We start from the raw sequence: 68,538 nt of genomic DNA, 5'->3' as shown, positions 1-68,538 counted from the left end.
GTGATAGCTGTGTGCCTTGACATTGATGGCTGCAGGAAACTAGGGCTTCATCCAGGTCTCAGCTGTGTTGATGGAACTCTTGCCGACATGTTGGGCCAGCTTCTTGTTGGGGAAAAAAAGGACATTTGTGGTTCAATGAAGTGGTGTGACGTGCTTGCTGAAGTTCCTGTCTCAGTTTTGAAGAACAAACTTTTTCTCCCTTCTCTTTCTCCTTCCCTTTTAGCCCTTCTTTTGCTCTTTTGGTGGCCAAATAGGACCACCCTATCCAATTTGCCATGTTCCAGCTCAGAGAAAGAGAATTCATTTTTTTTTAAGCATCAAAAGACCTTCTTCAGGCCTCTGCAGCTAGCCCCAAGATGTACCATCCACCCCATTGGCTGGAGATTATTTACCAGCATGAGCAGGTAGCCATAGCATAGCTGGGGCCAGACTGTTCTCCTCAGTGCTGGAGAAGCTGGTGCAAGAGCCAGTGGGAGCTGCAGGGTGCAGGCAGGGCACAGGCGGGGTGCAGGCAGGATGCAAAGCCTGCCTGAAGCCCAGGGGCTGCTGTGGGGCCAGAGCCGGGCTCCTTGGCAATGCCAGCACCTGGGGCACACGCTGGGCTGGGGCACAGCACAGCTGCTCACCTTGCTTTCCCCTGCAGAGGCTTCCTAGCAGCGAGATTGATCTTTTCTTTATTCTTGTAATCCTTTTAAAGTTTAGGGTTTTTTGCAAAAGGGGAATAAACCCCACCTGTTCCCTTTCTAGCAGTGGAGCAAGCTTTCTATCAGTGTGCTGCTGGAGAGCTCCTGGCTTGCCCTCCCCTGTGGTTTCTGCTGCATACTCTGTGGCTCTGCGAGCAGCCTGGCACACAGCCTCATCCTGCACCCCAAGTAGCCTGGAAAGGCGCTGGTGTTGGTGCCAGTCCCCAGCCTGCTGGGGGGTAGTGGGGGACCACTGGGGCATGGGTTTCTGAAGGAACCTGAGCATCCAAAAACATTGGTGTACAGTCTGTATCTAGCCTCTGTTGGCTTCTCGTGGACGTGGCAGCCTCCCTGCCCCAGGTACCAACTTATGCCCCATTTCAACTGTGCGTTGGAAAGTTTGAGCAATTTGTGCAATGATTGTAATCAGAGCCTTCTGCTGCTGCGCGGGGTGGGGAGGATGAGCCAGTTTTTCCTGCCGATCCCTGGCTCAGCAAGTCGCGATCTTGGTGGTGATACCCATCACATCTTCCGCCTCTAGAAACCAAAACATGTTGCAAGTGCTAAACAAGCCTCCCCACACCTGCCCTGGATGCCTAGTGTCACCATCTGGGGGCACAAAGCCTTGAGGTGGAAAAGCCTCCTTCCTGTAAGCTTCCATATTTTCTGGGGTTCAGCTTTAGTTTATTTAGTTTGTTTTTTGTTTTTTGTTTTTTTTTTTTAAATGGGAATGCAGCAAATTGTGAACAAAGAGGTGATGTCCACTTTGAAGCCCACGTGCACCATTGTCCATGTGTGTATGTGCTCCCCTTGCCACCTGGCCAGGCAGCGCAGTGGCCTCTGGCCAGGCAGCGTGGGAAGGTGACAAGCTGGGGACAACCCTCAGGCTTGCTCTGCTGCCCAAGCAGGGCCAGAAGCTCATGAGAAAGGAGTGATACTACAGGACCAGCAGAAGACTGGAAAAAGAAGACACAGGGCAGGCTGGACTGAGTCACCAACCCAGGGTGAGTGTAGAGGAATTGCAGAGGAATGAAGGCAGGTTAACGAACATCGATAATATACAGCTGTGGGCTGGCTTCAGGGGTGGTGGGTTGGCTGATGTGGATAAGGTGCAGCTGTGGCTGGTTCCTGTTAAGTAGTTAAATAGCTCTAAGGGGAAGGGAAGAGAGGTACTGGATGAGGGAGGGCATAGGCTGAGGCAAGACCCAGAAGAAGCAGAGGGAGGAGAGAGAGAGAGTGCCCTGCATGTAAGAGAGGCCCTGGGGGAAGCAGGGGTCCTGGATGAAGAGGGGCTGGCTGGAAAAGGAGCTGGAGAAGGGAGAATCCAGACACAGTAGATGCAAGAAGCAGGGTGGACTGCTCTGAAGAGGATGAGGAAACAGCATGGACAGTAGATGAACTTTTGAAACCTTGGGTGGGGGATTAATGGCTGTTTTGGGGCAAGGCATGGGCTCTACTTATTGAAGTTAACCTGGTATGGGGTGGTAAAAAGCCTTGTTGCAGCTGGCTGGTTTTGATGGTGGTTTTTTTTAAGGCTCAGAAACCCCTCCTTGGCCATCCTGAATTAGGAGTGATTCCCCTAGCCCGCTTGCCTGCTGAGGCCACATTTGAAAGCAAGAGATAAGCAAGCCCCAACCCTGCAGCTCATTCCTGAAAGCACAGAAAATAATGAAATCATCGTAAGAACTGCATCCTTCACCGTGATTATTAATTTTTCCTGGGCATCTTCCAAAATTGCAGGTCACTGAGGCTGTGTTTGAGAGAAGAGGAGGAGCCAGCCACCGGCATGCTTTCACCACTGGTTATTTCCTATGTGAGTATTAGTCAGTGTGGTGAGTGGGGAAAATTGCCAGCAGAGAAATCAAAACAGTCTGCTGCAAAGGTCACCCCAATAACAGCACCCCAGCCCTGGGCTCCTGCCCCTGCTCTCAGCAGATCTGCCTGTGGAGAAACACACCAGAGGAGGCAAAACTCCATCTCCTCCTTTTCCTTCTTTCTTCTCCTTGTTCTCTTCCATCTTCTCCTTTCTCCTTCTCTCCTCCCTTCCCAGTGGGAGCAGCCTGACAGTAGGTGCCCCATGGCTACTCAGACCCTGCCTGGCTGCCCAGTGCCACCTGTCCCCCAACACTCCACTGCCCTGGGCACCTGGTGGTGATACAATGCTGTAGTTGCTTCATGAACCTTTGTTCAAGTGTGTAAAACACCCAGCTTTTAGTTGCAGGTGGGCTATGTCCTTGGGGCCAGCTATTGCTTAGGCTTTGTAGTTCTTGTATGTAGAATTGTTTATTTTAGTCAAGGAATGCGTGAAGTGATAAGGGAGGGCTGGCAACAGAAAAAGCAGGCTGGTTCTGCGGTTTGTGGAGTGTTAAGTTGGGGATATATGCAAGAACTTTGGGGGTTCTGGGAGTCATGGGGCAAACAATGGGAGGAAGAGGAGATAAGGACCATCAAACTGTGGGGGTGACCACCTGGAGGCATAGCTACCCAGATGTAAAAGGACATAATAATATTAATGGAGGTCTGGGAAAGACTTGTACATAGGCAAATAATTGCATTGGGAAATGTAAAGAATGTATAGCTATGTAACATAAAATAGGACCCGTGAAATAGTTGGGCATGCACGTTGGGTGGAGTGATCCCCCGCATATCCAGTGCCACAATAAATAATGCTTGCTTCTTAATGCTACAGTGGTGGTAAAGAGCTTTATTCCTGTATTTTGGTGGCAGTGGGAGCAACCACGGGTGCCTGGGAACCCAGGACAGCCCTTTTACTTACGTGCCAGGCTTGGAGCTGAAGATGTTCCCTGTAGTCCCTGCCTGCTCCATCCGTGGGAGCTTTCCTCAGGATGAGGAGCGGGCTCTGAGGTGCCCATCCCTGGGTGCCTGCGTGGGAGCGCACGGGGAGGGGAAGGGGCCAGGCCGAGCTCAGCTGATCCCTGGCGAGGAAGCCGGGGGCGGGAGGCAGCCCGGGTTTCCCTCTGGGGCAGAGACGGGCACGTTTCATTTCCACCCCAGCCCCTGCTGCGTGCAGTGGAGACAGAGCCGCCGCTGCTGGGGAGGAAGCACGGAGCGAGCTGGGGGCGGCACGGCACGGCACTGGGCACCTTCCCCGGGCAGGGCACAGACTGGCTCGCCATGGCTCCAAGTGCCTTGAAGACAACGTGGGGCAGCATGGAGGTGGCCCTGACCGGCATCTGCGCTGTCGTGCTCTGCTGCGGCCCTGTGCTGGCTGGGTGCCGCCAGGGTAGGTACCAGGGCGGTGTGCTCACTGGCATGGCCCATGTCATTTGCAGCTGGTGGAAAATGTCTAAGGGCTGGGGGCTTTGTAGTTAAAAATAGCTCTGGCATCAAGAAGGCAGAAAACAAAAGCTTTTGTGTACACGTGGCTGAAGCAAGGGAAATGAGGAAGCTCAGGGCAGAAATGGTGTTAAAGGATGGAGAAGGGGACAGGTCCATAGCCCGCAGTGCTGGCACCGGAGCAGTGTTGTGGGCACAGTGGCCTCAGATGGAGTTTGGTGTTGAGCCTCTGGATTTGCCAGTGCCATTCAGGGTCTGGGGTTTTCTGTTCTGGCTCTTACAGCCTCGGGCTGCACCTCCTGGTTTGGACTTGACCCTGATGGAGCCAGGGTCCTGCCTGTGGTTTTGCTTGGGGTGACCCTTGGGGCAGAAGGGGAGGTGGAGGGGAAGGAGTGAGTCTGGGCAGAGCGAGCGAGAGCCCTGAGGCAGCTGTGTCTGCCTTTCCTCCCAGACCGGCTCTTTCTTTGGTGCCTTTGTGTATTTTCGGCACTGAGGATGATCGCAGGGCTGGGTGTCCTTTGGAGCAGGTGTTACTTCTGCTGCTGGGAAGGTATGGGGAAACATACAGACCTAACCTTTTCTTCCAGGAGTTCTCAAAGTGCTCCATTTATTGCTGGCACTGGGTAGGAAGCAAAGCCCAGAACCTGCCAAATGTTTCCTGTTAAACAGAAGAAACCCAGAGCACTGCAAAAATTACATCTCTCCATGTGGGCACTGTTGCAGCCAGCGCTGCCCATGGGAACTGGGGCACTTCCCTCTCTCCCTCCTTGTGTTCAGTCTCATCCCTCATTTCTCAGCCCAGTCTTCCATCTAATCTTTTATCTTTTCATCTGGGTTCCTTTTCTGGTTGGTGATGATGAGGTCCTGGTCTTACAGCTTCAGGCTAGTGCTGGAGGGACAGGAGGGACTTTCTAACCCTTGCCTGCAAGCCCTAGGGCTGCTATTGGTGGTGATATCTGAAAAGGGAAGATGAATTTCTTAACAGCAGGGACTTTTCAAAGTACTGGCAGTTTGAATTGCTTGGTCAGATAACGCATGTGAAAAATGCTTCTTCCTGTTTTTTATTTCTCTGGAAAAAAGTTAAAGCAGCAGCTGCCTCATCCTGCTGGATGGGGCTGGCTGAGCTAGGACTTTGAGCCTGGCCCTGTCTGCAGCATCTCTGCTGCTGGGTGTGTGTGAACCCACAGGGATCACAGGCAGGGAAATGTGGTGAAGCAGCAGGGCTGCTGCTAAGAGCCGAGAGGGCTTCAGCCATGGCCAACTTCCCTCTGGGCTGGGAGCAGCCTGGCAAACACTGCCAGGACCCCCAGGGTAGGTGCCAGGTGGGGACAGGCAGCTGGTGAGTAACCTGCAGGTCGCTCTGCCCTGTCAGATGGTCTTAGGCTGGAAATGATAAATACTGTGTCCTGGACAGCCCCTGCCCACTCTATGCTCCCAGCATGGAGCAGCCCAGCAGGTGGCCAGGCACACGATGGGCTGCACTGTGGAGTGCTGCCCTGGCCCAGGACTCAGATGCTTTAGGGGAAGCATCATCTGGAGGAAGGATGACTCGGACACTTTGAAATCTATGCTGTATTTTAATAATACAACCCCTAAAGTCAGTTTTCTCCAGTACAGGTGTTCTTGGTTGCTCAGTCCAGAGCACAACTTGCTGTACTGCAACTACTTCACGTTACAGTTACCACCCCTGCAGATTCCCCTCTGGCTGGCAGCAGGGGAGAGACATGGGCTGATGCACCTCCCTGTGATCCAGAGTGATGCTGAGGACTAGTCTTGCATCCCTGGTTCCTGCGTGAGGGGGTACGGCTGTTTCCGAGACCTGTGCCCACTGTAACCTTGTCTGTTTCTTGTTTCTTCTTTCCCAAACAGTGACCTTCTTCCCAGCAGTGTTAACTTGCCCTGCAGGCAGCTCAGCCACCTTCTTCTGCAATATCTCCATGGAGAATGACTCTGGCTCAGAGTACAGCCTCAACTGGTACAAGGAGATGAACCACAGTCAAGGCCAAAAAATTGCTGAGATCAGCCGGAACAACCACCAGACAAAGACAGAGAAGTATGTGCTCACCAACCACAATCCTGCCTTCAAGATTGAGATCCTGAACCTCCACCAGAATGACTCAGGCTCCTACTACTGTGGACTGATCACTTTCTTTGAACCTGATAAAGTGATGGAGAGCAACCGGTCCCACCTGGTGGTCACAGGTCAGCCTGGGGGCTGAGCTGATGGAGACAGGTCTTTGTTGTCCTCCCATGGTGCTATGGCTTCCAAACACACTGCAGTGCCAGGGCAAAAGGCAGGCAGCACCCTGCTGGGGGAGGACCTGGTGTGGGCCAGAAGAGCACAGCTCTGCCCTTTCCCTGCTCCTTTGCATGCAGGGTTGAGGCCCAGGGACACAAGCTGTCCCCCATCCACACTGCAGCTGGATCTGATCCTGAGGCAGGAGGTCTCCATTCTGCTGGGGCTGTGGGGAGGAGTGAGCCCTTACCCATGGATGGAGGCAGGAGACTAATGCAGGGAGCTGCTTTCACTCACAGATGGGGGCAGGAGACCAGCACAGGGAACTACTCCACTGGGGACAGGGATTGTGTTTGGGGTGACAACTAGTGCTCAGGCCCCTTGAACAGCCGGTGTTGGTGTAGATACTGTGGCTGTAAAACCATATCCTGGGAGGGTCTCATAGCCCTATGGTGTGGGGGACTGAGATATCACAGCAAGATCTACCATGGCCTTGCTTGACAGCACTGGGGGCTTTGCAGAGCTGAAGGAAAAGGAAAAACACTGCAGAAGTCACTGTCTTTCACAACATCTCTTCCCGATGTGAGCTGATGCTGTGCTGGCCCCAGGATGTGGAAGCTGTGAGGAGGCTTGGGGAAGCCATGTCCTCCACGGGGTCATGCTGCAGCACTGCCTGTGGGTGCAGAGTGGTGCCCCGGCCCCCTGCACCACAGCTCTGTGGTGTGGGATCATCCTCACCACCTGCAATGGGAAGGAATGGGACATAACCAAAATGTTCCCTGTGTCAGCCCAAATTCAGGGCTCCTAGAGGGATGATGGGGCTGGGGCAGCTTGTCTGAGACTGAGCCCTTTCTGGGGACAGCCCCCATGTTCTCCTGTTGCCTTTCACAAGGACTATAGAGGCCATTTTACATTCCTGACCTGCTGTTTTGTTCCCCCTCTTTTCCATGGCTATTGCAGCAGCCCCTGAGAATACAAATGCTACTGATGAGCCTGAGATGGAGGAAGGCAACCCCCCAGACCACATCAAGGCTGTGCTCCTGGGCATCCTGCTGCTGGCTGGGGTGGTTGTGCTGCTGATGTTTGGCTACCTCACAGTCACATACAGGAGAGGAGGTATGATTACCTGCAGGGGCTGTGCTGGGCTGAGAGGCTGGGGTCTGCCAGGGGACCTGGTGGGTGATGCACATCCAGGAAACCCAGCTGGGGCCTGGGGGCAGCTAGATACCTGCAGCTCCCTGGGGTACATGGGCTGGTTCAACATGCTGAACTCAGCTGTGGCATATCCCCATGGGACAGATATCTCCATGCTTAGGGGAGAAGGGTGCTTTGGGACCTGCTTACCCTTTGTGGAGCCCCCAAACCACATGCTGTGGCTCTGCACTGCTTGTTAGTGTAGTGAGTCCCTCCCATGCACCTTGCCTGGGCACCTTCAGAGCACCTCATCGCCTTCCTGCCACAGTACTGGTCATGGCCTCAGCCATGCCATGGGGACCCCCTGAGAAATTGCATCCCACTAATCCCAATTAAACCCTAGACTGTGGGCTGGTTGACTTGTCCTTGTAATGCTCAGGGTGTTAGAACTTGACTGGAGAAGGAGGAAGCATGGTGCAATGCTTGTGGTGTCCAGTCCTCTCCTAGGATATGGAGGCTGGGTCAGCCCCAGCCACTCACATTGTTGTGGCATGCAAGTATCTTCTAACCAAATGTGTTACTTTGCAGATGTGCAGAAACCACCAAGTGAAAACACACCAGCGGTGAGTTTTCAGTCTCTGACACCCTGCTGTGCTGCAGGGGAGCACTGTGGCATCGTTGGGGTGTGGAAGGTGCAGGGCCTTCCTTTATCAGCCCTTCACAAGCTGCTCGCTTCTCCTGTCTTGTCTGATGTGCTTGATCTTTTCTGCTCAGCTGCAACAGTTTTTCTGCACCTGCCACAGCCCCATCACATAATCAAAAAAGCTGCCTGAGATAGGATAGGGTCTCTCTAGTCCAGCCCTTGCTCAAAGCGGGGTTATCTTTGACAGTGGGTTGTGTTGCTGCAGAAAATGGGAGGAAATGTTCTCCCAACATATTAAACTAAAATTTATTTTGCTGCAGCTAGTGCCTGTTTCCTCTCTTGCTTTTGCTAGGCACCACTTGGAGGAGTCTGGCTCCATCTTTTCTCCAGCTCTATTAGGTACCTGAAGGCACTGAGTAGGTCCCCCTTTGCTGTTCACTCTCTGGGCTGAGCAAACTTGGCTCCAGGCTCTCCTTGCACACACTGTGCAATCAGAGCCCAATGGAGAGGTGGGAGAAGCACTCCTAGCACAACTGCCTTCCACGGCTGGGCAGGGAGGGAGCCCAGCCTGCCTGCAGAGGCAGAGGGCTGAGACCCACATGGCTTTGGCAGTGACAAGGCTCGTGGTCTGGTTTCTCTGGGCAAATGCTATCCCAGGCCTGTGAGTCCTTCTGCTTTGTATCACTCTTGCCCTCCTGGGATCTTTCAGCACTTGCTGTAAAAAGGGAGCTTGTGCTGGGGATGGTGGGTACCTCCAGATGATGAATCAACCTGATGGGGTTTCCTTGCAGAAGGAAGAGAAGCCCCCTGTGGTGTCTGTGTCCACTGTGGACTATGGTGTGCTGGAGTTTCAGTGGGACCAGTGCAGCCAGCTGCCCCCCGAGACCCAGCTGGCTGACCAGACTGAATATGCCACCATTGTCTTCCCAGAGGAGAAACCTGTCACACCAGAGCGGGGAAAGAAACACCAGAATGAGAGGACTTGGCAGCTGCAGTCACAGCCCTGCTGAGGGCTGGGGTCTCTCCCTACTGGGGACTGCAGGCATGGACAGACTGCCATGGCCCCTTGCTCCCACCACAGTTTGGAGTTAAGAAAAATCCATTGTGCCAGGACTAGAGTGATAGAGGCACTGCTGCTGGAGTTGCTATCGGACAGTGCTGCCCATGGTAGGATCGCAGCTGTGGGGTGGGTACCACGGGATGAGGAAGATCCCCACTGGACTGTGTGCCGCATCTTCCTCAGGGCAGGGAAGATTGGGTAGGACAGAGCAGCAATGCCAGTAAGTCTGTCCCAAAGGTGATTTACATCATACCTCAGTTTTCTACCTCCACTCGGGGATCTCAGCAGTGTCTACGCTGCCTCCCTCACCCAGGTCTGACCCAGCTGGTAAAGCATGACTGTGGGAGAAAACACCAGAGGCTGGCACTGGAGTGTGTCCTGGGAGATGCTGCTGATGGCTTCTCCTCACCCGGAGCAGAGACTGCCTTATGTACAGCTATTTAAAGAAGCCCTTGGGAAGTGGGTGGCTGGTTTTCCTTCTGTCTCCAGGTACTTTCCTCCCCTGCAAGAGGAGAAGCCTACCCCTGTGGCCCTCTCTTCACAGGTGGGAGATGGATCTGGTCATAGGGGTGAATAAAGAGTTTCATATCTGGGGAGTTTGACTTGTGATGGCAAATGCGTGGGCAGGCAAATAACGGCTCTTGGCAGTGTGCAGGCAAGAGCTGGGAGGCGGCAGCATCTGTTGTGGTTCCTGGGCCTCTGTGTGATACACAAGCCATTCTGCTGCGAAGCTGCTGTTAATAGAGAAGCCACTGCTCTTCTTCCTCTCGCCCCTGTCTGAGCTGGTCACCCCGGTGCAGCAGCAAACCAAGTCTTCCTTTATCAGGTGTATCTCAGGGTGGTTGCCCAGCCCACTGGGGATGAACATCCCTGCTGTGCCAGGAGCCTGGCTGACATGAGCTGTGGCAAACAACTTTACGGTGCTCTGTGAAGCTTTCTGGCTCCAAACTTCCATTCTCTCTCTTGAAAGTGGTGCTGGGGCTGTGCTACCTGCCAGAAACCAGAATGGAAAGGAGCGACAATGGCATCAGAGGGGAGAAGCCCTGGGAAGGAGTGGCTTTGGAGGCATCTGAGACCTGCTGGGAGACCATGAAACCCAGTGGAATTGGAGGAGAGTCACTAGCATCTCATGCTTCAGTGCTGCTGTCAGGAGGTTTCTTTTTCCCTTACCCCCAGTAAAACTAGTGCAGCCTTGTGGGAGCCAGCCCAGGTGCTGGGGGAAGGGGTGAGGCATGCCACACCCCAGTTTGTCCCCTGTGGGGGGGTGAAAGGTCCCTAAGAAACCTGCAGAGGAGACCAGGTGGGATGAACATCCATCTGGTATGGCTTTCACCCTTCCTCAGGGCAGGACAGTGGCTGTGGTGACCCTGCTGTTACCAGTGCTGCTGAAGGCTCCTGGTAGTCACCATGGGCAGTGCCCTGTCTCCCACAACATTCACTGATGCCAATGCACAGCTCAGCCCATTGGGGCTTTTTGCAAGCAGCAGCCCTGCTCCTTGCCCTGGTGGCTCCAGCAGAGACCACCTGTGGCTGGCTGGGCTTGGCTCGCCCGGAAAGCCAAGGCAGGAGTCTGCCACAGTGGGCAAGAAGCAGGAGCTCAGTCAGCAGTTTTGCTTTTGGCTTTCCTGTCAGATGCGATGCCGGCGAGAGGGTGGGCCCTGCTTTGAGTTTTCCACCCTGCCTCTCGGGCAGTGGAGGTGCCAGGTCTTCAGCCCTTCCTGCACACCCTGGCTGCAGCCATGGCTCCTCCAGAAGCAGTCGGAGCTGGATGCTTTCCCCTTTTGAAGGATGGTGGTCTGCAGCCATCTGGAGGCTCCCAAGCCATCTGGTGGGTCAGGGGTGTAGCAAAAGCATCTCCTGTTGCCATTTGAGGTGGGAGAACATCCAGCCCATGGCAGTGACTGTGCCCTGCTGGCCCCCCAGCAGCCTGGCTGCAGTCCTGCCCTGTGCAGGGAGCAAGGTTAGGGCCCGGGGATGCATGGGGTGAGTGGTGGGGATGCTCCAGGCTGCCAGGCACCATCTCCCATCCCTGTTCGGAGGGCAGGGTGCCCAGCACTGGCGGAGACCTGAGTGGCCCAACTCCTGTGCTGGGCATGGCACTGGTAGTGCTGACCAGAGCAGAAACAGGGCTGGGGTGAGCTCTGGGTGGAGTGCAGGTTTCAAGCCCCCAGCTGAGCATTCCCAAACCAAGCAGTGCCCTGAGATAGGTGTCAGCACCCCCCCACCCCCACCCCCCCAGCATTCTGCTTGGGGGTGGGGAGCTGAGTGTGTTCATGTGAAAGAGCTGATCTTTCTTTCCATTCAAGCCAGGAGAGCAGCCACCTGTGGTTCTTACTTTCCCTCCAGTCTGGTGATAGTAACTCAGTTTTCCGGGAGTCGCTGCACAGATTTTGGAGGAAGCTGTTTTACCTCCCATCCTGAGAAGTCCCCAGTTTTGGCTTTCCCAGCTCCACCATCCCACATCCCTCCTTCCCCTGCCCCTCTCTCCATATCACACCCCTCCTGATTTTGCTCACCACTGCACCCATACCAGCTGGCAGGTTTATGACCCTTTTCTCCGCTCCGAATAAAGCAGAGACATCAGCAAACTCATTTCCACCTATGATGCTAAGGTTTGCATCAGGTTTTCTGGGGGGGGGAGGGGGTGGGTGCTGAGCTAACACCCTCAAGCCCTTTGGCTTTCCCTGCTTGCACCAAGAAGAGGCTTGGCTGCGATGGCTCTGGTATGGTTTTGGGGTACACCCTTTTCTGCCACAGCTACTTTGTTGGTACTGAAGGGGGTGTGGGTGGCAGGGTTTCGGTGGTCTCTGGTTTAGGCTGTGGAGAGCAGGTTTACTGCAGAGTGGTTAGACAGACCCTACCTGTTTTTTGATCTTGCTTTCTGAGGCATCACAGCTTCTGAGGCTAACCCTCATGCCTCAGAACCACTGGCCACTGCCAGAAAAAGAAAAGGGCTCCAGCCGGGTCATCAGCATCCCATTTTGGGAAAGGTGAGGCTTACAGCAGTGCATGTAAGTAGTGCAGTGGGAGAATAAGGTCCTATGAAATTAAATAGCTTGTGGACCTGACTCTTCTAGGCTTTCAGGACGTGCCTGGAAATGACTCCTGAAAGGCCAGAGACGACAGGGTGTAGGTTTGGGTCTGCCCAACTAATTCCTACCAGCATCGTGTTACGAGTGATGGAGGATGCTCCCGACAGCTCCTTCCCCCATGTTTTGTGCTCACAAGTGCAGTGCACAGCAGCCAAACTAGGGGGAGGTCCAAGTTTTTTCCTTGTATCATCCCAGAGCAAGCATCACCAGCCTGGCCATGCACACTCATGTGCATGAACGCACAAATGTGCACACGAGTCCCCAGTGAGCACACCCCCAGATTCACACAGCTACTGGGTGCCAAATACAAGCACATCCCTGCAGACATACAGCCCCCCATCCCCAGCCACCCCATCTGTGTACTGCAGCTCCTGCTATGCCAGGACCCAGCTGCAGCAGAGGGGGTGGCTGCAGGCATCGAAACTGCTGCATTTCCTGTGCACTCTGGTCTGGCAGTTAGAGCAACCGCTTCCGACGGCGGACACCCAGTGCTCCCCTGAAGAGCTGCTGCCACCACTGTCAGTGTCAAAATGCCTTGTCAGCTCCCTGGGACCTCACGCCAGCTGAGACGTCCGGAAAACAGAGCTCAGCCCCAGCCCTACACTGGGGTCTTGCTGATAACGAGTGGCCAGATCCTGCTGGGAGACTTCAGAGAGCTGGGACCAGTCCCTGTCTGCATCTGCAGGAAGCTGGATGCGTGACTTCAGCATGCTTGAGCTATACCCAAACAAGCAAAATCCCCTTACAGATGCTTGAAAGTCAGCCTGGCTCTTTATATGCCCCAGCCTTGAATAAAGGTGATTTGGAACATGTGAGCAAGCATCCCTTAAAGAAACTGAGACAAGAAATTGGGTCTCAAGAAAACTGGACAGGGAGATGAAGATGGAGAGGAAGTCTCCTGCTGCTTGCAGCATCATCTTTGAGGAGAGCCATGCCATGGAGCAGCAAAGCACCATTCCTGCAAAACGGGACGTGCAGATGCCAGGGGGAAGAAGGGATGGTCAGGATGTGTGGCATTAAGGTCACTTACAAGCGAGCACTGTCCTGGTCACTGGGAGGTCTCAGAGCTGTGTCTGGATTGGGGGGAGGTTGGGCTGGAGGTGCTGCAGTGGCAGTTGTGGGTTATTTGGCCCATGGGTTAATGGGGTGATCTATGAATGGTACTGGTCTGTTGGGCACTACGGTGTGGGAGCATTCCTATGGCCTTGACTTACTGGGAAAGTGGCTGCTGATCCTGGAAGAGACAGGCTGGGGTGAGCTGGTGGGTCCATGGTTGGTGGGAGGTATGGGCTGCTAGGCAGTTTGCCTGGACACCAGCCATGGCTGGCTTGCACAGCTCTGGTGTGTCCTGAGGGGTCCAGGCCCACAGCATCTCCTCCGTCCTGTCCCACCTCCTTGCCCTGCTGCTCACCAAGCCTGCTGTAGGCTTGCAGAATGTCTGCGTTTCCGCCTACTGCCCTCATTTTGCTTTCTCTAGTTTTGCTTTGAGTTGGCTCCAGGGTTTCTCCTTCTTGCTCTTCCTCTCTTTAGTGGGATGTGCTGCTCGAGGAGGGTGCCGGCAGGCCAGATCCTGGCATTTGGGGGCTCAGAGGGCCAGGCAGGAGCCCTGGACCTGCCTGCTCCACTGCCCCCAAGACCAAACACACCACCCATAGCACCAGGGCAGAGCCTTGTCAAAGGGGGCTGAGCTGTCTCCTTACGCCTGGAGGGACCATCATGAGGCCCACCAGACAACAGGGAGCCCAAACCTATGTGGGGTGGTACCTGCCCACATCTTCACATTCACCTTCTCCCTTAAATCTCTCCGTACTGCTCAGCATCCCTCTCCATCCCGGAAGTCCAGGGCAATGGCGCAATGTCCCATCTCTACAGTGCAGCTTGGGCATATCCCTGTTTCCAGAGGACCTGATCCCCCCTGCCTCAAATCTGCCCTGGGAAAGGTGAACCTTTCTACTCCAAGGGCTCAACTATGAAGACAGTCCAGCCTGGAAGGGAATGTTCCATTGCTTGTCCCTAGAGGAGGTGGCTTTCACTGAGATGGGGTGACAACCACTCACCATCAACAGCATCAAGGCTGGAGGGAGACAGGGGTGCAGAGAACTGGTGTGGAGCTCTGTCCCAGGAGGATATGGATGCCAAATTCACCATCTGCTTCAAGGAAGGGGGGAAAAAGAGGATCCAGGAAACTCTAGCTGAGTCAGCCTGCCTCTGTACCCAGAAAACCGCTGGAACAAATTAGTAAGGCTACTAAGCAGTAAACACCGAGAGGGCAGCACTGGGGCTGAGAACACAGATTTAGCAGGAACATGTTGTGTCAAACCAACCTCATTTTCTCTTCATTAGGGTGACAGGCTGGGTACTGCAGGGAAAGTGGGAGCGATGCTATCTTTGTGCTGCCTTACATGACATTCTCATAAGCAAATTAGGGAAATGGGAAATTCTGTCACTGTGGGTGGATGGCTACCCAAGAAGCTATATCCCATGAGCCGTTATCAATAGTTGGTGATGACAGACACATCAAATGGGTTTTCTGGGGAAGCATGGCTCAAATGAAGGCAATATGCTATTGAGGGAAGGTGGAGGGACTGTCTGGGAGGAGGGTTAGAAATCAAATTCACCTGGAGAAAGGAGCAAAAATGCCCTCTTAGAATGACTGATGGAAAAGAATTGGGTGTGTTTAGTGCAGGAAAAGATGAGGGAGATCTTCATAGTGGGAAAAAAGCCCTGGTATGAAGCAAGCAGTGAAGCACAGAAGTGTTTAGGGTTATGTCCTGTTGCTCACATGGCAGTCCATCTGTCTTGCAAGCCCACATCTGTCAAGCATGCCCACAGACACAGCGTCCCCACTGCTCTGTGGTCCTGCCTGGGGACTGGGGTTGAATGTCCCTTTCTGCCCCTCCTGGGGACTGCTGGCAGGATGGAGCCACCTGGGTATGGGGTGATCCCAAAGAAAAGGGATGGCTGTCCCAGCAGAGGTGGGGCACAAGAGGGACAAGCAGGGTCCTCATGGGTAGTGTGGGCACTTTGTCCTTGTGCGGAGTGAGGGTGGGGGGTGGGGGCGGGGAGGTTGACATACAGTGAGAGATGGAGAGGAGGAGAGAGAACTTCAGGAAACCTTCCTCCTCTTGCCTGGGCGGCTCACCCGGAGGTGGGAGCTGAATTAAAAAATACTTCCAGACTGTGAAAGTGGCAGGGAAATTACTCCCCAGCCTAAACCTTGTGTTTGCCTCCTTTACACATCCTGCAGAGGAGCCATGACCAGCATGCTGGGATGGAGAGGACTGGCAGGGGCTGTCCCTGGCAGGGGCTGGCCAGCCCAGTGGGGCTGTGCTGGGGCCAAGACAGGGCTCATTCCCAGTCCCTGCTGAGGCCAGGCTGTGGGGGGACCTGTGGGAGCAGCTTCTGTTTCCAGGTTGGTGCAAGGTGCTTGGGCAGTGCCAGGAGGTGTGAGTGAAGTGGAACAGGACGTCAAAGAAGTTTCAGCTCTGTGGGTGGATCTGGGAAAGTCCCTTTAGTAAAAGCAAGTCAAAGGCTTTAATAGAGGGACCAGCGCCGGGCTCTGTCTCAGAGATGACTGTGAGGGCTCGGCACACAGCGAGTTGTGATTTGAGTGGTGTTGCCATGATGTCATGGGGAACTGGTTTCCATCACAGCTGGGTTTTGGAGGCAGGGTCCTGTCCCCATGCCGGGGGTGCTGCCAGACCCCCCTCCCCCAGCAGTGTGCCTGAGGGGCACCGTTTTTCCCCCTGGGGCAGGCAGAGTGGGGAGCATCCCTCTGCCCCATGTCAGCAGCCTTGGGGAGGAACTGCTGGGCTGAAACCACAGATCCCTCAGAGGAAGTGATTGGTTTTTTTGGGTGAATATGAGAGTTCCAGCAGAAAGGGATGCCACCCTGGGGGGCTCCTCCTCCTCAGAATAGCTTGAGGTGTTTAACATGGCATGGCTGCCCTTAAAGGAAAGGGGAGATGCCAAAACTTTTAGGTTTTCCCTGCATTTAACCCCCCAAGGGTAAATCTCAGCCCCTAACACAGAGGGTTCCAAGGGGACAGGAAGATGTTGCAGGGTGGATGGCCCCATCTCAGTCACCCTGCTGTTTGTTGGTGGCTCCCCATGCCTTGCTGGGTCACAGTGCTGCCAGGCACTGCATGGTGCTGGCTGTGAGGCCAGCCCTGCTCCTGCTTAGCTCCCACTTTCTGCACTGGGAAATCTGTAGTCCTGGCAATCCCTCTGTGTCAGGATGCACGAAAGGGTCTTCTGTAGTGCTGGGGGCCCCATGCTCTGGGAAAGGGGTGAGAGGGGTCCAGGGAGATCTGCTGCTCCCTCTCTTCCTCCTCATGCACCAGAACTGAGCCAGGGATGCCCCCTGATCCCCACCTGTAAGCATCAGAAACATTGGTGGGATGATGTCTCCTTCACCATCCTGCTCGTAGGTTGCTGCCCCAGCCCAAGTGGGACCCCATGACCCCGTGGCAGGGCTCTTGGGAAGGGGGTGACTCACGTCCTACGCACAGGTTAGGGCTTTGCTAGCTCTCCATAAGGATCTTGAAGACCTTGGCTTGGCTCTCTGCTTCCAGGAAACCTCCTTTCCTTCCTTCTAGCCCTGCTACAGATCATAGCATCAAGGCATAATTAGGAGTGGAATGACCTCAAAGCTGGGAAGAACCTCAAAGCTGAACACAGACACTGCCCTGGGACCTTGTCACCTCCATCCACTCTTGCGGGGCAGCACATGTTGTGAAAGTGTTGGATTTTCCCTTCCAGCAGCCAAAATCAGAGGCTCCCTGCCAACCTGTGGTTACTGGGACTTATCTACGTCACTTGCATCCCTTTTGGGATCTAAAGAATGAGCCTGATACGCTGGTGCCTCTCAAGATCACACAACCACTGTCATCTGCTGCTGGCAGCCACCGTGCCAGGAGAGCTGCCATGGGTTATACTTCATTTGAAGCCAATGTGAAGTATTTTAAGCCTGATTCCTAGACACTTCTGCTCTTTTTTTAAACAGAGGTCTGCCCTACTGCAGGCTTTAGTATATCTTTGCATTAAACCCTCCCTGCTTCTGGGAACCAGAGTGCTGCTCTGGGTAGTCAACATGAGGACCTGCCATAACTTTTTGTGGTGGTTTCACCCCCAGCACCCACCTGGCACATTTTCTCCAAGGCTAGGCGTTTTGGGGAGTTTTGTGCCTTCTCTGTGAATGGGATGATCTCCTCTGAAAGCTTCATGCTGGATGAGATGGTTTTATAAAATCATAGAATCATGGAATAGTTTGGGTTGAAAGGGACTTTTAAAGGTCATCTAGTCCAGCCCCCCTGCCATGATCAGGGCCATCTTCAACTAGATCAAGTTGCTCAGAGCCCCATCCAACCTGACCTTGAATGTTTCCAGAGGTGGGGCACCTACCACCTCTCTGGGCAACCTGTTCCAGTGTTTCACCACCCTCATAATAAAAAGTTTCTTCCTTATATCTTAGTCTAAATCTCTTTTAGTTTAAAACCATTACCCCTTGTCCTATTACTACAGACCCTGCTGAAAAGTTTGTCCCCATCTTTCTTGTAAGTCCCCTTTAAGAACCGAAAGGCTGCTATAAGGTCTCCCCAGAGCCTTCTTTTCTCCAGGCTGAACAACCCCAGCTCTCGCAGCCTTTCCTCATAGGTGTTCCATCCCTCTGACCATTTTTGTGGCCCTCCTCTGCACCCACTCCAACAAGTCCATGTCTTTCCTGCACTGAGGGCTCCAGAATGAACACAGTACTGTAGGTGGGGTCTCACCAGAGCAGAGCAGAGGGGGAGAATCACCTCCCTCGAGCACGCTTCTTTTGATGCAGCCCAGGATACAGCTGGCCTTCTGGGCTGGGAATGCATATTGCTGCTCACGTCCAGCTCTTCATCCATCAGTGCCCCCAAGTCCTTCTCTGCAGGGCTGCTCTCAATTTCCATGGCAAGCTGAGCTTGCCTTACCAAGCTGCAGATCTTCCTTCAACTCAAGACCAGTTATCATTTGGCATCTTATCTAACCTGCTTCCTGCCCTGCATCACTCTCCATGGAAGGTACTGGGGGACCTGCACAGCCGGAGAGGGCTGAGCTGGGGGGCAGAGGGCTGCAGGCAGCGCTGGCCCCGCTGTTTATATCTTTCCTGGGTGCTCTCAGCTCAGAGCACACATCGTCTCTTTCAGTTTTACATGCGGTGCTGTCCTCCCTGACTTTCCACCTTGCGGTTTCATGTCAGGCCTTTTTTTGCTTGAGTTGGCTGAAAGTAGTTAAAAACAGCCCGTGCTTGGTGGCAGCAATTGAGAGAGATAAGGCTACCTGGGGCTTTATCAGCTGCTGAGTCCTGTGTTTTTGGTGGGGTTTTGCTTCCGTTATTCTTACACTCAGCATAACCTCTGCCACTTCGCCCCCACTGCCGTGGCAGTGATGGGCACTGGAAGCCAGGCAAGGGCGTTTGTTTCCAACCTCTTAGCCTATGGACAGAGCAGCATCATGAGAGCATGGCTTCAGCAGGCTTGGGGGCTCATGCATGGAGCTTGGGGAAACCCATTTAGTCCTTGCTTTGCGGGACATTTCACCTGGCCAGGACCTGGTGCAGCGCCAGCAGAACCTGTTGCCACAGGGATCGGAATGGGGCGGTGCTGTTCATGCAGGAACAAAGGTTCCCCTTTCCAAGCACGAAGGCGTTGTGCAAAGAGGAAAAGTTCAGGGAAAAGCCAATTGCACACATGTATTAGCACTGAGAAGCTGCAAGCCTGACCTGCAAGCTTGGTCACTGCCTCTTCCCCAGCTCCAGGTGGAACCATGAAGACCTGGCATGACATTTTTGCAGCAAAGATTGCAGATTTTCACTTAAAAGAGCCATGGACTCTTCAAGAGGATGATACCCTGCAGGTGCATGCCCTCAAGCCTGGCTGGAAGGAGTTTGTGCAACGCCGTGCTCCTGGGAGGTAGGGGACTGCTGGCTCAGTCCCTGTCAGGAACAGGACAGGGGACAGTGGGCTGCCACGTGGACCTTTCCCTTTCTCAAAGTTTGCTTGTAGGAAATAGCTTTTGACATGAAAGGGGCGGTTTGGAGGTGGGTGAGGCTGGGAGGGGTTTTCCCATTTTGTTCCAAATGTTTTGTTTTGTTTGGTGGGTTATTGCCAAACTAGAAAAACCCCATGATAATTGGAGGGGAGGGAAGTGCTGCAGCTCCAAAGGGCAGCTGGTATTTGGCCAGAATTTCTCCATGTTGGTGTCAAGGTGCAAACTGCTCCTCCAGCAAGCAGGGGCAGTTATATTGCACTAGAGCCAAATCCTCTGGGTTTGCAGCCAGAGGATGAGAGGAGAGCTGCTGTCTGCTGGGACAAGGGGCAATGCCTTAGCAGTGCCTGCATCTGCACCAGGCTGAGGGATCCTGGGGCAGAGAGAGGCTGTGGCTCGGCATTGTTGGTGAGAGGCCCCCTCCCTACAATTTCCACTGTGGGCAGGACCCTGAGCATTGACCAGACACCCTGCCTGGGTGGCGGCAAATGGACACCTTGGCTGTCAGCTGCCCCCTGCCCCTGGCCTACCCCCTCCCACCCACCCCACCCCCCAATTGTGCAAGATGAAGAGTGATGGGTTACACACCTTTCAACTTCTCAAGACTTCTCCTCACCTGCCCTGCAGCCTCCACCCACACCTTCCTTTTATTTTTCTTCTTTTTTTGATTTCCCCGGCTTGGGGCTTGATGTTGGCTTTCCGCTGAGCTGTGATAAGCCAGCATGGGTGAGGGGCTAGAGCCCCAGATAGACCTCGGGCCTGATGCTTCCCATCACAAGGACCCTTGCTCCTAGCAGTGGGTCTGGGATGCACTGGGAAAGGGGACCAGGGTGGTCTCAACAGGCAGCCTGTCTCCTAAAATCTTTAATGCTGGTACCATCCCTGAGCTCCCATCTGTGTTGAATTCCCCAGACTGGCGTCATGCTGCTAATGGGAGGACAGTTTGGTGTAAAGCTTGCATGAGTGAAGTTAATCCATCAGCCTTGGCTGCCCTGGTCCTTACTGACTGTGTGGGAAGACACTGGCTCAGAACAGGGAGCCTAGGATGAGCTGATCTCTTCTGTGCCCTGGCAGGTTTCAGTGCTCCCAGTGCTTTCATGAGTGGTCTTCAGCCAAAGTGCACATCCTGTTCCACATGTGCCGGTGCCAGGGCTGGGGCATGGTGTTGATGCGGATCTTTCGCCAGGCATGCAGGCGGTGTCCCAACCCCCGGCTGCAGGAGCCCGAATTCAGCCTGGAGCCTGTGGAAATGCTTCTGCACAACCTGGTGCTAAAGATCCTCGAGTACTTCTACCACATTCCCATCCAGCCCTCTGACCTCCTGGAAGTCATGGTGGATGTAGCGGTGGCGGGGCCACACGACAGCACCCACTGTGAGGGCTGCCAGCTTGGCGTTTGCAGCAAGTCATGGCCGGCTCCAGCGTCAGATGCCCGGGAGTCTCTGATGGGTGCAAGCAAGGCCAAGACACATCGCACCCCAAAATGCCAGGGCATGAGACCCGATGCAACCCCAAGCCACCGTCCCTCTCCAAGCCACCATCCCTCTCCAAGCCACCATCCCTCTCCCTTTAATAACAGTTTCCCCTGGAAACGTTGCTGCTGCTGCATCGGCAGCTCTTTGCTCTGTGTTTTGGCAGTGCTCTTCTTCATCCTGCTTTATTTCACCTTTAAGTAATGGGAGCTGGGGATCACAAAGAGGAACTGGGGTGATGCCTAGGGGAGCTGATGGAGTGACTGGAAAATTGGGTACCCAAGATCAGCCCTTGCTCATGGCATGGCAGGGCTTCCCTGGCTCCTGGGGGCATGGGGATACATCGGGGTACCTCAGCCAGGTACCTCATCCCACAGCCTTGGGGAGCCTGGTGGGTCTGATGGTTTCTTACAGGACATATTCTTCATGAGGATGACCCTCAGCTTCCCCATGCAAAGTATGAGTGTACTTGCAAGAATAAAACAAGCCCTTTCTTCTCAGCTCAAGGATGCATTTGTGCTATTTAATTTCTCCAAAACCTTTTCTAGGTATGTGTGTACAGCTCAGAGGGAATCTGGGGGTTGGCTGTATCGACCACCTGGGCTCAGCTTCCAGGGACGCACATGCCCATTCTCCCCTGCTTTTGGCCTTGAGGGGACTGGGCACCCAAAGCAGCTGAGGGGCACCCAGAGCTGGAGGTTTGCAGCAAAGTTACCAGGAGCTGGTGGACACTGGCACTGCCTCCTATGAGCTGTGTACAGCAGCGTCTGCCCTGCAGCTAGGTTGAAAAAATCAAAATAACACGAAAACGCTGTGTGATCCAGGGGCTATGTGGATTTTGTTTCTTAAGTGCTCTGTCCTGCTTATCCCACCGATTCTCCCCCTTCCCCAGTGCCTTCCCTTCCCGCAGCCTCTGCAGGCCGGCCCGTGGAGCCAGCAGGTGGAGCTGTGAGATCTCTGGCACTGCACCTGGAAGTACTGGGACCAGTGACCCACCACCACTTGGATGGGCCAGCATTCCCCAGATGGGGGATGCCCTCCTCCCCATCCCTGTGCCCAGCTGTTTCCCCGTAGTGTGGCCCTCCCAAACCACATCCTGCATGGATACCGTCCTGGTCGGTGGGTGAACTGGTGTCTCACTGCGATTTTCCAATCTCAGAGCACTAGAGAAGCACACATGATGCAAAGCAAGGGGCCTCACACCCCTCCTGGTCCCCAGCTCTGCTGGGGTGACAGTGGTGCCATGGCAGCAGGGCTGGGGACCAGCGTGGTGCCATCATCAGGGACTTCCCCAGGAAGGAGAGTGAGCATGACCTGACCCCTTGGAGTGAATACCAATGATGTCCTGAGCATTTTTGGCAGGGGAATGGTGGCTGCGGGAGTGCTTGAGACCCAAGGAGTCTTGTATCTGAATGGATCTTTCTGGAGGAGGTGTCTCCTTGCTTGGGGCAGCCAGGGCTGAGTGGCTCTGCTGGGGAGGAGGAGGCTGATCCTGCAGCCTGGACCAACTTCTCTCCCTGCCTGCAGCTCTCCCTGCGCTGGGAGCAGCCTGCCCTCTCCCTGCCGGCATTAAGTCATGAAGCAAAGACATGGCCAAATTTCTTGCTGCCAACACCCGTAGCCCTCTTCTTCCCATGCTGAGGTTTTCCCAGCCCCAGTCATCACGTCTGGCTGTCTGCAGCCTCCTCAGCCACCCAGCTGCTGAGGGGGAACTCCCTCCCTCTGCCTGGGAAGCCAGCTCTGGTGGAGACCACATCCCTGCAGGGGTCTTTATTTTCTTGCTTGGGCTTCTCTTCTCTTTTACATGGGCAGAGCCATCCCTTGCTCCCCTGCAATACCGTCTGCACCCATGGCCTTAAACGCATACGCTGCTTTTTTCCCTGGTCCCCTCCCTATGGCTGCTGGCCTGTATCCTTGTGCTGTGCATGCATGTACCCTCCATCATGCAGCCCCTTCGTCCCCTCCCCATTACTCAGAAGCACCCGTACATACATGGGCTTCTCAATCATGGCCTCATTTTTGGGGTCCTTCCAGGATACTCCTCCTCAACATGCAGTTGTGCCCATCTTCCACTTGTTTCTTAGCAAACTGCCCTCAAAGTGCTGCTTTTCCTGGTTCTTGGCACTTTTGGAGCCCACAGCAAGACCTTCCAGCTCAGCTCAACCCCTAGAGATGGTAAGCAGTGGCCAGACCCCCAACTGGTATGGGGACAGCAAGACCATCCCAGGGAAGATGGCTGAGGGATGAAGGATGCTCTCTCTCCCTAAGGCTCCTGGTCAGGTCCTGGCTGTCCCTCTGGTCTCTCTGAGGTTGTGCTCTGCTGCAGCCAGCTCTCAGCTCATGCCTGACACTCATGCGCAGCCAGGGAAGGGCAAATCTTACCCAGGGACATTTTGCTGGCCTTTCACTGCAGCCAGACTGATAAATTGCTGTCTCTGCGCCTGTCTTCCTGGAGAGAAGCTCTCACCACTCTGGCAGGTTGTGAGGTGCCAGAAAATGCAAAGCCTGCTGTGGCTGCTCTCACTTTTCTCCTCTGCTGCTTGTTCCCAGCCCTCCCTGCAGCCAGCTGCAGCGGCTGTGGGGCACAAGGGCTTGGCACTAGCAACACCTCGGCTTGGTGAGCAGGAGGCGAGGGCTGGGTTGTGTCAGGGATTTCCCAGCAGAACTACTGATGGGAGGCAGAGGAGAGTCTGTATTTATCTATTATAGAGCAGCAACATTTTTTAACTTGCCCAGGAGCTTTCTAGGCTCAGATCCTGCAGATGATGGTTTAATGCTCGGGGGACCATGCCTTGGTTTTGCTTTTTCTCTCTCCTCTCTTTCATCCCTCTGATGCCTCTGGACTTGTTAGCAGACCCGTGAATGAGTGAGCCAGACCCACTGCCCTCCTTCTTGCTGTCAGCCTGGAGGAGCCCAGCACTGTTATTTCAGTTCTGTGCCGCAGGAAAATAGGGATCAATAAGCCAGCTCTCAGCCCTGGATCCAGGCACATGGTAGGAAATGGTGCCCATGATGTTAAGCTCTCTCCAAAGACTGGATTTTCACAGCCTGTGATGCAGAGAAGAGATGCCCAGCAGAGCTGTGTCCCTGCCTCTCCCATCTTGCTGCAGAGCCTCTGCTGTGAAGACACGCTCTCTCAGTCCAACAGCTAGCAGGGACAGGCTGATTTTTCACCCCTTTTAAAGCAAAAGTCACATACCTGTTATTTTTCCTGCATGCCAATTGAGCCCAGATTTAATTGCTATTCTCAGCACAGAGGTTGCTGCACTCTCCTGCCACCGCCCCTGTCTTCAGTGATGTGCTAAGGCTATAAATAATTGAAAGGCAAGATCTCATCTGTTGCCATTTTTCGTAATTTTTATTCACAGCTGGTCAGGGTCTGTCTCAGCCCATGAGGCTGTGTGGGCCATGGCTGAGCAGCCATCGGGTGAGGATCAGTGTTGGAATCCCCTGGGAGTGCAGGTGTGTGTGGCAGAGACTAACAACCAGCCTTGGCCACGTTCCTCTTGGAATAAAAGCCTCAGGGCACAAATTCAGTACATATCAAAGCTTTATTTTGTTCTCAGGAGGAAGATTACACAGAACCATCCTTACATGACATTGGATATTTTACAGAATGTAGTATCAAAAAAGAAATATATATATATATGTATAAAAATACCTTGCAGTTACATGACATAGCCAAGAGTACAGTTCTTAGTGTGTCTGCAAGTTTGACCTTCCTTAGGCCCTCTGCTCCTCTACATGCTCTACAAATGGCTTTTTGGACAGTAGCGAAATGGCAGAGTGGTTTGTTCGCTGTTGACTCCTTCCTTGCATGGCAAAACCAGAGGAGGAGGAGGAGGAGGAGGAGAGGCCCAAAGGAGGCTACAGGCACACAGAGAGGACAGCAGGCAATTTTTGCAAGTTGCTTACAGCTATAGGAGGGCTTCGCTGGCAAGTGAAGGAGATGATGTCTGTGCTGAAGGAAAGTAAGTTCACTTGACCTTCTTCCTTGGTGGGGCTTACTTGTCTGCATGGGGCATAGGGAGGAGGCTGGGGAGATGTGAATACTTCTGGTGTGTTAGGTGAGTTGAGGTCAGTCTAGAATGACTTGGACATCTGCAGTAGGCCAGAAGACCCATGAACAAACACTGAACACCATCAGCAACCTGTACATCAGCCAAATCAATGGCCTTAAAAGCAGGAGTAGGTTTGTGCAGTAATGAATGCACTGCCGTGCAGGACTAACCAGGTCCCTGAAGAAGAGGTGAAACCCCGAGGAAGGGCATTTTATCTGAAATGATTCTGAGGAAAATAAGTATTGTTTAGGTACAGCAGATGTGATGCTGTCTTGTGTGTTGGAAAACTTTCCTTGGGAGGTCTGCTGTGGTTGGAAACCATTCCAAGGGCTAGTCTGGGGGGAGGACTGGAGAGAGCTTGAGATGATAGAGGGTCAGAGAAGTTTTGGTGGCTGGAAGTGAGGGTGACATCGAGTCCAAGACCTGCTCCTTGTCCTTGTGTCCTCTGTGGGGCACCCATCCCACATGGTGGGATAAGGGTAGCCCATTTGGGTTTGTTCCATCTTGGCAACCATGGCTGAAGTTTAGGACTAATGTGGGTGCATCGTCACATCCCTGGGGCCAGGTGGACATCAGCTGAGATGCTATCAGGTGGGGATGTTTGTTTGCAAATAAAAGTGATTGCAAGCTGCCAGGGCTCTCTCTTTACTCTTTGCACAGAAAAGGTGTTCCGCAGCATGAGGGACCTGTGAGGTCCAGGCCTGCCCAGCTGGGTTTTCTGTGCTGTCCGTAGTCTCTGTGGTTCCTGCAGTTGCATCGTTGGATGGCGAGATCTGGCTGGAGAGCCCCGGTGCTGGGGGCAATTCCCTGCTTTGGTGGCAGGGAAATGCTGTCTCCATTGCTGTGCCTTTGTCCTGGCTTGGAGGGAGGTTCCCTGGGCATGTGGGTGAGGTTTGCAGATGGGAAGCACAAGCTGAGGATGCCAGCTGAGATCTTTCTCTTTGCTCCCTCCCCCCAGCTCCCTAGCAAGCATTTCCTAAGAGCGCAAGCGAAAGGATGTGGGACCAAGTGAAACAAATGACGTGGAGGGCTGGCAAAGCCCTGGCGTGCGCTGAGCATCGTGGCTACTGCTTGCGAAAGACCAGAGTCTGGAGCACATTAAACAACAACAACAAGAAAAGGAGCTGCGGCGGCAGGCTGCTTAGTCACTCATCTCTCCTGCTCTGGGCCCAGAAATGTCCACCTCTCTGAGGAGCCTGTTTTCTTCTCCACCCAGTCCACATAGTTAGAGACTTTGGTGTACACACCGTACACCTGCTTGCTGCCACACTCCTCTGGGCCACCCCATGAGACCAGCCCTTGGGCCACCCACCTCCGGGTTCCCGGGTCCTGGATGACGAAGGCTCCCCCACTGTCTCCCAAGCAAGTGTCCTTCCCACCTTCGTAGTAGCCGGCGCAGAACATGTTCTCGGTCACGCTGTAGTTCCCCGACCGTGACTCATAGCTGGTCTTGCACTCTGCGTGCATCACCACCGGCAGTTTGACATACTGCAGGATGTCGGACAGTGTCCTCATGCCTGAGCTGATGATCTCGTCTACCGTGATGTTGGGGTTAGAGATACCCCAGCCAGCCACCAGCCCCAGCGTGTTGGGGTGAGGCCCCTCCAGCTCATGCTCAAACTGGGGCAGGCAGACAGGCATGACGTAGTTCCCCATGGTTACCTTCTCCTTCAGCTTGACCAGAGCAATGTCATGGTTGTAGTTCTGGATGTCAAACTGTTCATGGAGGATGATCTTCTCCACCGTCCGGTTGACGGCCTCCATCTTGTTTCTCACATCGTGAAGGGCCAGGTAGACAGTGACATGTTCCTTGGAGACGGGGATGACAGTCTTGTCTCGCCGCTGGGAGCGGAGCACATGGGCAGCTGTCAGCACCCAGGAGTCTGAGAGCAGGGCCCCGCTGCCAAACCATTTGTCGTTGGGCACGCGGGACATGTCCTCCACCACAATCAGGGCCTGCCAGGGGAAGAAGCCGGGCTCAGCATTTCGCCCGCCAATGATGCGCTTGATGATACCAGGCAGAGGACGAGCTGGCCGCCCACACACTGGGAACAGAAAGGACAGGACGGTTACTCCCAGCACTTACCTAGGGAACAACTGAAAGGGGATGTCCCTGTAAATTATGCCACATGGCTTGTTATCTTCAAACCAAACATTCACTTCTGTCTTTTTTTTCCACAGAGGGCAACTCTTCTCCTTTCCTCAGTGGATAAAGCCCACCCTCCCTTCCACCTCTGCCTTCTCAGGGCAGAGTGTGCTTCAGAGCTTTGAGCAGGCTGGGTCCCCATCCCCTCTGCTAAGAGGTCTTTGGAGGTACGTCTGGGAAAGGAACACATCTGTCCTTCTGAAGGGTTTTGCTTCCTAAAGGCAGCCCAAGCTCCCTTCTCGTCTTCTTTGCCTGGTGGAACCATTTCTGGTGGCAGCGGTTTGCCCTCCTGGAAAAGGGGCAGTCTGTCGATTGCTCTTTCATGAGGATGGTGGGGTGAGGGTCTGAACTACTCCTGCATCTCCAAAGCACACATGCACCCTGGAGCATGGGTGTGTGGCTCCCACGGTTACGGCAGCTTGCCCAGAGCAGGCCATTCTTCTGCTGGTAAGGAGACAGGACTGAAACCAAGCTGAGCCACTAGAACCCATGCTAGACCAGGGAAGCAGGCATCTTCAGAGCTGGCAGCTCCCTGCTCTGCGGTAGTCCATCCTGGGTTTGGTCATGGGCAATCAAGGCCCAGTTAGTCTCAAAGGTTTGCTCCCAAAAAGTAGCTTCCCAATGCCTTCTTCTTCATCCTTGTTACAGGCTGTGAAAGGAGGATGTGAATGCTCTCGGCCGTGAGACCTTGGACTATCTAGACACACTTCTGGCTACCAGCCCAGCTATGTCTCAGAACCAAGGAATCTCCACTGAGCTTGGGAAGGGTCACTTTCTTGGTACGTGTCAGGGCAGGGCTGTAGCACATGTGGCCCTGTCACGAAGGGAGGTGGAGAGCCCTTTATGAAAAGAGTGGGCTTGTGCCAAAGTCCTATATGCTGGACCCCTACTCCAGGGAGGTTGGAGGATTTACCCTGCAAATAACAGGCTCATTTGATGTAAAGAGTGAGCTGTTGCCCACTGGACATGAACATGGATAGTCAGAATGGTGTATAGCACACTATGGGGCCATGAAGCCTTTCACCCAGGGTTAGGTACCCCAAAGCTGCACTAGATCTCCTGACACTGAAGTCAGACATGGATTCAGCAAAACACATGAGCCAGGGTGGGACTTCAAGCACTCTAAGTAATATCAGATCTCAGTCTTGGTTTACATCTACGTGATCTGTGCTACCATATTCCATAGGAAAGAGCAAGTGGAGGGATCCTTCTGCTGTCTCAAAGACATGGCAGATGCTGTGAGTTCTGCCAAGCCTGAATTGCAGTAAACAGGGCTGTGACTTAAGGGGTTGTTGTACAGTTGAGCTGGTAGGTGGAACAAGACAGCTTGAAGGTCAGCCAGCACTTCACAATTCCTCACTTTGCAGTTCAGTTTCTGGAGTGATTTGGCTGGATCCATGCCACTTGAGAAGCAGAAAGGCAAAATGAGTAATCCTGCAGCCTCACTGTGCCCTGTGACCTCACTCAGCCCTTCTCAGACCATTCAGCCACTTGCCTGGCTCCTGATCTATATGCCAATAAACCCAGGGGAACGCCAGTGGGAGGACTGGGGCGTGACATCAGCCGAGCCTCACCCATCGCTCTGAGCCCTGTTACGAGGTCTGTGGTCTCACGGCCACGGCATTTGCCCTCCTGGAGGAGCTGTGGCTGGAGAAGGCTCAGCCATGGGATGTTGCCTAGCACCATGGGCTTTACTTCTGCATCTCATGTCCTCACCACAATTCTGGCAGCCAAACCAGCATCCCTCTGCTCAGCTCCTCAACAGACTCAGAATTAAAGTCTGAAGAGCCCTGACGCTCTGCCTTGTTTGCCTCCAGGAGCTTTATCCAGGTGCTGTGACTTGGTGTGAGGGAGAGGAGGGAATGAGCATGCTGAAGGTGGCTCTGAGAATGTTGGACAGGTTGGGCAGGGACAATACTTCCCCTGGGGAACTTAAGCCCTGGGACATGGTTGTTGGTGGTGGTCAGGGCCTGATGCATGCCTGTGGCAGCACTGTGGAGGGGGACTCCCAGGTTGCTTGGGGGTGCTGATGTTGCTGGGAGGTTGTGGGAGCCGATTTGGGCTTGCCCTTCTACAGCTGGAAGAGTCCTGAATCACAGCAGCTCAGGTGCTGGTCTCATCCCTCCAAGTCTGCAAGGGAGAACCACATCCTCCATGGAAAGTGCCAGGACTCTGCCCTGATGCTCCCTGTGCTGTAAGGGAAGGATACAAAGCCTCACAGAAGGAGGGTCTGATCCCCCAGGGCAATGGGATCGGGGCTGAGAGTCAGCATTGCAACTGGGACAGGAGCACCAGGAGCTGCTAATGTGGATTTGTTGTGGCTGGGGTCTGCTGCTAGGAAAACTGCAGCTCCGGCAGGGAGGGAGCGTGGTGAGTGTCTGCGTGCTCCAGTCCTCTGCCTTTCCCAGTGCTGCAAGGAATAGAAAACATGCTCAGGCAAATAATTCCTGCATCCCAGCCCAGCCCAGCTGGTCTGCTGCACTGAAGCTGACGGCACTCCCAGGGAGATGGTTTTAGAGGAAGTGCATCCAGCCAAATATTTATTCTATTAAATTACATATCAAAAATGCTGACCAGGCTGCAAATGCTCCCACTAATGGCAGAGGCAAGCACAGAGTGGCCTGGAAGAGGAGTTTCTATTGATGGGGAGGTGGCGTGAGACACAGGGGAAGATCTGAAGAGCAGCTGGCCAGCTGCTGCCTGCAGATCCCGATCTCAGGAGAGTGTCACCCTCTTGCTGGGATTTTCCATTTTCCTGAAGTCTCTCTGACTTCTGTCACTAATCAGGAAGCCTGGAAATGGCCCATGAAAGCAGCTATGGCCCCAAAAGATGTCCCCGTATGCTCCCAGCTCAAATTAGTTCAGGCTGAAACATCAAGGAGAGATGCAGGGAGCAGCTGCCACAACAAGAGCAGCCACAGCCCTGGTCTTGGAGCTCTGTGGGATGCAGGGAATCTGAGAGGATGGCCTCGCAGTCACTTAGCATGGCCAGAGAGCAGATACCCTCCATGGGTCTGAGCCAGCTCCTGAACCCTGGGGTGGTTGCAGCTGCAGCTGCTGCATGGCAGCTGGATCCCTGCACCTCTTCAGAGAGCCACCCCTGCACATCCACCCACAACCTGCACCCGGGGCTGCCTCCACCCCCCTGCCTGGCCGCCAGAGCTGGCCCCACACTTGGCTATGGCCAGCCAGCCTTCCAGGGACTTCTGTTTAATCCTGAGCGGGTGCCTGGCCTGGAAACTTGCTGGCTGCAAACATTTCTGCCACTGCTCAAAGGCCTGGGACTTTTCCTTCCCTGCAAAGCGGCTGAGTTTTTCTGCAAGGCTTGGAGAGTTGCTGATTGCTCCTGCATGGGGACACACTGCTAATGGGAGCTGACAGCCAGAGTGCTGGGCAGGTAACGCTCTCTGCCCTTGGCTGGAGCTCTCTCTGGTGATGCTGGGGGTTGAACATGGCCAGTGGGCTCTGCCCTGGGGCTACTGGTTTCCTTGTCTGCTGGAACAGGGAGCTCGGGGAGCCCTGACAGCTGGAATGGCTGTGACCCCACTGCTGCCCTACACTGCCAGGGAGACATGCATCACTGCTGCTCAGTGCCACCACTGCACCCTGACTGTCTGGCCCAGCTGCGATAGCAGGACGCCTCTGTCCTCATCACCCTCCCAGCCATACATTGCAGCAGTTGGATACGTATAGCCAAGGCATATGGCATTGTCAGCAGGGAGCAGGGTCCCTGCCTAGGGAAGAAGCAGGTCAGGTCAGGCATGGAGGTTTTCCCACCCTCATACATCCCTGATTCACACGCCTTGCAGCGGGAACTGGCCACCCCAGCACCAGTACCTGGTCGGCAGGATGGCAGCTTGGTCCCCAGCTCCTCGCTCCTCCATACCCCTGATGCGTCGCATGTATAGGTCGCTGGAAGAGAGCAAAGCATTTAGCTGGGCTGTGGCCCTGGTATGAGGGGTGTCTTCTGCAGCGAGGAGATGTCCAGCTGTCAGGACCCTTTGAACCCTTTTCCAGAGCAGGACGGGATCTCCCTTTTACACTCTCTGTTCTCCGTTCCTGGGGGGCAGGCCTGGCAGCCCTGTTCCCATGCAGGGGACATACCACTACCCTTGGTTTCATTGCCTTGAGTTGCCTGGAGGGCTGTGCTGCACCCCCAGCCTCAGCTGGCAGCTGCCGCCCCAGTAATTCTGCCAGTGCCTGTTCTGGTAATGCATGAGGGGTGCTGGAACCAGATGCACAGGGCTGGTGGCTGTGCAGGGGGATAAAAGCAGGGAGACAGGACTCTGAGGAAATCCTTTGGCTTTGCTTGCTGAGGGAGGATGAGGAAGAAGAGCTGGGGTGTGTGCACACTGCTTCTGCCCCCAGAGCTGGGTCTGAAGGGTGTAGAGACCAGTGGTGCTTGGCAAAGCACCTTGTGGTGTCTCTGTGGTTCTGGACTGAGGGGATAAGGGGGAAATTCAGTTTGCCATGTTCCCGCTGCTATCTGTTCAGCTTTGGTTATACTGGACGTTTGGGTGCTAGGATGGGGAGCCTTGTGGAACCCTTTCTGAGGCTACTGGACCTGGTGCTCTCTCCAGCAGCAGCAACTTTCAGAGAGACACAGAAAATTTCATATGCTGCAGGTAGTAGATGGCAGGGTAAGAAGGCAGAGAGCAGAACAACCACACTGATCTGCTGAGGCTGTGAAAAGTCCATCCTACCTTGTTACAGAGCAGGATGCGGCCAGTCTGATAATCCAGGCAGTGCAGACGCAGGGTATGATGTGTGCAGGTGAAATCCATAGCCTGCTGCTTGCAGAGCATCCCAGAGCGGCCATCCCAAGTTCCCCCCACTTGCAAATGCACACACACATGGCTACACACCCACCCACACCGTGCCGTGGGGACACGGCCCAGCCCCACTGCTCACCGGTGCTGTTGGGAGCCATGTGGTAGTAGGGGTGCTGGCAGTGGTACTGGATGGCTGCTTGGTAGGTGGTCAGGTTGTTCCTGGAGGAGAAGGTGACAAAACCATGCTCCAGCTCCAGCGGCGCTTTGCAGTCAGCAACTGAAAGCCAACACAGAAGTGGGGTTCAGCCCTATGCTGTTTCTTGGGGTGATCAGCCAGCCAGTGGGCAGGTGATACTGGGCTTTGGCATGTGTTGGTGGTCCTACGGGGCAGAGCAAGGGCCTGTGTAGTCCTGTATCCCCTTTCTCTAGGACGCTGCAGGGGGCAGAGCCTGACATGGTCTCAGATGGCAGCAGGAGGCTGTCCCCCGGCAGGGCAGCCTGGCCTCGTGAAACCCCACCATAGCCACCCTACAGAGACAGGGTACAGAGGGGCATGGCTGAACACCAGCAGCACAGCTGGCCCACAGAATATATGGCCAACACGCCTCATGCTGGTGGAGACTCCAGTCCTGGGAGCCCCTCCTGTGCACTCGTTTAGTGTGAGATCTCTCTGCTATACCTTTGAGAGGGGAAGAAACCTGCTCTGGCAGGTGAGATCCGTTGAGAGGTGGTCCCAGAGTATGCCTTGGAATTCCTTAGGAGTAGGTAGGGAAAGGCAGGCGGTGATTCATTAACCTACGCCTCACATCACAGGCGCTTCTCTAAGCACAAGGCTTTGCTGAGGGCATGGCCCCATCCTTCCTACTGTATCTTGCTCACCAAACAGTGCTGATAAGCATTTACAGGTCAGACTGAGCAATCCTAGGTCTTGGTTGTCCTGTGACAGCAGGAGATTAAGGACACTGAGAGTGCGGCTTGGCTCGTCTGCAGGCAGCGGGAAGGCCAGCACCATCGGGTGAGACTCCACCTGCTCCATCTCCCAGGACATGGGCAGGTTTGGCTCTGCTTCACCCATCCCTGGTGTGGCTTCAGGGTCTGAAGGAAGGAGAAGGATTTCCAGGGTGTGGTTGCCCTTCCCCCATGGCTTGCCCATGGTCCCCTTTCTCCCCTAGATCCTGCAAAGCACCCTGCTCTCTCAAAACAACCTCCTCTCCCAGCTTGTTCCTTGGACTGGTCTGGTGCCACTCACCCCAGGAAGGACTCCAGACTGTGAGGTGGTTCATCTGCCAAAGCCAGGATTCACCCTGTGGGAGCTGCACCTCCCTGCCATGTAGGCAGCTCACAGAACACTCGGGTGTTGCTGTGTCCCGTCCTGGGGAACCTGCCCCAGGGGAGGGCAGGGACCGGGGTCTGATCCTGCTAGGAAATGCAGTGCTGCGGAGCTGCGCTCTGCCACATTTAGGATGAGAGGCTGAGTAGGGGATGGGTGACTTTGAAGAAAGCAGGTCCTGTGGATCAGGGATGGTGTGAGATCTGTGGGTCTCCGTGTGCTCCAGGATGGGAAGGGGGTGAGGACAGGAACCCTAACTCCTCATGCAGCGATCCGGGCTAACAAAGAGAGAATCTGCGGTAGCTGACACACCAGATGTACCAATGCTAAGGGCTGCCTAGCTGCCTGGCAGAAAAAAGCCTTGTTTATGGCAAAACGCTGCAGCTCACTGTTCACTAGGGTCCCCTCCACTCCCTTTAGGTGGTGATGAGATGGGTGTGTGGGTGCAGCCAGGTTGGGTGGAGATTCTGGGTACCTGTGCCTTGCAGAGGGGCAAAGGAGAGGACACAGACCCCTCTCACCAGCCCTGGGGGGTCTCTGGCTGGCCTGAGCTTTCCTGCCCTCTTCCCATTGTGCTTGGGTGCACAGCATTCCTGTACCATGGTGCCAGCAACTGTGGGACCTTTATAAGGTGCTGGAGGATGCTGGGGCTTGCAGGAAGGAGGGAATGGATGTTGGGAGACCAGCCTGGCTTGCATGTCTTCTCTGGGGTTGTTCATGGCTGCAGGGCAGCATCCACTGGCCATGGTACAGCCCACCCCCACCCTGTGTGTCCCCCAGGCCTGGGGCAGGCTGTATGCCTGGAGAACGGGCTCTTACACAGAGGTGTTGCCCTACCAGTGTCCCAGGACCTGCTGAAAGGGTGAGGGGAGGGAGTTTGTGCTGTGAGCCTTTCCAGACTTTTCCCTCAGGAAAGGGGCCATTTAGCATCTCCATCCTTGCAGGAACAGAAGTGGACCAAGCTCCCCAGCATGCACATCATCCTCCTCCTCTCCCAAGTATCTGGTCCACATCCCTGCATCCTCCCAGTGAAGCCTCTGATGCCTTTGGGGGTTCTTGAGTGCATGCCCTGGGCTCTTGGGGACACGAATGGGGCCAGACACTGGGCTCTGGCCTCCTTCAGCTGTCATCAGCCTGAGGCCAGCCCGTCCTCACCTCCACTAGGCCAGCAGTGGGGAGCAAAGGGGAGGCAGAGGAGCATCCATCCCCCTGTGCCAGTGCCATGGCTCAGTGACTGGAGGCAAGGGCTGGTAATGCCAGCCCATCCTGCATGCCTCCTTGCCCACAGGGTCTGAAAGGCACCAGGACTCTGGGAGAGAGGAGAGGAAGGAGTGTTTCTTATTTGTGACGCTGGGCCAGGGAGGAAGGGCAACAGGAGGCTGAATCCAACCAACCAACCGACCAACAGGCAGCCATGCCGCGCTCCTTGCGCAATCGCTGCCTTGGAGGGGGAGCCGAGTCCGCCGAGGCATCCGAGCGGAGAGGGAGGGATGCGGAGGACGTGCCGGGAGCTGGCGGCAGCACGTGGTCCCCAGGCAGCAGCGCCGGGGCCAGGCAGGCACCCTTCCCGTGGGGCGGCGTGACAGCGGGGAAGTGGGGCTGGGCTCCAGACTTCCTTCCCCCTTCTCGAGACGGAGTTAAGAAAGCACCAGGCGCAGGGGGGTTAACAGTGCCATGCCAGTTAGACAAGCCACGGAGATGAATTTGGCAGCCAGGCCAGGGGCAAAGGCGACCTGCCCTGGGTACCGGACAGATCAGAGAGGGGCATCGAGACAGGCTGCCTGTCGGGGCGGCGCGGCCGGTGCCAGCCTCACGCGGCCACTTGCTCCGAGCCGGCTGTTCCCTCTGTCTGGTTGTCGGCTCTATCTGCAGCTGCACCGAAAGCAGAGGGGAAGGAGGAGAGCAGAGAGAGAAAGCCCAATTAGTAGATGAGCAGAGAGAGGCATGCAGGAAACCCAGCCCCCAAAACACCAGAAATCATTAATGAGTGCCCAGCGAGCTGTGCCGGGGTGCCGTGGATGCTGGCAGAGCCATGGCTGTGCCAGGGACCTGCTCGCTTTGCTTGGCTGGGGCAGCCTGGGGACAGTGGCTGGCAGAAGCCATCGCGGCTTTGCGTTTAGCCTTGCCAGGCCATGGAGCTGGATTTTATCCACCTTGGCCGCGAAGTTTTCTATTTTCTGCACCGCTTTCTAAAACCGTTCTTGCTTGTGCCCTGCCTCTCCCAGAAATCCTGGGGAGGTGAGGAGCATTGCAGTTTGGAGGCTTGAATTGCCCATTTAGGGGCTTCTTGCCTTTCCAAAAAAAGTCTTAAAAATTTAGTGTAGTGAGTCATATCACACAAGAAGGGATCAGTTCCAGCGTGGCTGGAATAATGCAGGTAATTATTTCAATTTTCTCCAAAAAATACCTTTGGGGGTTAAAAATATTTTCCTAGATTTTTGCTCTTTTTTCCTACACAATGTCAATTTTTATCTGATTGCTGTTCAGGCTGGATGAAATCAATGGGACATAATAGTGAGAGCTGTAGGAGTGGTGAGATCCTTGGCAGGGCAGAGGCATCACTGACCCCACACTTTCTAAAGAGCCTTTTCAAATATGGATCTATTTAGCAGGTCTGAGAGCCTCCCAGTTTCCATTTTGAGTGAAAAAACATGAATTATAACTCCAGAAATACTCTTCTAAGGTAATATCCACAGTATCATTAAAAGAAAAAGGATCTGCCCAGATGGGAAGAGCCTGGATCCCAACATCCCTTGAGAGCATCTTGTCCTGCCTCTCCTGGAAGGTCTTGGGACCTTCTCTGGGTGTGTTTGCTGCTTTTCTCCTCTCTGGACCAGCCTTACAGCAGGCTGAGCAGCAGTGAGAGCCTCCCTGAGGGCCGAGGGTGTTTGGGGGGAAGGGAGAAGGTGTTATCAGGTACATCTCCCAAGCCTGAGCTGAGAGAGGAGCTGAGTTAGATGAAAGAAGAGATGATGCAAATTGTCACCTGTCCTTTCAAATGGCATCTCCTTTCTTCTCCCCTTTTCTCCTGTTTTAATGTTTGTAAATATTTGGGCAACTTTTCTCTCCCCTTCCACTTAGCTGAGCAGCGCCCAGTTTAGGCTGTTACCTGGGACCTGTCTAATTCCCTGGGTCTTAGTAGCCTCCATTGGGAAGGAAACTTGGACCAGGAACTAGATTACCCCAAATTGTCCCAGATTTATCCAACACAGCTAGCTCTCAAGAGCCAGGCTTGCTCTTTCTTTGACAGGGAGACAGCCAAATGGCTCTCAAATCAAGTTACATGAGTAATCTAAATAAAAGCACCAACCTCCTGCTTGTGGCATTTGGAGCGAGCCCCGTTATGTTATCCAAGAATGAGCCAAAAGAGCTTTGCAGTTATGTAGTCTCTCTGGCTGGGTTTGTGTCTCTGAGTAAGGAACTCTAGTCTGGCAGGGCAGCTCTCTTTAGCATGAAATGATTTCAGCAGGAAAAGAACATTGGCAGGGCAGGGAAGGGTGTCCTTACTTTTGCAGATAGGGATCTTGTTACTCCATGTCCCATCCTTTAGACACTCGATCTGGAAGGAGTCGCTTTCCAGGTTATCCTGTGCAGAAGATGCCAGCAAAAAATCCACCATTAATGTACAAGACAAGGAAGTTAATCTCTCCATAAAATAATCAGTTTCTTGGTGATTTTGCCAAGATATATCCAGAGCCCCTGGAAGAGGACTTTTCTAGCTAAAAATTGCAATTAAATCATAATGAAAAACTTGAAGAGTTTTCTTGCTGCCAGAAATTCAGTGGCAATGCTGAATGCAAAGGAACTGGGGTCATTTATTCCTGTTCTAGGTGTTGGGATGGGTAGAGGAGGCAGCTCTGCATGAAGGATGAGGTTGGGAGGAGATCAGAGAAATAGCCAGGTCCATGTCTGAAGTCAAAGTGGGCTACTGGTTTGGAGGGAAGACAGCCACCTTGTGAGTCACCCGCACTCCCTGTGGCTCTCAGCTGTTTCCTGGAAAGGGCCTGCCAAAATCCCAGTCCCCTTAACTTGGTGGAGCTATCCCAAAGTCCCAAAGGACCTTCTGGTTTGTGGAGGCTGGCATCTGCAGGGCTGCCTGGGTAGCTGAGCCAGCTCCTGCCAAGGTGAGGAGCAGGCAGAGCCCTGGCAGCTCCCCTGGGGCTTTTGCTGGCTTTTTCTCTGGCAGAGGTGCCAAGCTTGGCATCCTGTGAGCTGGCTGGCTGTGGAGGGATGCTGAGAGGATGGCTTGGGAAAGTGCCATCTCATCTCTTCCCCTGTGTCTTTGGAAAGGAAAGTTGGTGGCTGTCAGAGGAGGCTTTTTCCTTGCCCCTGGGAAAGGGATAAGGATGGTGTTTGGGTTGTGTTCACTGTCCCAGAACTTTGGGAGGAAGGATATCCCCTTTCCTACCCAGGTGCCCAGCTCCACACCATCACCCCATACCTTCAGTACTTTGTATCCTGTGTTGCAGCTGATGACAACCTGGTCTTTAAAGGTGTACTTGGCTTGGGAAGGCTCGATTTTCCCATTGATCGGTGGTTGCACCAGTGGGCACGGGTTTCCTTTGAATAAAAAGCAAATGAAGCAAACCAAAACTCAGCTGAATAAATGGAGGAAATGTAGAATCCCAGCTCTGACACCCAGTCCACGTAGCAGAGTCTGAGCATCCCTGCCCTGCCTCTTGCCATTAGCTGACGCTGGCATGGCTCAGCCAGGCTCTTCTAGGAGTGGAGGCTCCAGATCTTTCCTCCAGTCTGTAATACCCTGGCTTTGGGCCTTACAAAGCTGACAGCTAATAACAGTAGCTTGTGCAATTATCCTGCCCAAAACAGCTCTGCTTTGCAATGTCCATCTGGCATAGGGAAAAAAAGCATCCTTTGAAGGGAGGGCTCCGTGTTACTTTATTCCTCTCCTCTTGTCATTTCTGGCAGACCCTTTCTGGAGACAAGATCATGGACCACCAAAGTCACGGTCTCCACAATGTTTATAAAGGGTTTATAAAGCTCTTCCCATTGCCCAAGCACCGCAAACAGAGGACAACAGCAGGAGTTACCAATTGCTGTGTACGACAGCTTCCAGCCCCTGTTCTCTCCCGAGTTGTCACTGTGGAAGAGGATCTGCACGCTGTTTGTCTGGGTTTCGATGCGTCCTGGGGACTTCTCTCCACAGAAAGGGCCAAACTCCCTATGGCCAGCTTTGATCTGCAGAGGTGAAGAGGAAGGGGAGATTTAAGGGGGATCTTTGATCCCTGAGGATCACTTCACCCTGAGGCTAATGGATGGGGCTTCAGTGGGGTCAGCAGGGCTTAAGCACCATGAGCTGGGGGGGAAGCGAACTGAAAGAGTGTCACTATCGGCTGAGAGGGTCAAAACCAGACATGGTAAGGGACACGGGGTCAGTTGAGCACAGGGCTCCTGTTGGCTTCATCAGCCCTGTTTAGACCAGGGCAATTTTGGTCCCATCACCAGGACACTGGGGAAATGACAGGAGAGCCGGACAGGAAGAGTGTGCAGAGCCCAGCTCACCTTGATGTAGTCATAAGGACAGGTCACCTCAGGGTGGTCTTCCACATCAAAGCTGTCCTCGAAGTTCAGGGTAATGAAGAAACCCTCCTCCAGTTCAATGCGGTACAGGCAGTCTGAGCTCTTGGGGTAGGGGCTGGGGAAGTCGGCGCTGGCGACCACCCCGCTCCTCTGGGTGTAGAGGTTGTCACTGCACTCCACTGAAACACAGCCATGGCTCTGTCAGGGCCCTGCCAGCGACATCCCAACCCCAGCCGCACTCAGGAGCCCTCCCGGTGGAGTGGGGTCTGCTGGCTGTGTCCGTGGACCAAGGAGAACCTCACAGCCAACCTCCAAATATGCCTGTGGCATAGAGGTCCTGGGCTGAGGGATAATCCCTGCTATCTACGTGATGCAGATTCAGAGCAGAGACTAAACTTTTTAATTTCTCTGACTTGAGGAGTTCTATAGAGCTTAGCTGAGGAGCACAGCCCATGGGAGAAACCACATCTCCTTCCCATACAAGAGGACTGCAGGCCTTGGGCACTCTCCAGTCCCAGGCTACTGGTTTATAGGGGAAGAGGCACCTCATCCCTCCTGGCAGCAAAAGAAGGCAATTCTGCCTGTGTTTGGTACGTCTGTTGCCCAGGCAGGGACCCTTCTGTGTGACCATCCTCACATCTGAGCTGTGCCTGGGTGGTACCTTTGCAGGTCCTGTTGTCGGAGTGGAGGATGTAGCCGAACCTGCAGGAGCAGTAGTACCCGCCGATGTAGTTGTGGCAGTAGTGGTCACATGCCAGCTCCTCATCGCTTTTCTCCAGGCACTCGTCCACATCTAGGATGGAGATAACAAGGAAGGGAGGTCACTCTGCAGCCCTCCACACACCACTCCTCGTGGGGGCATTTGCCACAGCACTGAGAAATTAGTTGTCCCATGTGGTGGGTCACCTCAGCATGCAGCGAGTCCCATATGGCCCAAGGGATGCACACAAGGATTTCTCTTGCTAGGGTTCCCAGGGCTGGCCTGGGGTGTACCCTAGCAAATCTGTTATGCTACTTTAGCAAGATGGTCCTGCAGGCTTAACTGCTGCTTACCCACAGCGGTGTAATGGGCATCGAAGCCAGTGAAGCGTTCCTCATTGGAAAAATCAGACCGGAATGTGAGCCCCATGTAGGGCCCTGGGGACAGGATCACTTGCTGGCCAGGAGCCTGCTCTGTGTCCGTTGTCTCCCTGCCGCAGAAGGTTGCCAGCTCCTGGTCCTCAGCTTCAATCTGTTAGCAGAAAGAATGGGTGAGCGCTTGGCAGGGCGCAGGTGTCTGCAAGCCCGGAGGGGCTGTGGTGCTTTGCTGGAGGAGGACATGCTGGGCTTGGAGTCATAGTCGGCCTCAGAGAGCTCACGTCTGTGCTTGCCCAGCCTGTCCCCTGCCGGGGCTCAGCAGTGTCTCCGTGGGGCAGGCTGCCTGTCCGGCTGCCTTTGATGGCCACAGCCTAAGGATGCAGCCTTGGCCCCCTGGTGCCCCATCCTGCTGAGCCTCGTGCTGCCTCAGCTCTTCCCAAGGTATCTTTGAAACAGCATGTTCCAGTCATTCCCGCTGCATTCACCTCACTTTCTGCAGCCAAGTGTGACCCTGGGGGTGCTCAGAGCATGGCAGGTGTGACTCCCACTGCTCCAGCTCTGTGAGATGCTGTTAATGCTGTAAAGCAGTTACATGATTTCTGCAAAATGAACACAGGGACTCGGGTCTGCTCGCTCTGCCGGAGGCCACGCTCTGAAGCGGATGCTGAGAGCAGGTAGCATCAGGGATGTAGGGAGGAGCTGAAGAGGGGGGTGTAAAGGGAGGATGCAGGGAGGGAGCCTGTTTGGAAGGTGGGGTGAGGATGTGGGCAGGCAGTGGGGAAGAAGAGGTGTGAAAATCAGCCCTGGGCTGTGTCATTACCACTCAGAGCTGTCTGTACCTGAAATGTTCCCCCTCACCTCCTCCCTTGGCCCAAATGCTGATCTAGGCAGCAGCATCTGCATGAAAGCACTACTGGGAGGGTGCTGGGATGCCAGAGGAGCCCCTGCTCATCGATTTTGCACCAGCTCAAAGCAGCAGCTGTAATTTAGGTGGTGTTTCTTTCTCCTGGGCTGGCTTGGACAAACTCAGTCCTGTCCCTGCCACCCAGGGTCCCTATCTGGCTCTAGACTTGCACTGCCAGGCACTGTTTGGCCCGGAGCCACTCACCCAGAGGTCTACAGGAGGTGACCAATGAGCCAGTGTGCCCTGCTGGCATGCCAGCATGCTCACTAGTCTCTATGTGCATCTCTTTAAAGCACAGCCTTGCCTGTGCCTTAAAGCACTGTAATCCCTGTAAAACCATCTGTTTTTTCCTGGAAACCCCCTCCCTTCTTTTTTCCTTGGCATTTTCTCCAGAGCCATTTCAGCATTGACCCCATCTCCTTCTCCTGCACATCTCATCCCCAGCTCCTGTCTCATCCACAACCTCTCCCAGCTGGTTTCCCCCAGGAGATTTGGATATGAATAACCCCTAGACTGAGGAATGTGATGAACACCACCCGCCAGCCCACCGCTGCTCATGCCAAGCCAATGCTATTGAGGCCATGATGAAGTGTGCAGTCCCTCAGCCCATGCCTAGGGAAAACAGCCGCCTGCCTGGGGACCCATGGGGTCCCAGAGGTGTTGCAATGCTGTCCCTGGTTTGTGTGGCCTCAGCGAGGTGAGATCCTCCTTCAGCTGCATCCCTGTCTCCTGGAGAACCTCGGGATGTGCCTGCTGGGGAGGGTCTGGGGCTGTAAGGGAAATTTCCCAGGGCTGAACAAGCAGGCGGAAACTCACTCACACCAGGGAAAGCCAACATGGAAATGGCAACACAGCATGCCTTGACATTGCCTCCAGATATTTTCCATCCTCTCATACAAGCTGGAGCTGGCCAGAAAAGAGAGAGACTTTCCGATGATAAATTTTGAGAATTTGGAGAAAAAACACGCGCCCCACATTGGGACAAATACCCAATTGAATTTTTTATTATTTTTTTTTTTTTGTGAAACAACGTTCTGAAAAAAAAAAAAGGAAAACAAGGAATTTGGGATCCATCTGGTTTCAATTCCTTTGAAATATACTGTGGTGCTTTAGAATCTCTTTTAAATCTGAAAGAAAGATTGTTATGAAATGAAGTAGTGTTTCAGACTGAAAAACCGGAGTGTCATCCCCAAAAATGAAGGGAAACAGCATTTCAGCCCTAACAGGCAGTCTTGGCTGTGCAAGTGTGCAGCACGCAGCCTTTTCTGCAGAAACTGCTTTTTCTTAAGGAAAGCTGTGGGAAGGAGCAATTTCCAGCCAAATCCTCTGTGCAAGGCTGGTGGCTGTCACCTCTGCAGGGACAATACGAGCCACCATGTGAGCTCCCATCCCTCTCCAGTGCAGGACCCACAGCACAGCATCACTGAAGTGCGGGAAAACCTCCCCAGTGCCCTGTGCCTCGGCATGAGGATGCTCCTGCCATGGGGTCAGCCCCAACATTGCCTCCAGCATCCCTGGATACAGCCCTGGAGTGGCAGGATGAGGCCCGGGAGAGCTGTGGTCTCGTCACCAAAGGTATCCATGGCCCCTTATCTCTGACGGGTCCCATGCCCTGAGCCACAGGGAGCAGAGACAGCCCTCCAGCAGTAAACTAAACAGAGAGGTCATCATCCCTGGTTAATATTTGCTGCTTCTGCTGAGGACTGTGTACTTTTTCATAGATCATTTACATCCAGTGAGTAGGCTGGTAATTAAATCCTGGTTGTTTGTTTGGAGTTTCTCCTTCTCGGGTCATGATGTCGACGTTTTCACTAGAGAAGATGTGTCCCTGAGGGAAATATCAATTGCTGCAGAGAAATTCCCTATAAAAATACGCTGAAAGAATTCTCCTTTGAAAAATAAAATATAGTGACACTCTCGTGCCTTAAATCTACCCTTGCCACTGCCTCCTGCGGTCTTCCCTCTTTCTGCTTGCCTCCTCATCCCCTCATTAAGATTTTGCCCCTCTGGTTGGAGGCAAATAGGAGTCCCTCCCCAGCTGTGGCTCTGTCCCCCTGCATTTTGGCTTGGGCTGTGGCTAAGAGAAGCGGTGACCCCAGCTGTGTGGCCCCCCTCTGCCCCATGTTGATTTCCGCCTTCTGGGCAAGAGCTGGAGTGCCCCTGCTTGTCAACAAAGAGATGCTGCCCCAGAGCATGGGCTGCTGGGGATGCTGGAGCAGCGATGCTCTGGAGATGCCTCCTGCAGCGGGTGGGTTAACGAAACACCGCAAACACTGAGGGGAATTTGGCCTGGCGGTTCAGTGTCTGCCGCCGGAGAGGAGCAGGGAGCCGGCAATACGGAAACGCAGCCGCCACCCCCCCTTCTCCAGCCCTCCAGGAATGCACTAATTGGACTGATGAAGGCCAAACATACCACTTGTAATATATATAAATGGCTCATTAGGCCGAGAAATCACAGCGCTGGGCTGAAGACACTGGGAACATGACATGGGGAGGAGATGCTCAGAGACAGGGAAGGGCATGAAGCAGCCCCTGCCAAGCCGCCTTGCAGAGTGCATGCAAGAAGGCAACACCCAGATGAACGGAGGGCTTTTTTTGCAAAATGACTGATGCCGCTCCTGCTGCTGACTGTTGGAAATGAGGCAGGGATGGGACAGCTCCAGAAGGAACCTCCATCTAGGTCTCCTGGAGAACCTCTCCCTGATGTATGTTAAGGGTCCTTTTGTGTGCAGATGCATACCTGAATTCCCATGGGAACATACATGGCAGCCGTGCTGTTGGGGAAAGAGGAAGATGGCTTCCCCTGCTGTGGACTTGGCTTGGCATCTGGAGACCATCCCTTCCCGCAGGTTAATGCACCCACATGCCCTGTTTCTGGGTCAGGCCTGTTCCCTGGGGGGGCTGGGTGTGCGAGAAAACCCCAGGTGAGATGCTGGGGTGCTAACAGAGCTGCTGACTCACTTCCATGCCTGACCTTCCTCCTTCCCCTGCACAGGGCATGACTGTGGTCCCCAGTGGTTCAGGGGGTGGCTGGTGCTACCAGACTCCTCTGTGCAGACCCAGCAGGATGGGAAAGGCAAGCAGCAAAGCCCTGGGCCCTCCCCTCATCCCAGCTGCCTCCTGGGATTTGAACTGTTCCTCTTGGGATCCCACACCCCTGGCTGAGGCTGGCTGACAGCACTAGAAAAGGATGTTTTGCTCCTGACCATCCAGTTTGTGCCAAGCACAGATTTGTGCTTTTTCCCCCCACCTTTGAGCAGAGGGAAGTGTAAATGGTCCTGTGCACCCTTCCTGCAGCCCCAGGCTACGCATGCACTGCCCTGAATGCAGCATCGAGCTCCTTCCCTGGCCCTGCATGGCCCCTGCCAGCGCTGTGTAGAGCGCTGAGGGTGTCCCCAGGGACAGTGCTGCTGAGCACTTGGCACGGTGCAGCACGCAGCCCTGCCCCATGCGAATCGCCTGTGGCAGGGGATGGCACACTGCGAGCTCAGGATGCTGCTTGCAAAGCCGATCTACTATGCACCCTAAACACCGTGCCAAACCTTGGGGCGATGTGGCTCTGTCACATTGCAAATCTTTCATAATCCCCCTCCCCGAGACATTGCTCTGCCTGCAGCCCTGCCTCCCCAGCTTGGCCCCGTTTTCCCCTCACCAGTCCCTCACTGGGGCCAGCAAAAACTACATCCTGCACTCGGGTGGGTAAATTTATTTGCAGCCACTGGTTTTGCCTGAGACGCCTGGCCAGCTGCTGGGCACCCACACATGGGGTTAGTAGGAGTCCTGCTGGGCGAGCACCTGATGGCACAGATCCTGGGGACATGGGTGTGAACATTAGCTGCAGAAAAGTGTCCCAATTACCACATGTAAGCAAAAGTCTGAACACAACATGAAGAGGTGCATCCAAGGGAGGCGTGGGTTGTGTCAGGGGAGATGGGACCCACAGAGTGTCACAGACCCCTCTGCCCTCCTGACCCGGTGCTGGAGAGAGCTGTCACAGACAGCCCCTGGGATTGAAGGAGTGCAGGGAAAGCCCTGTGGCATGTGCCGAACCTGCCAGGTCTCAAGCATGTGCCATCCTGAATCAGGACTCAGTGGTAGGGACTGGGGTGAAGAGGTGTAACCCCACAAGGACCACGAGCCAGCAAGGACTCACCATGAGCTGACCTGGGGGAAATCCTGTCACCACAGGCCCGATCCTCACTTCCATCAAGGAGCTGGTCCCAAGTTGGCTGCCAAGACCTCAGGGGCTGATTTCAGTCCAGGGTTTGACCAAGCAATGTGCAAAACCTCATGGACAGGACCCCAGACTCAGATGTCCCTAATAAGGTCAGGGATTTACTCACAAAGGCCCCTCAGAAGTCAGGATTTCATCTCCCATCTCTGGCCCTCCACTGGGATTTCATCACCCATCTCCCTGCCTCTGCCACAGCGCTCCTCAGTGACACTAGTCAAGACACTTAACCTGACCGCCTGCTCGCAGCTGTGGCTTTTGAGATGCCCCAGTCCAGTGCTGGAGACTTGTGTGCAGAAGTGTTCTTCACTGGGTGACCCCAGAAAGGAGCTGGGCAAACCACAGTGCCACCCCCCTGCAAATGACAAACTCCCAAATGAGCTCCCTGGAGACAGCAGCGAGCCAGGCAGAGCCTGCTGAGAAGCACGGCAGAGGGCAGGGGCTGAAAGCCCAGCATGAGTGGCTGCTCCTGGTCCCCCTGGCCCTGGCAGGTGGCTGAGAGCAGCCATCCAAAACCTGGGGAGAGGCTGCTTGTGAGGCGCTGGGGCCTGGAGCACAGCTTCCCAAGGCAGCGTGTGGCTGGTGTTTCCTATCTGCATGGGACTTCTTTGGGTGGGAGTTTTGGGGGTGGCTGTTCCTCCTGGCTCACTTCCTGACCAAAGCACCACTCCCCCTCTCTGTTGTCCCTGCTTGCAAAAACGAGCCTCCTGGCCTGTAAGCGTTTCTGTAGGAGCCATGTTCTTTTTATATACATACACGCATGCATGCATATATGTGTATATATATGAATAAACAGCTATTGTTTTAATTAGCCATTGTTTCAGAGCTCTGGAAACTGTTCCCTTCTGAAGACCACCCCGAAGGCAGAGATCTGCAGGGGTTTACAGCTTGGCTTGCCCTGAGCTCGCCACTCAGGATGACTTTCTATCACTGCTCAAGAACTCGGGGGCGTGGGCAGCCATGGAGGTAAGGAAAGCAAAAGCCAGGGCACGGCAGCTTTCTGCCTGTCCTGAGCTGGGTCCCCACCTTGCATCGGGGCTGTTCAGCCCCCCTTTTTGACCTCCTTATGGCATTCAAGATGATGAAGACCCCGATGGAAAGCCTGGTCAGACCCATGGTCAGAAAAATAAGAAGGTGTTTCCTCACACACATGTGGAGGCGTATAATCATGTATTTAACCTGCACAACTCCCTGCCACAAGATGCTGCAGAGATTAAAGTCACCCATGAGTTCAGAAAACAATGGAACAAGTACATGGAGGGGGAATGCATTGAGTGCCATCGAACACAGAATACCACCTGTGGCTTTATGAGCATCTTCACTGGGACTGGCAGTGTGTTACAGAGAAGCACCTATGTGTGTCGGGTCTATAATTACATTCTGTAGCCATGCACTGCTGGCTGCTGTAGAGCACGTTGGCTCTGTTTTTAAATCTTGCGCTGATGCAGACAGAAGCTGGACACACAGACCCAAGAAGAAAAATAGGCATGGTGTCATTTGCTGGTCTCCTTGATGTTTTCTAAGCTGGTGGTTTAGCAGCATCAAGATTGCACCCCTATCCAGCAGAGTAGCTTATAGATCTCCCGTAATCCATCCATTTCCAGCACTTTTCAAATGTAATTCTGCGGTGGAAGCTCTGCAAGCTGAGTTACAGCCCCGAGCAAATTTATACAGCTGAGATCTAAATCCCTGTGAAAAATATCGCCTTCTTATGGAAATCCAGCGGCAGGGAGAGCTATGGTGCCAAGTTGGCACCATGGCTGAATAACAGGGAACCCAATGAAAAAGGAAAAATGAGCAGGGGGTGAAAGGCAGGAGGAGCGGTAAAGCTTGGAATGGGGAAAGTTTCCAAGAAATCCGCTCCTTGAGCTTATTGGGTTTTTAAAGCAATATATCTCTATATATGTCCCTGGCCCTTGTGCTTGGAGAAGATCCAGGAGAAGCAGAAAGAACTAATCAAACCTCAATGAGAGCTGTTAGTAGCAGAATGAGTGCCAGCACAAAGGGGAAATTAAAGCAGCGAACAAGAGATCCTAGAGGAAAAAAAAACACAAATGTTTGCTTTGTTTTCTTAGGGCAAGAATAAAATAATAATTTCAATTAGCTGGCAACTAGCACCAAGGCTGAGTTTTCTGGTTCCAGAGCTGAGTGCAACCTCTACCTGGCTCTGTGCAGCGGGGCAGGGTGAGGCTTGTGCCGGGTGATGGGGTAAGGCATGTTCAGCCAGGCAATCCTAGAAAGCACTTGCTTGCTCCCGCTGGTCTGCTGGAAAGCACCAAACCTGACCCAGTTCAAAGATACGGAGAATCCAGCTTCCCCTGGAAACGAAGGAGAGCCCGTCTTGGAGAGACCTGTGGTACACGAGGCAAGGATGCTCTGTGGCACTGCAGTGTGTGGCCCGCTGCCGTTTCTGATGGGTTACTGCCCAGCAATGAAGCAGACTGAAATCTTTTGTGGCTTTGGCCATGACAACACCCTGGGAACCTCCGTTGCTTGTTTGTACTGCAGGTATTTGCCAGCAGTGGCCCTGAAATCTGCATCTCAGCCATGAAATGGGTTTGCATTGAACCCAACGGAGCCTTGGGTCTGTGCCCTACAGCCTGTGGGAGGCTCTGCTTGTGGTCCCAGACTGGCAGCCTCAAGCTCAGGCCTAACCTTTCCCTTTTGCTTCCCTGGGGGCTGGACAGGGTGTCCCAAGAGCCTGCAAGCCATGGCCAGGGATCCAGGCTGGCTGCAAGGTGCACCCATGGCCATGGCCTGGTGAGGGGTGCCCAACTCAGGGGTCCTCCTTGCACGTGGCTGGCATCAGTGTGGCACAGGCTGGGGATTTAGCCACAGGGGTTTCATTACCTCATGGGTGCATAAATCTCCTTGGGTCCAATAAGAATTAGATGCCCAAATACTTTCAGTTCTCTGGTCCTCTGCGAGTAAGCTCTGAATCTGGTGTCCCGCTCACTTTTAGTCCAATGGATGTCACCAGCTTACCTGTGCTCTCCCCATTGTCCACTGGACTGACAACTCCTCTGCCCAATAAATGAGGAAAACCAGCTTGTTCCCAACTTTTCCAGCACTACCCTCTCTCAGCTGGCCAAACAGGTCTGCTGTCAACCCCACCATATGCCCCATGATATCACAGCTCACCTTCACATAGTCGTATTCACAGAGGTAGGATGATTCCAAGTCAAAATGCATGAAGTACAGCTTGATTTTAAATCCATCGGGCACAGAGATGTTCCACATCACTTCTGAGTCACTGGGATAGGAATCAGGGAAGTTGGGAGACTGGATCTCCCCAAACATGTCTGTCAGCTCGATGGCATCTGCTGTGCAGAGCAGCAAGGCGCAAAAGGACCAGGTCAGGGGGCACCTGGAAAACAGATGTGAAGAGATGAAATGAAACTCTGGCAATGCCAAAACCTGTCGAGGGCACAGTCTGTTTTCCCAAGTGTGTTGTGTAAGGTCACACACTTGGAGTGGTGGGCAGAGGAGGTACAGCACCGTGTCACCATAAGCAAAGCCCGCACCAAGCCGTGGGGAGGTGGAGGTGAGGGTGGGAGCTGCACATAGGTCGCAGGAAGGGAAAGCCCCTTTGAAAAGTGGGTGATGTGTGATGCAAAGGCACCCCTGCAGCTCCCAGCCAGCTCCAGGTGCTATCAGGAGCTCAGTGTTTCTCAGGCTTCTGGGAGCAGCAGCTGCTGGCAACACATCCTTTAACTAATGGGGCTCTGATGGACAAATCTTCATTTAATGGAAGAATAAACATAAGGATGCTTAATAAAATAATGACGCTTTCTAAATCTGTTTAATGAAAGCATCATGGCAATAACTGCTAAGTATCATTATTATTATTACTGCTTTGCCTCATCCTGCCAAATTGGGATCATGACTCTCAATAAACAGCACACTTTGCAGCTGGGCAAGGATGGACCAGGGCCCCAGTGTAACCCAGCATGTTACTCTCCACTATTTTCTGTTTCTCTTCTCTTCTCTTCTCTTCTCTTCTCTTCTCTTCTCTTCTCTTCTCTTCTCTTCTCTTCTCTTCTCTTTTCTCTTTTCTCTTCTCTCTTCTCTTCTCTCTTCACTCTTCTCTCTTTTCCTCTTCAATTCCTAGGGTATCACTCACCCCAGATGGAAAATCACACAGAGGCTGAGATCCTTAGAGATTTTTTGTCATCAAACTCAGCTTAAAAAAAAATCTCAGCCTGAAGAGTTTGTCCCAACTTGTTACCAACTTGTTTGTCCCAGAGGAGGGTGGAGAGGGCGGGTAAATCAGTGGCAGCGCAGCTGACCTCGCACCAGCCTCGAGCTCCATTTGAGCATGAAACTTAGCATAAAACAAGTATTTCCCTGTGCAAGGGGAGAACACTGCCTGCACTGGAGGCACAAACACAAAAGCTTGTGCCAATGCAGGGGACCCAGAAAGAGGAACAGAACTCAGGCTTCTTACACCCACTGGAGCGCACGAAAAAAAAGAAACATGCAGGAAATCAGAGCTATTAGAGACAAAAATTTCCACTTTCTAAAATAGGTACTAAGGCCTGGCAAAGGCTTGTAGGTGTGTGTTACAGACACTGGAACTACTCACATGTACACGTACACCCGGTTTCAAAATCAGGGCTTGATTTAGGTATGCTGCTGAGGAAATTGAAGCTATAGAAGTGGATTATTTTAAAACTGTCTGTGTTCTTTCAAAACCAAGAGAGTACATTTCTGGGGTTCATTTGTGTAGTGCCGTCACTTTTCCCAGCTCTTCATTACAAAGCAAAGTTAATGGGAGCTGAGAAATTTGGATTGATTTTTCTTTCAAGCAGAGTGAGGTTGAACATGCCTTTTTCTGACAGTTTGTCTGAAACCACAAAAATGTGTGAAGGGAAAAACTGTTTCTCCTCTGGTCAGAGCACATGCACAGGGTTGGATGCTCAGCTGGTGTAAATGGGCATCACCTCCTTGGCTGGAGCGGGCCATTTGCCAGCGCAGCTCTCTGCTTTCCCTTTAAACAGGGGAGGCAAGACAACATCAAACTTCTTCCCCACGCTAAGAGAGTCTTAACCTCACGTAAAAGTGATAGATGATGGTGGTGTGCACCGAGACCTGAAGCCTGTGCGGCGCACCCAGCCTTGCTCGCACCTTTCTCCCGTGGGCCGTGGCAGAGCGGCACACCGGTGGTGTGCCATCACCCGGGGCTCCCCGCGGCTCTGCCGGGATGCCGGGATGCCAGCATGCGCGCCGGGATGCAGCACGAAGCCGAGGCATTAAGTAACCCCTTGTTCACTCGCCGATGGAGTAAACCGAAGCCACAGTGATGAGAGGGAAACCTTCCTCCGCGGGACGGCCCCTGCCCGGCTGTGCCCCGAGACCACAGTGGAGGACCCCGGGCTCAGCACATCGCGGGGGTACTCACCTCATTTTGCCGCCGGGCGCCTTCGCCGGTGGGTTTGGCACGGGGGATTGCTGCTCGGTTTGCGAGGGACGGCTTTGCCTCCTTCCAAGCGCTCCGCTGTCCGCCTTATCTCTGTCCGGAGATTTGTGAGCGTGTGTGCGCCTATGTGTGTGTGCGTCTGGAGTTGTCTGGCATTTTCCATGCAGGTCACGCCTTCCCCTGCCTGCAGCCGTTCCCCACATCCCCACAGGCAGGCAGGCAGGCAGACCTGCCCGCACGGAGCCGTCCTCCCGCCCGCCCGCCGCTCCCGCCGCGGGGCTGCCCCTGCGCGCAGCACCGGCGGCGGCATTCAGCGAAGTTTTTGTCTTCCCTAATCTCCAGAGTTTTGTGTGTGTGTGTGTGTGCCCATGCACATTGTGTTTTCTCTCCCCCCTCCTCCTCCTGCCTGCTTTGCCAGATGGCTAAAATTTGCCTCTCAATAGGTCGGAGGCTCCAGTAAAAACAGAAGGCAAGAACGTGTGAAAAAAAAAAACCTGTGCGAGGATAAATAGCTGTAGTGGTGGTGCTGCAGCTGGGGTCGGTGCTCGGGACTTGCTTTCGGCTTCTCCACTCGGTGCCGTTCAGCGTTTGGGACGGGGATCTGGTTTCCAAGAAACTTTCGAGTGTGACAGTCCAAATAAAATCAAGACCCAGTTTGCAGCCTCCTGCAGAACTGAGGAACTGCTGGGTTCAGCATTTTGTGCCGGGGCAAAAGAGCAGTTTTAGATGCAGACTGTGCTTGGGAGCAAAAACTTTAAACGCTGAAGTTGCGGGTTTTGAGCCTGACTCCCTCCGGTCGAGGAAACAGGTAAAAACATGAGCACTCCCTGCTAAGCTACAGGAGATTCATTTCCCCTCCCTGTGCCAGGCACAAACCTCTCTCGGTCTGCAGAGCTGAGTGGGAAGAAGATCTGTTTAAGCTGCAAACGAGAGAACAGCCCGTAGCAAGTCAAAGGATGCAAGTGACTCCCTCGTCTAGAAATGACACCCTTGGAGACACGAAGAGCAAAACTTTAATAGCTGTTTACCAACTTCAGCTTGAGCTGGTTAATGTAAACCCTGCAGACATCCACTGGCAGGCACGGATACATATGCGGCATGTTAAAAGGCACACACAAACAAGAGCGGGGCAGAGGCAGGGAAACAGGGATGTGTTGGCACCACTCCTGGAGCGGCAGCTCCCAGCCCTCCCCGGACTCCCCAGCTCGCTGATGTCAGGCTGCGGCGCTGCCGTTAAAGGGGCGATGTTAACTCCAGCCTCTGCAGCGGCTTTGCCCCTCCAGCAATCCCGGAGAAGCAGGGAGAGAAGGGGACAGAGTGAGAAAGAGTTTTCCTCTTTTTCCATTCCATGTCTTTTTGCTGTGTGTGTGGGGTGGTGGTTCCTTGGCTTCCTGTGCAGAAGCTGCTGCTCTTGCTCCTGTGGGTCTCTGGTTCTCCGCTGGAGAAGAAATGGTACCTAGGAGACACAGTGGAGTGAAACAGAAAAATATGAGTGGAAAAGCACTAGAAAAAACAGCAGAAAGGCTCTGGGCAAAGGGAAGATCTCAGTCTGCCATTATTTGTAGCTCAATTTGGGAAGTTTTAACAGCTCATAACTGTACAGACATGAGCTCTCACTCATGCTAACACACCCAGGCGAGCGGATCAAACTAATTAATATGTAAGCAATGTGTCAAATGCAAGGCTTTCTTTTTGCAGGCAAGTGTGGTCTTGTCTGAGTCCTGAATACATCGTGATCTATTTTTTCCCTGCCTGTTCTGCAGGGTGGGTCCTTCATACACTCATTTTTCCATCATGACAGGCTTCTATAGCTTTTTGGAACAGCTCTAATTCAGGGGCAACTTTATTCTGAAGTGATGTTTTCTTTGCCTGCTGATGCCTCTTTAAAGCCAGGTCACTGGGATCAAAGTCTGTTTACACTGCAAGGCTGCACTGGGACACTTGTAGCAGCAACAGAAGCTCCGCATGGTTTTGGACCATGTTGCTGAGTGTAACATGGACTTAAGGCATACACTGACCCTGGTAGGCTTTGGAGGGTGGGAGAGGATGCCCAAGAAGCATGTCACTGTGAATCCCATCAGCAGCCCCCTGAGCTGATTTCCCTGCCAGACTGCCACACACTGCGGGTCTTCTTTGTCCCAGTGCTTGTCTCCACCCACCAGCCTCCCAAACCCCTTGGTGTGCAGAATCATAGCTCCCTACAGGCTCACACTGACCAGCTCAGGGATCAAGGTTTTCCTGGCCAAATCTGACCTAAGACAGTGTGGGCTCTTCAAGAAAGTTGAGGGGCAGCAGCCAAATGACCACGACCTCATTTCTGCTGTCCCCAAGTGTCTAAAGCTATCTGCAGCCTCATGCATCCCCGTTCCCTCCTGCTCCAGTCCCCAGTCCCAGCACCTGCAGTGCCCCAGTCCTCTACTAAGTGGCTCAGGTCTCCAAACCAGTCCTATTGGAGCCCTAATTAGATGGCCTGAGTAATTGCATTGCTTTGCTCAGTTACAGCAGATCAGCCCCAATGGATCCTGCATCGTCAGGTGCTGCTGTGCAGGGCGCTTCCCACTGGTCCACGGTGCCCCCCGGCAGCTGTGCAGGCTTGGCACTCCAGGTTGTCCCCAGCCTCCAAGCGACATAAACTCTGTGCTGCAGAGTCCACTGGCGGGGCAACGGACAGGAGCCTGCAAAGGGCAGGTGTTGGAGAATCTGCTCTGTCTTCAATACCTTCTCCAGTGTTATTCCCACCTGTCTGAGAGGGAGGGTCTGCTGTGGCCGGGCCTGGCCACTCACATGGCTGTGTGAAGTGCCCACCAAGAGGAAAGGCAAAAAATGGTCACTTGAGAGGAGGATCTGGTGCTGGCCAGGCAGGGTGCCAAGCATGGGTCACCTTGTCTCATGTACCTGCTCTTTACCTAAAACATCCAGCTAACACATAGCTATCTTAGTGATGCCAGGGGTGTTGACTCTTGTCCCCACCGTACTGGGGGATTTGCTAAAATGTTATCTGAGGCCTCACCCTCACCATGTAGTAACAGGGATGGGCATGCTGAGTCTTTAATGAGGTGTGTTTTCTTCCCCAGGTGCTGATGAGACAATGGAGTTAGACTGCGAAAGACCAGACAGACCTGGACCTGCTTTCTCACTGGTGTCTCCTATACCTGAAGAGGTCAGCCCTGGAGTTACTTCTGCATGTCCATGATGCTAGCTGAGGAGTGAGCTCAGCAGTGTTTTCCAGAGCATTTCTTTAATGCTGGGGTCAAATTCACCTCCTGGAAATAATACCCCTGCACTCAGTGGAGTCAGACAGGAATAAAAGAGCTGTGAGGAACAAATATGGACCTGCAGGAATAAGACTGTGGGATGAAGATACAGCTGGTGTAAGTGATCACACGCTGAACACTAGTATCCTGCAAGAGCTTGTGACGCTGCTGTCCCCTGGGCCAGCACAGCCCACACCACAGCCCCTCTCAGGCCCTGTATTTGGCACATTGCAACATGTGCACTGCTCCTTGTTGTGATGTATGTGACAGGGACAAAAGTTCTAGCAGATCCTGCTCCTTGATAGAGCTGTGACATCTCTCCTGCTCCTCTCCACCCTGGATACTGGAGGAGGCACCATCCTCCATAAGATGTGAGCTCTGCTCCTAGCACCTCTCCTCCATCTTCCAGGAGATGCAAGCTCTGTTCCTGGCATCTCTCCTCCAGCTCAGATAGATTCCTGGAGCCCCCTCGTGGCTCTTACCACTGACGAGATCCCACCAAAGCCGTCCTTGGGGAGCTGCTGGTGGTGCCCATAGCACCCTGCTGCAGGTTGTCTTTGCAGCTGCAGTGCTAGGAAGGCAGCAAGTCCCATCTTGGGGATGTCACTGGGGGACAGGGCACAGAGGTGATAAAAGAGACACTCAGAAGTCTGAACAGGGCAGATAGTTCTGTTGCAAAGCCGCCTCTCTGCTTTGTGAGCCTTGGAGGAGACAGGCCCTTCAGCAGGTTTGCAGACCCCTGTCCTTGGAGCCTGCTGCACGGTACGCTGTGACAGTCCCAGGTGGAGACCATGGAGACCATGGAAAAAGGGGGATGCATGACAACGGGGAAAAGAAGGACGATGGAAATGCGGAAAGGAGGCCACACAGATGTGGGAAAGAGAGGCAGCAGAGTGGTGGCAAAGGTTGCCTCCAGGAAGAAGCAGGGAGAGCAGCCTGGAGGCAGCGGGCGCAGAGGCGGAGGGCAGCGGAGCGCTTGCGGCCCGGCAGCTGGGGACGTCCGTGTGTCCCACGGGGCCCCGCATGCCACTAGATGGCACTTGAGCCTCTGGCTGGGGACGCCGGCGGGGACAGCGGCCGGGCGGGGCAGCGCTGGGCGCCGGGGCGCCTTCAGAGCTGCTCCTTGCAGGTGGCTCCCAGGGGTGGTTCTGCCCTGTGGGCTGGGTAAGGAGAATTTTAGAGGCTTTGGGGGACAGGTGAGTGGCACCCAGCTGTCCCCTGGGCCGTGATGGCCCTCCTCTGGCACTTGTCCTGCGGTAAGACTCACCCACAGCCCTTCGCAGAGGTGATGCTGAGGCAGCACACAGCATCCGCTAGAAGGTACCTAAAAAAAAAATATCTAGTGCACTATCAGCACAGCCCAGTGGCTATTCGCAATAAATCGATGCTTCATTTGGCTGCAAGAGAAAATCAGATCCATTATGCTGTGGATGGAAATATTGAGTCCTTTTTCCCCTTTTCAGCCCCATCCTCTGCCCCTATGTGCACACCATGAGACAGCAGTCACGGGATGTACCCTGACTATCACAGCACGTTCATGACTGATATGAGATGATAGGGACTGTTTCAGCAACCTGACATTCCCTCCTCTGCTGAGACTGGAGAATGCTTGGGGGAGCCCAAAACAGTTAACAGAAAAAACCCGTAAATGCATATAACACTGAAACAAAACCAGAGAAATCGGGATGTTGTGTCATACCTTGACCCAGTCAAATTTATCTTTTTCTGCTGCTGGGTCCCAGCCACTGTGTCACTGGCTCCTGACAGCTCCCAGACCTGTGACTTTGTGCTGGTATTTAACCGTGTGTGCTGGTCCTGACTTTGATGGGTGCTTTGGCATTGATCCCCTTTGTATTTCACTGGAAGGGAAGCCCCTAAGTGCTTTTGAGAATGTGAGGTTTGAGGTGCTGAAGCATCATTCACCATGACAGGATACAGGCTTGGCTGTGCCTATGCCACACTGAAAGACAAGCACAAGACTCGTGAAGGGTTTAGGCATTTGGTATCCACAAAGCATCTCTTTGACACCTTCGGGAGAAAAAGACTTCTGAAAGTTTTTTTGGAGTAGTCCAGAGGAAAGCTGGGGCGGGGACAGGCTTTGAAGCCTACGGTCCTGCCTCACTGCCTGATGCCTCACGCCCTCCCCAGTCCAGGGGAGTTCTTGATATAGGTAGGGGTCTGTTTTCCATCCCCCACGCACCCAGACCCAGCACCCTTTCCTCACCCAAGCACTTTTCTTGCTGGCAAGCATGTCACTGGGGAGCACTGTACCCTATAAGGGTCCCACCATGGCCAATCCCTCTATGTGCAAACCAGTGTCCTTTTGAAAGGCAGTGCACAGCTGTGATGCTTTCAGACAAGGCCAAATCACTGTGATTTCCCCTTGACCAAGCAGCCATGAAATTGCAGCAGGGACAGAGTGTGGCGTGACTGAAGTGATTATGCGGGTGGCAGGGGATGATAGCAAATCCGTGGCGTTGGAGGGGACTGCACGCTGTGCCATGCTCCCGAGCACAGATAACATGAGCTGGCTGAGTTCAATCAACAGTTTGTTTGCAGGACCTTGCTTCCCTGGGCAGAAAAAAAAACCCCAAAAAAAGCAAACCAGAAAAATCTCAGAGAATTGCTGTGTGTTGGTGCACACCCTGTTACTGCTGAAGAAACCCCCAGGTCCCCACAGCCACAGCTGGATGTGTGCCTTGCCTCAGACACCTCACACCCAGTGTGGTATCCATGGCAGGGGCCTCATGTCCCCTACCTCAGTTTCCCTTGGTGTCATTTTCTCATGGCAAGGATGACGGTCAGTGCACAAGAGATGCTCTGGCATTGGAAGGGCTGAGCCATGAGTCATAACAGCAATACAAATGTTGAAGTCATTGCTCCAGTAACTGATAAATATACTTCCCAGAGCTGCTGCCTTTAATCTGGCCAGCGGTGGGCCAGCTGTCCCAGCCCTCTGAGAACCCACATCCAAAGAATGTCTAGACATTTAACCCTTCCATTGACCATCCCTTGGAGCAGCAATACGAAGACTGAACACTCATGACAACGCACAGACAGGGGAGTAGGAGAGGACTCAGTGAAGGAAGGATGTGGGGAGAGGACTGCAAGCTGTTTGCCTGCCTCTGTGCATTACTCTAAACCAGCCTGGGAGCAGTCATTTCTTCATGTGGGCTGCATGGGTCTTGCTGTGGAGTATTATTGACAAACACCAGCTCTGCTCTCATTAACAACCCATTAATCATCTGCTGCCTGTCGTTAAGAGGTGAGCAGAGACCCTGTGAATGGCAGGCAATACATAACATGTTCTGTAGACTGGAGGGGAAACATAGCTTATAGATCACATAGCTGGAGACAAGAGTGCTGGGTGGATTTTAACAACCTACCTGGATTTATGAGACCCAGCAACAGGCCGTTGGTTAGCTTCAAAATCTGCTGTGGCTTGTGCTTTTACAAACAACAGCATTTACAATGTCATTCAAGTCACGTTTTAGTTCTTACTCATGCCCCAACCAACCCCTCAAGACACAAAAACTCAGTTGACAATGAGCCATATGTTTGGGAGAAGCAGAAGATTGCTAGTCCCGAGGGAAGTGGCAAGCAGAGAGGGATGGTGCCCTGCGCTGTATTTGTAGAGAGCAATTTCTGCATTATTCATTCATAAGTGAGCTATTTTGGGGTGTATTTGAATGCAAAAAATGATGCCAAATATTTCTAGCATCACAACGTGGTTTGCACACAGGCGATTTCACTTGCTGTCAGGATGCAGCCAGTTCTGGGGCAGAGTACAGGCACCAAGAGCACATCACTTGTGCACAAACGAAGCAGGGGCAGGCTGGTGAAGGGAGAAGCCTGAAGCCAGCATCAGTCTGTGACCCAGACACACCTGTGCCCTTGGTTACTGATAGAAATTTAAACATCAGCGTTACACCTCAGACAAAGCTCTGCAGCCTTAGGGCATGGCTCAGGACTGCATTCCCATCTTGGAGCAGGATGCTGAGGGTGGCTGGAAGCCAGGGGTTAGCACTGCTTGCTGGTCTGACTCAGGTGCACTGGATTTGCCTGGGGACCTGTTAGAGAGAGCCTGGAAATTGCATAAGTCACTACAGAGCTGCTGGGGGTTGTGTTGTAGTACTAAGCCTTGGGAGGGGTTTTGTTCTTTGTGATTCCTCTGCTTTTTCTCCTTCTGCTGTTTCCATTGGCATCAGGCACAGGGTACGCAGAAGTGTGAGTAGCTGCTCGGAAAGCTGAGGGATGCAGTCTAGGTGCGGTGTGGCTGGTCCTTGGGAAAGCCTGGGGGTGGGGGTGGGGGTGCTTGTGACCCTGCAGGAGAAGGATGTAGGCTTGCCTTGCCATGGAGGATTTTCTTGGAAGCCAGCTAAGTCTATTTTCTCCTTAATGGTATCTCTGTGGTGCTTGTGGGGGCTGAGGTGAGACACACGAACCTTTGCTTGGGTCCCAGTCTGGGCTCCCTGGGGAGACCTTGTCTGTGATGATTAGAGGGTATGATGTGTAGGGGGGTGAGCTGAATCTATAGCTGGTGTGGGTGGGTGAAGATGCTGTGTGATACTATGCTATGAACGGTGATAAAGATACCAAGCCCACACAAACAGATCACTGCTGAGCCTCCAGCAGCTTTAACAAGAGACTGAAGGATCATCCAACCCCATGGCTTGCAGCAGCTGCTAGCAGTGCGCTATGCTTCATGTCTCATCAGTGCTGGGGGAGCACTGGAAAACAGAAGCAAAAGGTGAAATCGTAGATGGAGAGAGAAAATGTAGACAGAAAATGTGGCTTAGATCCATTTCCAAGTGAGAAAATCTTGAACATGTTACAGGACTGCAAGGGGATGGGGTTGACTCACTCAGCAGGTCTTGGGTTATTGGTGTCGTCAGTAAGAGCATCCAGTTTGAACTGCACATCCATGCTGTAAGCAAAGGTGAGATGAATCCCAGCTCCTTGGCCACTTAGTGCTGGAACTGTCACCCTGGGAATGTCCTGTACCTTCCTCTGAAACAACTAACTTTGGGGACAGGGTGATGAGGAAGGACACGCTATGGGGTGGCATCCAGTTCCAGCCTGTACGAGCTGGTTTGTGCTGCTGGTCATTTTTGTTTTGTGGGGGTTTGGGGTTTTTTTGGTCCCACTCCCCCACCCCTAGCTGCATAATTTCAGTTATAGAATGCTGAAGTGTCAGCTGGGATCAAGTCCTGCCTTTCATTTTCTGTTTCTGCTTAAATTAATATTGATGTGGTGTTTATCTTTCTTTAATATTCATGATGATAAAGGACTTGGAGCCATTCACTTTTAATTACACCCTTCTCTGGGAAGCAGTCTAGCGCAATTAGAGCTTCCAGTGCACAAAAGAAAAACAAACTTTTTGCCTCCCCTTCCAGAAATGCCAAACGGAGTTTCCAGGGGCATCCCCTTTCCCTCTGCTGTGGTGACCTGGGAGTAGGAACTTCTGTGCAGGACCCCTCTGGGCTGTGCCATCTCCCTGCTGTGTTGTTAGGGAGCCTGAGTCCACAGAACTTGACCATTTGCAGCCCTCCAACATGGGGCAGCGGCCTGGAGGGGAAGGAAGAAGGCAAATGTGCAGCTCCAGCAGATGGGAGTAGGTGGCCTGGAAAGGAAGGGAAAGCAGTTGGGTTTCTCAGGTAGGGAGCTGTGAGGTGGGAGTTCCATTCCTACCCTTGCCGCAGCCTCCCTGCGTGACTGTAAACAAGTCACTGTTCCTCCATGCCTTGGTTTCCCCAGCAATGAGGAGGAATTGGACCACTTGTGCTGCCTGCCCTCCCTTTTGACTGGACACACTCTTCCTGCCCTGGTACAGCTCGGAGTCAATCTGTTCTCCTGCAGCAGTAATGAGTTGTTTTAATCAAATCTGGCAAAATGATCATGAAGTGATGCCTTGATGACAAAGCAACGACCAGCTCTCCTTTTTAGCGTTCAGACAGCATTGCTTCTCCTTTCTCTAACATTATCCATGAGCAATTTGTTATATTGAGCTATGCAGATTCCCAGGAGCTTCTGCTGGGAGCCTGAGCCACCTTTGACACAAAATCAATCTGTCTGAGCATGCCTGATGATCAAACCTGGCCCAGTGAGGAGATGAGCTTTCCCCATCAGTATCTTTTTTGGCAGCTGGGGCAGTGGTGGCTTCTGCTCTTGGTGTGGTTGGTGCCAGGAGGCAGCAAGCCTGGGGACTCCCTGTGAGCTGTAATGACTCTCCTGCTGTCTCAGAGCTGGGTTTCCACAAGTCTTTGAAAATCCGAGCCCTTAAGAATTAATGTCAGCACCCTATACAGAAACATCCCATGTTAAATTAAGTTTGAAGACTCCTCTGTCAAAGAACTTTCTGTTCTTTAGGTTCTTTTTATTGGTCATGTCGTACCCAAAACCAGCTGAGTGCTACGTGGGGCTTTCACGTTTAGTGGTTGTTTTCAGCAGCAATGTGCTTTGGCTGAGACAACACCTTAATGAGATGCTCTTTTAGTGTCTGCACTGTTGTGTGTGGGTAGGGCTGAGTAGTGCAACAGGCTGATCATTTTCATCCTGTAAAACATACATCATTCTATTTTATATAGGAGATAATAATTGCAGAATGGACTCTTTCCCCCCAGTCCTTTTCCTGCTGTAATTACTATGCTCCTGCTGATGATGCCTGTGCTGATGTCTTGTGCATGATGAAATGAGTAAAAATTTAAACTGTCCTGGGTGATGGGACATAGACCTTGCTGAAAAATTTAAATGTCTCCTATCCAGAGGAGGCTGGCCCATAAATAAAGAATGAGGTCCCCACTGCAGGAGGGTAAGAGCTAGCACAGCTCCAGACTTAACACCTTCCTGCCTGCCTCCAGCCATGCCTAGGGCTGTGGTTCTTCTCATTGCTGGGGTCTGGGAGCATGTAGGAGCCCCAGGGTGTCATGGGCTGGAGACCCAGGGCTAGGAGGCTTGGCTGGGTCATTGTGTGTCAGAAGGAAGACTCGAAGTCAGGAGTAAATTGAAAGCAACCATCCTTAAGCTGAAGTGGGTATGCTGATCCATTTAGCCTAAGTGCTAAAGCCACTGATACCTGTGGAGCAGAGATGCTTAGCTGAAACAGAAGTGATGGGCCAGTTTTCTCCACTGGAAAATGAGGGAAACAAGTAATTAATCTCCTTGCAACATGGAGGGGATGCTGTGGGGAGAGAAATTATAACATGCTAAGACTGCCAGCGTGAACAAACTACTACCACTTGAAAGGTCAGTGACTTTTAGTTTTCCAGTAGAGGACTGTTTCTATTCCCACATCTCTTTGGAGGTATTTTACAGTTTCTTTTGCAGGTCAGCCCGGACAGTTGCAGATGAAATGACAGTTTGGTGAAAAATCTCTCCCAGTAGTAAGTTGCTATTTCTATCCATTAATGACTGTGCTGCCAAGTTGACAGTGGAGCACAGGGGTTAGAGACCTACAGCATCATCAGCTCCAGCTCCTTGCTATCACACGCACAACATCACACAGACTTCAGGGATCCTTCCTCCATCTTCTGCTGCTGGCAAGGGCTCATCTAGCATGCAAACATGCAGTCTTCCCGTGGACCTTTGCTCTCAGTCCACACCGATTTAAACAGTTTCATGGAAGAGGAAATTGTGTGGGATGGACAAGTGTTTTGGGAGGAGGCAGTGCCACTTCTCATTTCCCAGGTGGTAATCTGCTCTGGATATGAAATCTCTAATTTTTCAGCTTCATGTCCCAGGAACGAGATGGGGAGCTTAGCTTCCCATCTTTTGCCCCAGCCCCAGGCACCTTGAGCCAATTGCCCCATTTCAGCCAAAGCTATCATGGGGCAGAGTCTCAAAGATGTCAAATTCCCCTTCAGTTCAATGAAAGGGGGAGGACAAAGACGCAGCTTGGTGACTCCAAGGGATGAGTTCACGAGCATCAGACATGCAAGAGTCCACTCAGGAAGGTCCCTGAAAAATTACCTTTGTGGGTTCTGCTGCCTGTGGAAGAATGGGTGTGAACAAGATTGGGGTGGGATGCAGATGCAAGCAAGGTCACAAACTGTGCTTAGGTAGCTGTGACACATTCCACTTCTCTTGGGAGTGGAAAGACAGCAGCAAGGCAGGCAGGATGGAGTATTTACTTCCATTAACATGGGTAATTGCTTTGTAATTCACTTTTCAGAGCTGGGTGCAATGAGCTGTGCAGAGTGGATGGAAACTGCGTTGGCACAATTTGGGGGTGATGTAGAAAGTAGCTAAGCTGCCAGGGCATCCTTTGCTGGGGTCCCGTGGAGGTGGGTGCCCACCACTGTAGTGGGTGTGCAGCAAGAGCTAACGAACCCTCCAGGGGTTGCAGGGATTGGAGGGAGCTCATTCCTGGGACTTGCTCCTTAGGGAGGTCTGTGTGGGTTCTTCCAATCAACCTGCTGTGCTTAATTAGCAGGAGCTCTGTGGGGAGGCAGATAACTAGGTAACAGACTCAAGGGTTGGTCCTTATTAACTCTGGGTTAAGATATTGGATGGGGAAGTGCAGGATGTTCTGGGATCTGCTGTCTGAACTCTGGAGAAACTCGGCTCCGTTTCCTGAGTGTCCCTGTCCCCAAGGTGGACAGTGTCATGCAGTCCCTGTGAGCACTGTGTTCTCTGCAAGGTGTTCCCATGAGGTGGCCCACCTGCTTCTCAGGATCCACGGGGCTGTGGGTTTTGCAGGATCAGCTCATGGGCCACAGATGCCTGTTTGCAGGGTTTCTTTAGGGGGAAGCTCCTAGAGGTGAAGCTTTGCCCTCAGCTTGCAACCAGCAAAGCTCATGTTTGTGGTTTGGGGCCTCTGATGAGATCTGCAGTAACAGCCTGGTGCAGGTGACCAGACATGCCTGCCTGTCCCATCTTCCCACATTCCAGCTATTGCCTGTGCTGGAGACTTTGGAGAGAGGTTTACAAAAGGCCAGAGCATTCTGTTCAGCTCTATTCCAGCTGTGTTTTGCCTGTAGCATGTAGTCTGCGATAGCTGTTGCCTCTGGCAGCATCTAGCCTTCTAGTGCCCTTCCTCAGGGTTGCCCATCCTCCCCGTGTGCATTGAGACAGCCCTTTCATTTTGCAGCTGCGCTGTGGAGAGACAAGGAGCTCTGAGTCTTTATTAATTTTGAAGAAACAGATATTTTGATTGTCAAGTCAATCCTGGATTATTTTGGGTGAATGCAGTTTGACAGGCCATTATTTTGAAGGGCCATGGATCATTTAACCGAACCTAATTGCCTCTGTCATAATTAGTCATTCGGGCTGAGAAGGAATTGGTGTCAACAGCATTTTGTATTGGGAGCCAGTGACTAAATCTAATGAAAGTGTTTGAATGAGAACTTTTATGTACGTACATTCATTATACTGCTAAATTGGTTGTATCTCCTTGTGAGACTGGAGAAGACTGTGTGTGAGAGCATGGTAGTTGCTGCATAGTGAGATGAAGTACTGAGGGTTTGGGAGAGGTGGGAGGGAAGGCTGAGATTTTTTCAAGTGCCTCCTTGGCTAGAGCAACGCAGGTTATGCCTGAGTATGCCTATCCCACAGGTGTGGAGGGTGGTGCTGAGTACAGGCTTTGGAGAAGCCTTCTGAGATACAACTAACCTCATGGTAAGGGTGGTGGGCATCTGTGCAGGGAAGACCTAGGGGATGGAGGAAGATAATACCCAATGGTCTGGAGAAGGGCAAGGTTCAACAATTCTTGGACTGCTCCATCACCTAGTGGAGTCACCTTGAAAAGCAAGTCCAGAGGATGCAAGGCTGTTCCTCAGGATGCGGTGAAAGGGTCTGTCCCCTTTCATTTCCGGGGGGGATGCTTTGTGGTCGTGTCCTGGCAGTGGTCAGAGTTATACAGCAGGATGAAGGGCTCACAAGCCTCCGCTGCCACCACCATAGCACAGGCTTGTGTGATGCTGAGGGTGTTTTATTTGCTATTTACATTTTCAGTGTGTCAGGTAAATCTTGCCAGACTTCAAGGCAGTCAGTCATCTGCTGTGTTGAGTTCAGTGGTGGGAAGGTTGTGAGAAGGAAAGCTGGGAGCCTAGTGGGAGGCCAGGAAAACACTCTTGTGCTCTGGGTACCACAGGCACTGGGATGCCACTGCAGAATTGGATGGTGGCAGGAGGGTGCTGGGAACTTGTCCTCTTGGTCTACAATGCCCAAAGTTTCAAAAGTCTTCCAATTTTTCAGAAAACCTGCAGACCATTAACCAAACTTTGTGAGCAAGCAAAGGAGCCAGGAAATGAACTTTACCATGAAACAAAAATCAAACTGACTCATTTGCTTTCAGGGTTCTTTACTCCAGCAAAATGAAAGACATAATCATACAGGGGAAATAGGAAGATAAATTGGGTGTTATTTCAAGTATCGCTGGCTCACATAATTTTATTGTGATGTTTGCAAGAATGGGCGTTTGTTCTAAAGCTTTGGATTTTGGATTCAGATGGATTCTTGCGACTCTAAGCTTTTAGTAAAGAAAAAGAGGTTTTATGCCTCATAATCGTGGAAAACAGCTTGAAAATCATGGCTTGAGATTGACTCCAGAGGTTCAGTAACCAGAAAGTGAGTAAGGAGAACTCAGAGGGCACACTTCATGTGATTTGGGTCAGAAGGTCTTGTCTTAGAATGCTTCTGCCCACAGTACGGTACAGATAATGAACACAGAGCCAAATATGCCATGTCTTAATGTCTGGAGACATCTAGGTGTTAGATACATAAGCTGATCATGACAGAACCAGTCTCCTGGGAAGCTTGCTGGTCTGCAGCATCTCTGCAGTTTGAGCTAACTGGGAAGTGGAGAACGGGGTACATAGATGATTTGTCTCACTGAGTGGGGGAAGGAGTTTGCCCTGATGACAAGGGAAGATGTCATGGGAACTGACACCCTATGACCACTGGCTTCCAGATTTTATTCTGCCCTGATGCTGTCATCAGATGAACAGGGTGAGTTGGATGCAGCTCCTGCTTCTCCTCTGAACAGCTTTGTCAGCCTCTCTGACGGAAACACAACTGTATTGGCTCCTTTTCTGTTTTGATCAACACAGATTTCCTGTACTTTCAAACAGTCAAACACACAGACTCAGAGGGAGCTTTGGGGGGGAAAAAACGGGTAATTTGTGTGTGACTTGGAAAGATGTGCAACGTCAGGAGAGATGTGGGTCCAATACAAAATCTTTCAATGCTCTTGAGAAAGCAAATACCTGGACCCGCTACAGCTTTGTGGACAGGGAGTGAAGGTGAGACAGGATCAATGTGGTACAGTTAAGGTAAGCTTAGCCTGGCCTCTCTCACATCTCCATCCCTCTCCCAATAGATGGGTCCCCATCACAAGAGGACCCTTGCGTTACACACACCATTTCGTAACCAGCCGAAGCAAACGAAGCCACAAATGACTGCTAATGTGCCTTGCGGAGCTGTGTCCTCTCTTCATTATTAATGTTTAAATCCCTTTCAGAAGCATTTGCCATTGCCTCGGTGTCGCAGAGCCAGCACAGGCAATGTCGAGTGTTCCTGGTGGCAGAACACAGAGAACTGGCTGAAAACAGCCTCTGCCTCCACTTTGCTGCCTTCCTCATCAGCACCGTCCAGGTGGAGGTGGGTTTGGGTTGTTTGGTGTGGATGCTGCTGGTCAGAGCAGGTCTGCTTCAATGAAGAAGGGACAAAAGTCTCGGGGAATGCAAGGATAAAAACTTGTATCTTGTTCCTGTCCTCCTCTTGTCTCCTCACCTATAACCCTGTCATCTTGTTCAGTGGTTTGTTTGGCCATTGTCCTGCCTTATCTTGCCTGTGATACGTTTTCTGGGAAGGGTGGCTGTAATCTGTCCTCTGAAGCATCATACCTTTGATTTCAGAAAATAATAGTTATAGAGTAGCAAAGAGGAGGATCTGGGGTTTTAAGAAATAATCCCACAAGGCTTTGGTACAATTCCAGCTTTTATTTTGGCTAGACAAAAGGGAGAAACAGTCAATGGAACAAGGTGATATTCAGCAGGGAGAAGCAAAAATTTCTTTGATATGTCTGTGCTCCCTGGTTGGTTTTGGTCAAGTGATTCATGTTACACAGGTGCAGCCCAGCCTGTACGGAATCTGAGCCTCTAGCAGAGGATGCTCTCAGCCCCACAGCAATCCAGTCACCGCTGATAATCAACTTCACCCTTTTCCCAGTGTTTCAAACCTGAGCTTGACTGACTTCTGTTCCTAACCAGGAGAACCTGTGCTTTCTCCCTCTGAAAGGTTAAGGTCTCCCCTGTAGTTAGGAAATAACAATATGCATAAAAATGTGTAGACTGGGAACTGTTCATCCCATAACCTAAATACTGAGTGTCTGGGAGCTACACAGCCTGGCCCTGCTGCAGCTAAGGACTTTACACAGGATGTCCAGAGCAGCAGAAAAGTCTCTGATGTTCTGCATGGCTGCCTGTGGGCCAGTGCTGCTCAGCTAGGACACTGTATCTCCTAGTGAAATGGTCAAAACCAAAGATGGGGAGGAAAAACTTCTTGCATTCACAAATGGAATTTCTGCCATATTTCCAGTCAATGAGGCATTTCCTTGCTTCTTATTCTGGATGTACCCTTGCCCTGTCCCTGAATCTTATGCCACAGCCTGAGCTCTCCAACAAAAATGTAGTAGGGCAGATTGATGGTGGACCTGGGTTCCCCAGTAGCTGCAGAGGGAGCACAGCAGGAGCATGGGTGCTGGGTCCCTGGGTGCATACAACTTAAGATGAAGTAGGCGCTCCTTGCTGAAGAGAGACCTCTCTGCTTGATTGCTCTCCCCACCCCTTTTTCATTTTAGGATGTTCTAAAATTATTGCCTCAATTATTGACATAAGTTGTGTTTAAATTGCTCACATAACTGATGAATCAGCAGCCATGGGTTAGCCGGCCTATTGTGCTGATGCTGTGCTGTGTAACTGATCATCACCCTGAAACAAGGAGCAGGAAAACTTTGTCCAACTCATCGCAAGTGGCCATCTCACATTGGTGTGTAAAAGTTCCTCTTGTACTTTATAGTCTAGTCAATTGTTTCTGTCTAGGTGTCTGTCCTCTGATATGTCACACAGCCTGGTCCCTGGTTGCCTTTCTTATCTCATCCCAACCCTGATGCTCAACCATTAGCTGCAGAGCTCTGACTCACCAGTAAAATTGGGATGAGGCAGGGAGCAGGGATGTGCTGAGGTGAAGCCAAATGGCTCTTGGAGGCAGCCAGGAGGATTTCTGTCTTGCTTGGCTTGTTCTACTCATTTTCATGTCCTGTGGGCAAGGAAGCTGAAGGCTGATGATGGAGCTGTGGGATGGCTGGACAGCATGAGCCTTCAACGTGGAAGACAAAGTTTTGTTGGCAGAGGGAGGTCAAGACAGCAAAGGAGGCATTGGTGGTTCTAGTTATAGATGAAATGCTGGGTCTAGGGCTGGTCTTCCAGTTCCTGACCATCAGTTCCCAGAGGAAGCCTGGGGAGCCTTCCTGCCTGTGCAATGGAAGCCACTGTGCATCCTTAGGGCCAGAGCACCCTGCAGCAAGAAAGGCCATGCTTTTCCAGACAGGGCATTAATGAATTTGGATGCATCCACTGTCAATAGTCAGCTCCAGCAATCGGAGACTGTGCTGCAGATCTGATGGCTAACTGCAATCAGCTGCATGACTGAACCTGTGCCGGGGCTGGAGCTAATTCCACTGATGCTAATGAGCCCTGTGGATATTTCATGTGGCACATTCATGAGGTCTGGGAAACGTGCCTCTTGGTACCTGTGGCTGCATGGGCAGAGCAGAAGCCCATGGGGTCAGAGGCTTTTGGAGAAGCGAACAGAAGCAGCATGGAGAGGTGGCTGGGGCAGCAGGGGGGCAAAGATGCAAACCAGGGAAGGAGAGTCCAGGGAGTAATATTGATGGGTTATGGGACAATGTAGCAGTACAGGCTGTGGCTTATTCGGGCCGGCTGCTTTGGAGAGCAAACATCTAACCATGGTCTTGGGGACCGGTATTTCCTGGCTTGTAGCCACTAGAGGCTGCCCTGCTCCAGCTCCTGAGCCCTCGCTCGTTAGGGCTAACAGCAGCTTTGCTGCCTGTGCTTGAGGCGCTTAAAAGAAGGTGGTAGAAATGTCCTGGAGTCTTTTTTTTTTTTTTTTTTTTCCCCTTTTTTTTCTGTGAATGGATTGAGCAGATGTCGGAAACCTGGGCCGTCAGGGATATAGCTCACTTCTCTGTCTATGAGCAGGGGCATGAGGCACAGGGAGCTGCATGGAGATGCCTGGCCTGGCTGATGGCTAGCCAGCTCTGCAGCTCAGGGCAAGGGGGTTGTTCATGCAGGTAGAGCCCAGCACAGGGCTTTGGCTGATGCCACATGAGGGAATGGGAGCAAACTCTGTGTGTGTATGGAATAACTGTGGAATCCACACACCTGCTGAGAGAACTTGGAGGGAACAGATTCTGGGTACAACAGGATGGACCTGATGGCAGGCAACTGGTTTGAAGCAGCAGAGCTGTTTTGGGGGAACTGTAGAGTCTCCTGGTGCACATGCGCCCTCAATCCTGCATTCACACATGTCTGCAAGCCCAGCACCCGTGGTGGTGTTTGCTGAGCACCCCTGTGCTGGGGCGAGCTTGGCCTTTTCTTACCTCCTTGCTGGGCATCCACTGTCAGCACACCAGCTGCAATGTCCTGTTCAGTGGAAATCCTGCCTGCATGGTGCCCGGTGTTTGTTCTCCACATGGTGGCAGATGTAGAGAGATAGAAAGGCAAGACCTGAGCTGTGCTGGACGGGTTGAATACATCCCTGAGACAGTCCTGCTGCCCTGAGAGAAAGTCATGGTGATGGAGCCATGAATTACAGGCAGAATGCATGAGTTGATCCCTTGGGGGTGCTGCATGCCAGATCAGATTATCCTGATGGTCCCTCACAGCTTTCAGATGGCTCAAGTGCCTTCTGGGCTAATATCATAAAATGTTCAGCACCAAACCTTCCTGAAGGGCTGTGTGGGGGTCCCAGCTCTGCCTCGCAAACCTGCTCTGCATGGTGCTGCAGGAGGCACTGGCTTTGGCTCATGCAATCACATTGGATCTGGCACCTTTCTTTAGCGTTCCAGCCAGCCCCAGCAGGAGCTGTTTGCAAGCAAGGACCCGTGTGCCCTACCGGGTGGCGGCAGGAAAGGCAGTGCAGGGGATGGG

At 53.0% G+C, this 68,538-nt stretch overlaps 3 protein-coding genes across 5 annotated transcripts; 2 read left to right on the top strand and 1 right to left on the bottom strand.

Annotated features, from left to right (window-relative positions):
- Window positions 1-3,650: 3,650 nt before the first annotated feature.
- Window positions 3,651-9,646, top strand: PDCD1 (programmed cell death 1). The gene is made up of 5 exons (XM_027787285.2): window positions 3,651-3,927; window positions 5,850-6,182; window positions 7,177-7,332; window positions 7,939-7,973; window positions 8,785-9,646. The coding sequence occupies exons 1-5, from the start codon at window positions 3,819-3,821 to the stop codon at window positions 9,001-9,003; spliced, it is 852 nt and encodes a 283-aa protein (XP_027643086.2). The 5' UTR covers window positions 3,651-3,818; the 3' UTR covers window positions 9,004-9,646.
- Window positions 9,647-18,659: 9,013 nt separating this feature from the next.
- On the top strand, window positions 18,660-21,133 carry LOC101914577 (receptor-transporting protein 3-like). Of its 2 annotated transcripts, none has more exons than XM_027787283.2 (2): window positions 18,660-19,086; window positions 20,237-21,133. In XM_027787283.2, exons 1-2 carry the CDS (start codon window positions 18,941-18,943, stop codon window positions 20,835-20,837), a joined length of 747 nt encoding a protein of 248 aa, XP_027643084.1. In that variant the 5' UTR covers window positions 18,660-18,940; the 3' UTR covers window positions 20,838-21,133. The 2 variants fall into 2 exon arrangements, with proteins under 2 accessions (XP_027643084.1, XP_027643085.1); XM_027787284.2 differs by having other exon boundaries at window positions 18,935-19,030.
- Window positions 21,134-24,165: 3,032 nt separating this feature from the next.
- On the bottom strand, window positions 24,166-51,058 carry MASP1 (MBL associated serine protease 1). Of its 2 annotated transcripts, XM_005237748.3 has the most exons (11): window positions 50,097-51,058; window positions 47,837-48,062; window positions 39,537-39,714; window positions 39,145-39,276; window positions 38,466-38,662; window positions 37,994-38,141; window positions 37,384-37,502; window positions 36,450-36,528; window positions 31,752-31,889; window positions 30,678-30,752; window positions 24,166-26,739 (listed from the first exon to the last, which is right to left on the bottom strand). In XM_005237748.3, the coding sequence occupies exons 1-11, from the start codon at window positions 50,315-50,317 to the stop codon at window positions 25,844-25,846; spliced, it is 2,409 nt and encodes an 802-aa protein (XP_005237805.2). In that variant the 5' UTR covers window positions 50,318-51,058; the 3' UTR covers window positions 24,166-25,843. The 2 variants fall into 2 exon arrangements, with proteins under 2 accessions (XP_005237805.2, XP_027643081.2); XM_027787280.2 differs by lacking the exons at window positions 24,166-26,739; window positions 30,678-30,752; window positions 31,752-31,889 and adding an exon at window positions 34,606-34,814 and having other exon boundaries at window positions 50,097-50,395.
- Window positions 51,059-68,538: the final 17,480 nt, after the last annotated feature.

The sequence above is a fragment of the Falco peregrinus genome, chromosome 12 (assembly GCF_023634155.1).
Source record: "Falco peregrinus isolate bFalPer1 chromosome 12, bFalPer1.pri, whole genome shotgun sequence".
In the NCBI taxonomy this organism is placed as follows: Eukaryota; Metazoa; Chordata; class Aves; order Falconiformes; family Falconidae; genus Falco; species Falco peregrinus.
This window is presented reverse-complemented; position numbering and strand designations above follow the sequence as displayed.

Coding starts and splice junctions, on each gene's coding strand:
- PDCD1 (XM_027787285.2), top strand. CDS start 3,819: ATGGCTCCAAGTGCCTTGAAGACAACGTGGGGCAGCATGGAGGTGGCC. Junction 6,183..7,176: donor GTCCCACCTGGTGGTCACAG/GTCAGCCTGGGG, acceptor TGGCTATTGCAG/CAGCCCCTGAGAATACAAAT. Junction 7,333..7,938: donor AGTCACATACAGGAGAGGAG/GTATGATTACCT, acceptor GTTACTTTGCAG/ATGTGCAGAAACCACCAAGT.
- LOC101914577 (XM_027787283.2), top strand. CDS start 18,941: ATGAAGACCTGGCATGACATTTTTGCAGCAAAGATTGCAGATTTTCAC. Junction 19,087..20,236: donor CAACGCCGTGCTCCTGGGAG/GTAGGGGACTGC, acceptor GTGCCCTGGCAG/GTTTCAGTGCTCCCAGTGCT.
- MASP1 (XM_005237748.3), bottom strand. CDS start 50,317: ATGTGGGGAACGGCTGCAGGCAGGGGAAGGCGTGACCTGCATGGAAAA. Junction 38,142..38,465: donor GTCCTTATGACTACATCAAG/GTGAGCTGGGCT, acceptor TCACCTCTGCAG/ATCAAAGCTGGCCATAGGGA. Junction 26,740..30,677: donor GCTGCCATCCTGCCGACCAG/GTACTGGTGCTG, acceptor TTCTGTTCCCAG/TGTGTGGGCGGCCAGCTCGT.